Here is a 67,871-nt window from a genome sequence, read left to right as displayed (position 1 = left end):
TCCTTTTTAATAATCCTTATTCCTCTTATTTTAAGGTTTATCTTAAAGTTAGGCTCTTCTTTAAAAGGTTAAGCTTCCTTTTAAAACGCTACTTTTATTTTAGCCGCCTTTTAGCAACTTTTAATCCTAAAAAATATATAAGTAATCTTAATTTATTAGCCCTTAGCCCAAAAAGATACCTCCTATTAAAGTAAATAAAAGGCTTAGATTTTAAGAAATAAGATTATTCATCTTAAAATAAATATTAATATAATTAGCATTAACCTTTTTAATTTTAAAAAAGCAATATTTTATCTTAAAGTAATATAATTAAATATATTTAATAAGTTTCCTTACTAAATTTAATAACGCGTAAAGTTAAATATAAGCAGTTTGTAATTTAGGTTCCTTAGCTCTTTATTTAGAATATAATATTAATGGTTTGCAACATTAACTTAAATACTTAAGGGAAAACTATATAATCCTAATATTATAATCCTTTATAATTAATATGCTTTTTTATAATTTAATCCCAATCTTATTATTATAAAATAAATTAAGTAATTACTTAAATAAAGGATTATTTCTTTTAAAGTAATCTTTAATCATTAAGAGCATAGTTATATTTTCTAAGTTTAAGCTAACTACTTATCTTAAAGAAGGAGTTTATCTACCTAGTGGAAGCACGGACCATCCTACAACTACTTATTAATGCCCATAAGGGGTCTGTGCGGTGCTCCTTCCTTACACTCTGGGCGCTCTAGGCGCTCTGGGGCCCTCTAGGCGCTCTAGGGCCCTTTAGGCTTTTTAGGCTTATATTTTTAAAGTATTGCTTAAATTAAAAAATAGCTACCCTAGCTTTTTATATATAGGGTAAACTTAAAAAAATACCTAGTCTTATTAATATAATACTAAGAAAAGGAAGTACTAGGTGGGCCAACGCTGGAAGCTGGGTGGGCATCCTGTGGAAGCTGGGTGGGCGTACGCTGACTCGGTTAAGGGCAGCGCTTCTAGTGAGGGCAGCGCTTCTGGTAGTGCGCACGGTTATTAAGACTTACTTGCAGGGGTGTATCCGCGCTAAGCCAGCTGACTAATCCACGTACGAGAAACTTTTCTGCAGAATTGTCCAACTAAGGGAAAGCACAGCTGTGAGCACCCCTCATAAACTCGGGTCACTCCCAGCTACGCTTAGTAAGACTACCAGTAGTCCCTCAGCGCCTGGGGGATCTCAACCTTAAGGGTAGGAATGGTGAGAGTAGGACTGGTGAGGGCTATGAGTGGAAGATGTTCTGGAAAAGGGGTTAAAGGGTGTATAGAGAATGGTATTTCTGAGAATAACACTCTGCACGCACAAGGCCTACATATTATATGCTTAGAATGTAGAGAGACATTTATATAATTACTCAGTAAGAGTTTTGTCTACAATTAACTGCGTATTAACCACAGGATTTATGTGCGTCTATAATCGAACTGACCGGTTTTCACTACTCAAGCTCCTTTCTAATAACCCCTTCTAGGAAAGCCTTCCTCGAGGACAAAATTCTATGGAATTAAAACCTGTAGAAGAACCTGTTGGTTGGACTTCATGTGCATACATAGTCGTTTGGGGTGGTTGTGTTGTATTGTGTAGGAAGGGCGGCCGGGGTGCCCGTACGCCGGCTTTCGATAATATTGTTGAGAGTATTACAAGATCGATTCGTTTCACAGGACGTAGCAGGTGCTTGCAGTTGTGTTGGAAAGACTCTTGAATTTGCTTGTTCTGACTTTGAGTGGGCTGTTCGTTGATAGTCTGTTCGCCAATCGCAGGGCCGCGTTGGCAGGCGAGTGGCTCAAATTCGCATTAATGCTGCCAAGTTCGCTGCGGTTGACTAAGCTAACACTTTGCGCGAGAAATCCCAGAAACAGACAAGCCTTTTAAATCTTGCCACATTTTCTTGTACGGCTCTCTCATGTCCTCAAAGGTACTGCAAACCGTGGTGAACCTTGATAATACTCCAATAACCTAGAAAGGCATCGTCAGAGGGTTGCAAATCAAGATATGGGGTATATTCCCAGCGGTTATCCCAGGCTTAGGCGTGCTTGATACGGTGGCGGGAACTGTGTGGCACGTCGACGAGAACTCACAACTTATCCGTCTGCAGGAATATGAGACGGCAGCATACAAGCTTTGTAGCTGCGAGATTGAGGCTGATGGCGGTCACAAGCTTCCAGGATCCAAGATTTTCTGCTGGGCCGGGGATCCTGATAGCCCAGAGCTTGAAGAGGGAGTGTTCATTTCAGAAATATTTCATGCCGTTAGTAACCTCCACGAGCCTATAATGACTATTTCTCGAGGACCTTTCAGGAACTAACTGAAGAAGAGGAAACATGGTTATTTCGGTTAGTCGCTGAGATCTTCTGTAAGGGTGGTTGAATACAAGCAGAGTGACTAGGGCGTGGGAAGCGTGAGCGGCGTGGAAGCAGCGCAGACGTAGTAAATTGGTAGATACAACTGAACTTGAGTCCTTCCTCCTTATTCCTTTTCTGTCCTCCTTCTCCCTTATATAGAAGAAGCGTCGCCCGCGACGCTCCTGAGCGTCGGAAAAGCTGCGCAGGTTTCCGTGGCGGATAAGTGCTGGTACCTTTTCCCTGTAGATCCCGAGGCCTGTCCTTAATCCCTGACATTTTCTCGCCAGGTTGCCGGAAATCTAGGAGTTGGAGGTATACGGCCACAAGGTATCTTAAACGCTTAGCCAGTATGACCTTGCGAAGTCAAGCTTGGGATGAACAAATAAAATTGACAAGTCAAAACAGCTGCACCAGGAAACGGTAAGCGATTATTAGATATAGCTTTGCGTATAAGAGTGACACAACTTAATTACAATTTTAAGAGTTGTGAGCAAGTTTTAGGTGCATTTTCCCATGGGCAAGCCACTGAAGAAAAAGGTACCCAGAAATGGCCGCATTAACAGGCCTAAAGTACCTTCACACCACTCATTTTATACCCTATTTATGATTTAGGCACAGTAAAATAAGGTAACTTATAGCAGTCAAGCTACTAGATAGTAGAGGGTGTAAAGAGGTATTTTTAAGTATCAGTCCCTATATTATAGAAGTAACAGCTTGTTAACCTACTAAATAAGTTACCTATTCTTAGCACTCAGATAAAATATATAGGAGCCCTCAAGCCGTCCCAGGGATCAGCGGAGCGGGTCGTAACCAGCAGCGTCCTGAGCACCTGCCCCGGCCCCAGCAGCTACGATACCTCCTACCCTAGCCATAATACCTCCTTCTTCAACGCTTAACAACCCCTAAACCTCACCTTTATCATCTCGTCTAAATACTTTAAGGTACATTATCTTCAGACAATCCACGCTCGAGGATTCTGAACCGACCAATCCACGTAAAGATAACTTCGGCTTTATTCAACTGGTTTAAGAACGCTCCGCGGGCCGCGTCCCTCGCAAGCTCGGGCCACTTCCCGCTCCGCTGAATTAAACAAAGACAAGGTCAGTCTAGAAGCGATAAGTCCTGCTTATCATTTATATTATCTAGCCTTCATTTTCTATAAAACCGTGCTTCTCGCCACTATAAATGCGATTCCAGCTACAAGTCAACAGCATCATCTTCCACCAGCAGCTCGAGACTCGCGAGTCTGTTGCTAAGCTCACTCAAAGCTAGGGTCATTTTGTCCCGGAAGTTGCCCAGCCGCAGCGGTATTGTATATTGACTGGATGCAAGTCTCCAAGAAATCAAGGTCTCTCTGGTGTCGAAGCGCACCTTGAGCCGTCCAAGTCATACAGTCCAGCGACACGGCTTGGTTGGTGTGTATGACACGATTGTTGTCGACGTAGAGCGGTGGTTACTGCTGCCTGCCATGCCTACAGACAGCCAAGGCCCACACGTCAGTCCGCCCCCATCATGTACCCAATCTGCCATTCACTTATTATATACTGTGCCAATCACCCGACATCAGCTGAACTTGTCCCAATGTTTTACTCAACTACGATTTTTCTCCCGAAATACTCTAGAGTCTAAACACTGACACCGTCATGGCCGGCCCAAATTTGGTCACCGCCCTCCGCGGCTTCAAGATCCGCACTTCGACGCTCGACAAGTTCCTGATCGCCCATGGCAAGCCCCACGGAACAAACTCCGGTACCATCCCACCAATCTACAAGTACGATGACAACGGAAACGCTACCGATGAGATCTCGGAGGTTCTGCGTGCACAGATAGAAGCGGTCGCCGGGAAGAGCAGCAGTCCCGCCACTGTCCTGCTCGTGATGCCGTCTGTTGAGGGCCACGACCCCTCCTCCTGGGCTTATGTAGCCTACAGCTACGCACAAGTTTACGCCCAGCGCCACATAACCCCTCAAGACCCTTCAGAGCAGATGCCCCAAGGGTTTGAAGAGCTGAGGCAGGATGTGCTCAAGTACAGCTCGAGTTCAGAGGAGAATGACGAAGGCTTGGTGGGTCTTTTTGTCGTCATCACGGAGGCCCGGGCAGGTCCAACTCCACCAGAGCTCCTAGAACGTGATCAGGTATTGTGTCAACCATTCTTTACATATCATCTGGTGGACCTACTTAAAACAGCGCTGGCTAACTTATCAGAATTAGGCCCCGATTCAATGTGGTCTATGTGAACAGACTTTCAACATATGGTCAGCTCGACAGCTGCATCAAAACAACGTTCACGGAACGAAGGAAGAACTTGACGCTTTGCCGGTAAATGCTTAATATCGGGCTCGCCAGGTGCAAGGCAGGACGGACGGCGCGAAGGATACTGATGACATCGCATAACAGGGTTGGGCTAAGCAACGCCAGGAAGTGTTTCGCTAGCTACTAGCTGTCCAAGTCAGCCCGAGGTTTACTGACCAATGTTATTGCATCAAAGCCAACCAGTCCTTAATCACTTACAGTGGTACTGAATTCGCTGCGAGGATAAAGTACTTCCGTGACACCAGGGCAGGATGTGTTCCAGTGTGGGAAGCTTGTGATCAACATTATGACTTGGTGTAGCTGCCGTGGGACCCTAGCAGGCCCTAGTATGGGGATGGAATTCCGAAATGGTAAGCTCCAGTGTGAGAAAGAGAGGCAATGTGCGTACCTAACGACGATAGGTTTAAAAGGCGCAAAAAGTAATATATTTTAGCAGAAATATATTCTTTTATTTTGTTAACATTGCTAAATAAGATATAGCATCATGGCAATTAATAGTTTATATAAGCTGCTTATCTTATATTATAAAGCTATATGCTAAAGCTAGGTAAGCAAGCATTAAATATAAGCATATTAGGCAATATATATTTATAAGTTATATAGCTATAAGTATATTAACCTTAGAGAAGGATAGGAGGTAAGGAATTAATTATACCCTTGCAAAGGCCCGCTTAGCCCCTATTAAAATTAATTACGCTTATTGCAAAGGCCGCCTCTTAATAAATTATTACTCTCCTTGCTAAAACTAATTATATATAAATATTAATTAATATTTACCATTATTTAATTAATCTTAACCTTTAACTACTTATAATAACCTTTTTTAATATTAATTATTATATAAATCTAGCTACTTATATAAACATTATATATTAATATTACATTACTTACTTTTAAATATTATAGCTATTTTAAATATTAAGTTAATGGTAAGAAGTAATTATATATATTATCCTCTTTTTATTATATTAAGAACCTTAAGAAATTATATAAACCTTAAGTATAATCCTAGTATAATAATATAAACTAAACTAAGAAAGGGGCGTTATAAGGCAAGATAATTTTAGCACTTATTAAAACGCCCAGCTTACTATTGCAGCGCTGCCTCCTTAGTCAAAGGCTATAATATATATAACTACCTAATTACTATTTAGTAGTTAGGAAAAGTACTACATGGCTTGCCTACTAGGTACCTCTTCAAACCTACAAGGCTGCCAATACAGCACGGCCAACATAGCCAATCACGAAAGCGGCAGCGCACACCGCATCACAGGTATTAAAATCATTGTGAGTAACACATATAGGCTGACTCAATCCTCAACTTGGTTGTCTAGCCTGTAGTCTGGTTGAATGGTTGCAGGATCCGGGCTGCTGGCATGCTAGCCTGTAGCCTGGTCAAATAGTCTCAGGATCCAGGCTGCTGGCATGTCCCGATACAGGGTGTCTTTATGATCCTCACTCAGGAGAGCTCATCTTAGGTTCACGCCCTCTCACCGTGATCACAGTCAAACTTTGACCTCACAACTATTCCAGACTCAGAGGCAGGTCAACTCGAGGGACGAATATTCTCCCAGACGGTCAACATACCTAGGTAGAGGCTGAGGGATTGAGAACAGGAGCACACTGAAATGGTGTTGCGGCAGTACCCTTATTTTCAATCCAACAGAAATATGTAAGATATCTCTTAGATCTACAGTGGGAGGATATGGTCAACTAAGTGGTCTCGTTTTTAATCTGTGCACATATGCTTCTTAAGCAGTATGCATCCAGTCCCTTCATTCAGTGATAAACATATGGTCAACTAAACTACCTACTTCTTTAATTGGGCTTCTTTGATTGGGTCAGGCTTCTACATTTTTCTGCAACAAGCAGTTAATGACAGGTATTGTGGGAACATACTGGGTGATGACACGGCCTGTGGTTTGGTGCCCCCCCCCCCTCTTTTCTCCTTTTTTTCTCTGTGCCGTTGTCTTTCTCCGACTTGTCCACCCTGCTGAGACTGGCAACGAGATCCTTGAAGATGTGCTCAAGAACATGTAGACGAGATAATTGGACTTGTATTAGCACAGGCGAAGGACGAGGAAGCTTTTTCAAATATTTGCTTTGGTTCGTATTTATAGAAATGCAATGCAATTAATCGAGATATGCACGTACATGGTTTGTTGCTGGGGAGGTGAGGTGATAAAGCTTTGGGCTTTTCATTTGCCAGGTGCATCCGATTGGGGGTGGACGGGGGGCGAGGGGCAGGTGCTGAGGCCAGGCTGCTGCCCAAGCTTGAGCACCATGACCTTCTTCTGGAATCCCTTGGGCAGCCTGGCAGCGTGGCAGGCCCCACACTTGGGATCCGATTCTCAGAACCCTGTTTGGCCCGCTCCCCTCCGAGCCCCCAAAAAGTCCCCTTCTGTGTTGTTTTGCTGGCGTTGATTGGGCGACCGCCGGCTGGTTTTCAGATTGCGTTTTCTTGCCGTATCCAGATCCACGGCGGCGTCGCCGGTCTTGTTCTCGTTTCCCCAGGTCCAGCTTCAGCCTCTGCTTCTGCTTCTGCTTCTGCCTCGACCAAGAACCACCCTCACACACACACGCACCCCCGTCTGTTGCAGCCTATCTAGACTTTTGATTTGTTGTGTGCCTGGTCCAAACAGCCTGCTCTCTTTTGTTTCTGCTCCCCCTCCTCCCCCCGCCGTTCTTCGAGATACCCACACGTCATTCCGATCGTCACGCCGCGTCGCTACTCGCGACAGCCTCGAGACGACCACGCCACCGACCGACTCCCGCTTCTAGACCTTCAAGTGCACCACAAACAAAATGGGTGAATCACGGTTAGCACAAATGGCTTCTCCTCCTCCCCCTCGGCACGCGACCGCCAGTGCGGTGGCGTGTTGCCTCCTTTGCGCCGTGGACGTGGACATGGACGCTGACGATCTTCGCAATTTCGCAGCCAAGAACTCATCGCATGGCTCAACAGCCTCCTCCAACTCAACATGACCAAGGTTGAGCAATGTGGTACTGGGTGCGTACACCATGGGACACGGGCAGCAACCCCACCCTTTCCCAGGCCTTCATGCGTGCTGGTCGCCGGCGCATCTCTGCGCCGCATGTCGACACGTACGGGACACCGCCCATAGCTAACCGGTGGTTTCTTGCCCCAGTGCTGCTCTTTGCCAGGTCTTCGACAGCATCTTCGGCGATCTCCCCATGGCTCGCGTCAAGTTCAACGTCAACACCGAGTACGCCTACATTCAGAACTTCAAGATTTTGCAGAGTTAGTACAAGTCCCCAGTGGTGCCACTCCTGCCTCGGCCCTGGAACAGCTTAGTGCCCTCCTGCTGACATCACTCCGCTCTGTCCAGACTCGTTCGCCAAGCATCAGGTCGACAAGTCGGTCCCCGTCGAGGCCCTCGTGAAGTGCAAGATGCAGGACAACCTCGAGTTCCTGCAATGGACGAAGCGGTTCTGGGACCAATACTACCCGGGCGGTGACTACGATGCCGTCGCCCGACGCAAGGGCCAGGGCATGTCAGCCGGCGCAGCAGGCGGGGCACCTCGGGCCGCGGCGGCCGGGGGTGCGCGACGAGCGGCCGGAGGCACCACCCCGTCGGGGCGGACCTCGTCTCGGAGCCAAGGCGGCCCCGGCGTCGGCGGCGCTGCAGAACACGCAGCTCAAGGAGACGGTGGTGGGCCTCGAGCGCGAGCGCGACTTCTACTTCTCGAAGCTGAGGGACATAGAGCTTCTCGTCCAGCAGGCGTGTGAGGAAGACCCGGAGCTGGACAAGGAGGAGGGCGGCCTGATCAAGAACATCCAGACGATCCTGTACTCGACAGAAGAGGGCTTCGAGATCCCCGAGGGCGAGGGCGAGGACCAGGAGACGTTTTGAAGGGCCCAACGTGGTTGACAGCGACTATAACACATGGGACTGTTGAGACGCCTTGGGTTTAGAGGGTGGAAGATGTAATGTGCTCAGGGGGCGCGGCAAGCATGGCGGCTTGTGAGGGCTGCCTCTTCAACCTCACCATGGGTGGCAGCTGCCAGTGACGGACCGGCATGTAGACCTGGGCCCTCTTGACTGGGAGCATACTGAGAAGCTTCACCGTGATAGACGAGAGAACAGAGCTCCTTGGTTCCTATTTGCTTTCTTCCTGATGTGTGTGCCTTGCTGTCCTGCTTCAGATCTTCTCCTTGTGCGTGCGACGGGGTGATGCTGTGGCTATCACGACCAGCGCACAATGTGGCGCAAATCATTACAGTCTGCACTCTGCACTCTGCCCCTTTCCCTTGACGTCTTTTTGGGTGGCGACGTGACCTGGTCCCAGATGCTACGGAGTTACTGCACAGGAATTTTCAAAGACAAGCCAGCAGGTCTGCTGTAATCGGGCCGTCGTTGCCCTGGTATCTCGGCCTGCAGCACTTCGTTGGGGTCTTGTTGGTGTTGTGTTGTTGCTTACACGGATTATCCGGAAAAGAAATCTGGGGACATCAACTGAGTGGACTGACTGGACCGACTGGTCAGCTCCATTTGTTGCGTTGGCAGGTGATTGTGCTCCCCCAAAATGCGGGCCTCACGGTCATTGTGGAGAAGGCGGCTGCAATCGACAGCGCATGACAAGCTCCAGCTCTCTGCGACTCTTCTCTCCAACCCTGCAGCGCCCTTGCAGCCCGACGAAGAGGGCCGGCCATTGCTGGCCAGCAGCAGCACGCGCCAGCGTTTCTCCATTCAACGCCTCGCCCAGCAAACGACCCGTTGCTGCTGCTACTATTGCTGCTGCTGCTGCCACCTTGGCATCTATTGACCTTCATTCCTCTCGAACTCTTTAAAAGGGGTCTGCGCATGCAGATTGCTGGCTGATCACTGCCGCGTGCTCGCTGACCGGGATAGGCAGTCTAGTCGTTGCCACTGCCGTCTGGGCACCCAAAGCTTCCAAAGCGTCACGGCAAGACTGCACCGACAGACAACCTGTGAACCGACATACAGAAGAGAGGCATAGGCGCCATCACGTTTCCCCTCGAAGAACAACCTCGAGCACCTTTACTTCCGTCGAACCACCGTCTGCCTCGATACACGATTATGGCACCACCCGTCGAGATCTCCATCCCAACCACCTCGGTCAACTCTCCCCCCGACTCAAAGCCCTTCACACAATACAACATCACCCTGCGCCTGCCCCTGCGCTCGTTTGTCGTGCAAAAGCGTTACTCGGAGTTCGCAACACTACACGACGAGCTCGTCAGGACGGCCGGCGCCGCCCCGCCCCAACCGCTGCCCGGAAAGCACTGGTTCAAGTCGACCCTCTCCTCGCCCGAGCTCACCGAGGACCGCCGCCGCGGGTTGGAAACATACCTCCGCGCCATCGCAGAATCACCAGACCGCCGATGGCGTGACACACAGGCCTGGAGGCAGTTCCTGAACCTGCCGTCCACGGGCGGCGGCAGCGCTGCCAGCTCCAGCGGCATCGGCGTCGAGGGGCGGGTGCCGGCCATTAACCTGCACGGGGCCAATGCCGCCGCCGCCAACGACCCCACGACGTGGACCGACCTACACCGCGAGATGAAGGGCCACCTGCACGAGGCGAGGCTACAACTCGCCCGCAGGGACGCCGCCAACGACTCGGGAGCCGGATCCGGCGCCGGGTCGAAGCAAGGCTCGACGGCAGCGGTGGAGGCCGGCGCGTCGGCCAAGAGGGCCCTGGTGAGGGCAGGCAGCCTGTTGACCGCGCTCGAGGGCGGGCTGAAGGCCATGGGCGAGGCCAAGAAGCTGGGCGAGGGCGAGATGAGGCGCAGGAGGGACCTGCTGGCCGCCGCGCGCGCCGAGAGGGACGGCCTCGAGAAGCTGAGCTCCAGCCTCGCCTCGGCTAGGGGCGCCAGGGAAGGCGCGCCCAGCTCTGGCGACAAGGCTACGCTGCTCTCGGGCGCGGGCGAGTCGTCGTCGAGGGCGAGGATGGGCGGCAGGGTGCTGGGGGCGCCGCTGCCGGAGACGGAGAGAACTAGGGAGCTGGAAAACGTCGGGGTGGTGCAGCTCCAGCGGCAGCAGATGCAGGAGCAGGACCAGGATGTGGAGGAGCTGGCCAAGATTATCCGGCGGCAGAAGGAGATGGGGCTCGCGATCAAGGGCGAGGTCGAGGTGCAGAACGAGATGCTGGACCAGATGGATAAAGACGCGGACCGCCTCGAGGCCAAGATGAAGGTGGCGAACAGCAAGGCGCGGAAGCTGGGCAAGTGAGCCGCCGCGGCGATTGGAGGTCGTGTCCGTGTGCATGCAGATTGGGGGGGGGGGTTGTCTCCCGGTCCGATGACCGTGGCTGTAGCAAAGCAAATCATGACAATAATGGCAATGACGGTGGACGGGCCAGGAGTACGGAGTCTGGGCGAGCTGCTTTAGGTTTTAGGCTCGTCAAGGAGCAGTTGAGCGGATTCTCTCAGTGATAATAGTATACTGCATAGTCTACCAAGCAATTGGCATCTGGATTGAAGATTGTTTTCCATAGGGGATAGTCCGTGATGTCTCCTGTGGGAAGCCAAATGGTTGCACTGATCTGCTGCCTCTACTGCACTACTGCTCCCTCCTTCATGTCCCCATTTACATAATTTACAATCCTGTGATGTTGATGTACCGCTCCGTCCCTCTCTGCTTTCTCCAAGGGTGAGGACGGGACAGATAAGAATATGTCTGTGCGGAGAGTTCGTCGGCGCGATGCGATGCGATGCTATGCCATGCAGATGATGAGACACAACGCAGGCGGGCCAGGTTGATCAGTCAAAGCCTGCATGCAGCCTTGTTCGCTTGCCGCCTCCCGCCAAAGGCATGGCATCCCCCCAACGGCTGCTACCACCGTCACAGTACGTTCACATGTAATATGCACGCGCCTGGGTGGACTACCGTCCAGACACCACAGGGCGGGATGTAACAGGAGCAACGGTCTGTCGCCAAGACGAAGACCGCCATTCCACTCTCCTCTGCCGTCCTAGTTGGGTCGTCAGGACGCGCAGTGAAGAACAAAGGATTAGGACCAGATTTCAGAAAATAGATATCATTTCAAGCCAGGCAGTTCAGAAGTCGAGCTGGCCGGTGTGATGCTGCCTTCACAGGCGGCGGCTGCATGACAGGTACGTACCGTACCTGCAAATACGTCCGTACGTCATAGCAGCTAAGCGATTGGTCAGGGGATGATCCTGGATGGGACAAACCGTCGGAAGGTACCAGCCGTGGTTTGTGCGACGGTGTTGCTCCGTCAACGGTTCGCGCTACTGTGGCAAGAGACGGCGGGAACGCAGCAGATATCTGCAGGTGACGGGCACTTTGCTTGCCTGAGATGATGGTGTGCTGCGCCGTGCTTGGTGGGTTCCCCCCCCCCCTCATCTGTTATACAAATAATGTAGAAATCGTAGTGGTGTTGCAGTGTTGTTACTGTCTTGCCCACCTGATTGGACTGGACTGGCGTAGACCTGCATGACCACCCAAGGTCAATTGACGCCCAATGGCCGTATTAGGCCGTCTGGCTGCTGCAGTCAGGAGTACGATGCGCCCTCTGCCTTTGACGAGCCTTGGGTCTTTGACAGATAACGCTCGTAGGTAGGTGACAGGTAGGCCTGCAGGCCGTGGCTGATATGACAAGTCGGCCTGCGGTTGCGGTTGCAACCCCACGCGAGATTGGATTTTGGAAAGACTGTGCCTCGGTACACGTATACTTCTTACCAGGTAGGTAGGTAATACTGTAGATTAGACTACAGGCTGCAGCATGCAGCCTGTCACAGTGGAGACAGGAGACGGTCCTGTGGGCAGCATGGCTTAGAAGCAGGAGACTGGAGCAGATGTGGTTCAGCAAATGGATTTATCCGTCCCATCGACTGCGCAGTGATTGGCGGCAACCAGCAAAAGAGAAGGCTGGGGACAAGCTCGGGCTAGTCTACTTGTGGTCTTTGTGTCGTGTCTGTTCTCAAGTGCTGAAGAAAAAAGCAGCTCCCGCCTGATGATCATTACGGTGCGATAAATACCATCACAACGGCTTCTATGACTTTAGAAGACGCTTCAGAGAGACAGAAAAGAAGAAGAGAAGATAATACTGACACCAGGAAGCAGCACAAACAAACACGCATAATAATAAGATAGGCAAGAGATTGACATATACCGTAAAAAAAGGCCCTAGCAAAAGTGCAGGTGGCCAGGACGGCCCAGGCGATCCGGGAACCCCCCTGTTGATTTTCTCCCCCACCCTCCACGAAAGCTTTTGGTCCCCCCAAGTAAACACACACGCCCGGCCCGTCAATGTAATTGGACATGACACCACACCACAAACGACAAACGGGCCTGGGATAATCAATAAATAAGATCACAGCAAGCATCAATCTCGTGCTGGGGCGGACTAGACTACTATTGCAGTCGTACGGTCCATACAACGCCTGCAGCCTGGTCTGTCTCCCGAGGGACTGCTCGCTCGATCCCCGCCCCTGCCAGCTCCCAGCTCCCCACAGGGTCCTCCCCGTTCCTGTCCACCCGCCATCTACGGATTACCTGCCATCCAAACTCGACCGCCCACTTGAGCTTCGCCTGACCTTGTCATCCTCGACCTTGTTGTCCTCGAACTCGACCCAAGGGCACCACCACCACCTGGCGCCTTACATGGTCCATCCCAACCTCACTTCTTGAGCAGCAGCCTCTAGCTTCTGCTTGCCTGCCTGACTGCCCTGCCCGACCTGTCTGTACCGAGCAGGGACTGCCCCCTCCTGGTCGGTTCCTCGAAAAACCATTCCAAGGGTCTTCTTCCTCAGACTTCTGCATAGGCCGGCGTTTGTTTGTGCTTGCTTCACATCTCTTCTTTCTGGTGAGTCAGAACCACTGCATTTGCGCCCACCACCTGCCCAGCCGCATTCTTTTTCTTCCTTCCGTGAACCTCGAGCTGGTGGCCTTTTTTCCATTGCATGCGAAACCATTTGCTGCGAACAGGTGTTTGGATGGATGCTGACCGCTATCTTCCGCAACCAGTGCACGTCTGAGCGACTCGAGCGTCTGCTTTCCAATGGCTTCTTCGAGATACCACTAGACTTTGATTCCGACCACAAACATAGCGCTCTTGCTTTCCCAGGCTTCGTGCCCGGGCCCACGTTGTTCGTCTTGCCTCACCGTTCCGCGATACCCTTCAGTCCATCCACGACCTGTTCCACAAGATGAGCGGCCCGCCGCCGCCTCCGCCGCCGCCGCCTCACGGTGAGTCGCCAAAGACGACTTCTGGTTCTGGATCGGGCCTGCCGCCCGGCAAGTACGATGTCTTCATCATACCCGAGCACTCGGCCGGCTCCGGCTTCCTCTACCTGCCCTCGCTGCGCACAAACACAAATAGCTTCATCGCCGGCTTCGCCTCGGCCCTCATCATGGTCGTCCTCGGCCAGAGCATGGCACCTGCCTTCCAGGCATGGTGGGCCAACTTCCAGGGGATGGGCAACGCCGGCATGCTCCTGCTTGTCATAGCAGTCGGCCTCGGAGCATGGTCTCTCGGCCGGCAGTCCACGGACGGCACCGGACGCGACGGAGCGGGAGGGGGAGGGGGTTTCTATTCCGGTGGATCTTCGATGCCCGGTGGTGGTGGCTTCAGTAGTGCTGGATCCAGCCCCCACAGCACTCATCACGGGTCTCCCCCCGGCACCGGCCCACATCCGGATGCCCACTCCCCCCCGCCTCCACCAGGTGGGTCGAAACCCAGTGCGAAACAGTCCAATGGCTCGTATCAGCGACCGCCCCAACCACCCCCTCAACCCGACTCAACTAAACCACAGGCAGAGACACCCAAGAATTCATGGCAGAAGGCGAGGGACGAGGTCCGCCGCAAGGAGGAGGAGCGCAAGGCCAAGGAGGCCGAGGAGAAGCGCCGCGCCGAAGCCGCTCAGAGGCTGAAGGAGCTTAGGGAGAAGGAAGCACGAGAGCGAGCGCAACGAGAGGCAGAGAGGCAGCGTCGAGAACAGGATGCCAAAGACAAGCTAGCCCAGGAGCAGGCGGCAAGAGACAAGGAGGCCAAGGAGAAGGAAGACAAGGACCGCAGGGAGAAGGAGCAGAGGGAGGCTCGTGAGAAGGAGCTCAGAGAGCGCCTCGCAAGGGAGCGGGAAGAGCGGCGAAAGAAGCTCGAAGAGGACAGGAGGCGGAGGGAGGAGGCGGGCAGCCAGGCTCGCAGCACATCGTCCTATGCCTACTCGGGCGTTGGCGAGAAGACGAGCCCCTGGCCCAACGGCAAACCACCCACGCCATCATCCCCTACTAAAAAACCCCCTCCCCCAACAGCAAAAACCTTTGTCGGCGACGACTCCGACGCCTACTCCTACCGGCCTTACGACCAGCCGAATCGCCCGGCCCGCCGCGCGTCCAAGTCCGACATGTCCGAGTCTTCGTGGGCTCCGTCCCAGTCGACGGCGCGTACGTCGCCGCCGCCGTCTGTCCGCGGTCCCTACTCAACCAAGGACCCTGACAAGATCGTCATCAAGGCGGTCTACTGCTTCATGAATCAGTTCGCCAAGACTCCGGCCTCGCAGCTCGTCTCTGGGGTCGGCACCGTGACGGATGGCCTCATCCTCCGGATAACTACAGAGGGCCTGTTCATCGACGACGACATCCGCGGCGTTGCCCAGCGTGAGTGGGACGTCAAGGCGTGGACCCTCAAGATGGTAGAGGTATGGTGTCCCGTGCACTTTTTGACTGGTGCGATTGCTGCGAATTCTCCATCCCCGACCGGTTCGAAATCCTCGTCCAATCCTGCTTTGAGTGCGAATCACATCAGTACTGCTTTCTTTGCCAAGGTGGTGGGAGGAGGGGCCAGGCTCCGTGCTGCGGAGAGGGGCTCGCCAAAGTCGCTGTCGGGCGACGAGGCGGATGCCTACCTCGCCGACGTGCTGCGCTCGTGCAAGGACTCCTGCCGCCTAGGCGACTGCGCGTCCAAGTTTGCTGCTTCGAATCTGCCCGGCTCTTCGGGTTACAACGACGACGCCTCCAGCGTTACGTCCGGCTCGACCCGCGTGACTAACAGCACGGCACAGACTGGGGACTGGAAGGCCAAGGGGCTCCATCTCCTCCGAGCGACGATCCGAGACCAGGAGGGCAAGAGATATATGTTTGTCATCGGCGAGGAGGACGGCTGGAAGGTCGCCGTGGGACTGCAGCGCCTGAGGCGCGGCACTCAGGTCCGGGCCTTGGGGGTTGCGGGACTGAGCGGCCTCGAGACAAAGAGCACGCTCGAGATGCTTGGCTGGGGCTGAGGTACCTCTGGTCGCATGGCCTAGGGTTCTCTTTCCTTGAGCCCAGTCACCATTTCCCTCTGACGCCCGCGAGAAGGGCTGTCACGGACGGCATGGGGTCCCATCGGAGCATCAAACAAAGGCGGGCGCGCTCCGACTCGGAGGCGCTGTGCGCAAAGATGCGGAGGACTGCCAGACGACGATCTGATGGAAACGACGGAAACGATAACGAAGAAGACGACTTGATGCTGTAAATGAGGAAGGCAGAAGCAAGCCGTGTTGGAGCCTGGCTGGAGTGCGAGGGGCGCTGTGATGAGTTGAAATACCACAACATAGAGTTGTGGGCAGAGGGTGAGGAATGTGTAAGCGCGCTATTGGGGCACTGGATGGTTGGCATAGGGGCGAAATTCCAGGTTTCCGTTGTTCATGATCCCTACGCTCGATCGGGTTGGGCGTGCATTCCACACGGATTTCGGCCAAGTGTAAGGCCAATGGCCAATGAGAATGTCTCTTTGTTTTCTCATCAAGGCTGTAATTTGCATATTTTTCAGACCCGGTTTCCCTGGGAAACACGGTCTCGGTTCTAAGTTGCAGGTGGGCTCAGCACTTCACCGCAACGGCACGCCCCAGCCAGAGAAACTAATTAGACTCTGCGCGGCCCTCATATCCTCCTCCGGGGCTGCCGCCACAACACAAGTCTCTTGGTTTCATGACAACTTTGACGCCACAAAGTCTGCAGCTGCAGGTACATATTGCGTTGAATACGAGTAATGAAACGCCGTGATTATGACACCGTTCTGGCAGATGTTGTCTAGGGGATGGCAGTAGATCTTGCCGTTTCCAGCGGGGATGTTGGCAAAGGACTGGCCGTTATCTTGAGGGATCTCGTGGTCAGCAAGCCTTCTAATTGATTGACGACAGGAATATGAAGCGCAAGAGCAAGAGCGAGGGGAACTTATGTACCTGGATCCCCGAATGTGACAGCAGCCGCGATTTTCTCTGCGATATTGGCCGGCAGCAGCTTGGCCGCGTTGTGGACGAGTTGTCCGCCCTGGCTGTAGCCTGACAGGACAACCTTGGTGTCGGGGCACTTGGACAGCGCCTGCTGAGCGAGTTCAGCCCTGATATTTCACCTTTCGGTTAGCTGTTGTCCCTATGGAGGTGATGCAGTGCCGTGGTCAAGTGACGACCCTCGGCACAAGGGGGGAATCCCCGCGTGGAAGAGGGTGCTGCCCGACAGAGCTGGAGAGCGACCGGCAGTATGGCGGACGTAGTTGTTCTTGAAGGTGATTTGGTCGTCCGTCCCCGCCAGCTCGATGGTCCAGTAGTGGTACGTGTCACACCCGGCGGAATAGTTGGTGTTTCCGTTGATGTCGTTGTTGGACAGGGTAATCCGGTGACTGGGGGTCTGGCCAAAAACATAGTGCTGGCGACCCAGGTCTTGCGTTGTGACGTGGTCGACCCAGACCAGGTCGGCGCCCGAGAATGTGAGAGCATCACCACCCCAGACATATTGAGGGTTCCTGTCGCGTGGTGGGTCAGTCGCTAACCTACAATGGGTTTGTTATTGGAGGAGTCGATGATTAATGGGGTATTTACAAGTTCTCGATCTTGATGTTCTGGATGACTGTGGTTGGCTCAAGTCAGTAACCAATGCACGGGGAATGCCTTCGGAACGGGACAGCAAGACCAAGACTTAACAATCCGATCTTGGCTTGGGAGGGTAGTGCCACAATGGAGAGAGTAACTCACTGATGTTGGATGCACCGTTAGTCATTCGGAACCCTTTGCCAATAATGACACCCTTGTCCTCCACACCAATGATGGTCTTGTTTGAGCCCAGCTCTATTCCCTCCGTAGCAGCAACATCGTATGTGACCTCAACCGAAGGGACATCAGAACTGCACCAAGTTCCCATAGCATCGATGGCTTGCTGGCACCCAGCCTCGGTGGTGTAGGGCGCACATCCCGTCTCGGTCTTGGTGCCTTCGCTGTTCAGGAAGTCAAAGGTCTTATCGAGCACCACGACTTGCGGCTCGTCAGATGTGAGGTACGTCTTGAGCTCCTCGATGTCGGCAGGGTAGACAGGTGTTGCGTCGCCTCCTCCTGTCACGCCTGACGCGAACCCTTCAGCTTTACCCGAGACGCTTACCGTTGCAGCGTTTGCAGCGCCCGCTACCAGGGCGGCAAGCACCGCAGTCGCGATGCTGGCGGATCTCATCTTGCTTCTGTTGGTTGAGTTGGATTCAAATGGTGAACGAATGACTAATGCAAAATAGCAAGTTAAAGACTGAAAGAATGGAAAGAACGCAACGTTAATCCAGGACGATTAATTTACAACCGGCCGAATAGACGACGTTCTATGAATCGCCGCATTGATATAGAAACAGCGCCTCATCAATATGGAATAAAGGAGCGAAACGGGTCCTAGAATGCACGATACGAGCATGTAGACAACCCTCTAATGAAACGAGGGCCGAAGGTGATTGGGCAATTAGATTGAAGTCCCCACAATGCTGTCTCAGACAGCCTGTATAGGTGCTACTAGAATGGCAACATACCCGTCAGCCGTCCTGTATTTAAAGCATATGTTTCCGCGTCTCATGCACGCACGATTCCTCATTGAGGCCGGACGAATTCCGCGGAAATAGAATATATCGACGCGATACCTGTTCCACGATTTATCTGATGCCGTGCGAAGTGGTTAGAAGCCAAATATCATGAGAGCCGATGCCGTCGGCGGTCCGGCCTACGGATAAGCAACCGGCTTGGTGGGGTCTCCTGGCACGATGCAGTGGCATTGCAGATCAGTAACAACGGACAGCTGCAACATTCCGATGCTCCTGGATGAATAGTGGCCTCAAGCCAGCTGAATTTGATCGTCTAGTACAGTTGAGCAATGCATACATGGACTGTGTTTGCAACTGATCCAGTCCTCCAAACCAGAGTAACGGGACTTGACGTGTGGAAATGTCGGGGTCCAGTAGACACATGGGCCAATGTCCTGAGATATTTCCAACGGGCGTTGGACGCAGCTGATCCTGGGCTCTGAATTGAGGAATTTCAGGAAATCCAGAAATTCAAGAGCGCATCCATGGGTCTCGGTTAAAAAAGGACGGAATTTCTGCGAGCTGTCTTCAGCGTTGGATTTTATGAGACAACCGGGCGACCTTTGAAGGGTCACACAAAAAGAAAAACCAAATTAAATATCCAGCAAAAGTGAGACGAGTACTGTTTCACTAGATAAGTGACTGTTTAAAGCATCAGGAATGTTTAGATTTGCCACCTCCACCTGCATGCGTGGAATGTGCTCTCTCAAGCGATGGATGTTTATAACGAGATGCTTAGCACTTGAGGGATGCAGATAGTTACATAGGAAGCGGTATGAGTAACTGGCTTCCCGGATAATCATAGCCTAGAATAGTAGACTATCCACAGACGTGTTTGTGTACTACAAATAAAACTCGCCAGTGTTAGCCCTGGCAAACCCACACATAATGTTCCCACCTCAAGGTAAGGAACAAATTTTCCGCAACATTGCAGGAATAGGGAGAAGGGAGCAGCACCTTCGCTTCAAGGTGGCATTTCTGCCAATCTGAACAGGGAAGGTAAAAGAGGATTTGGACTTAGGCCAACGCGATTAGCCCGCCATTTGTTCCAGTTGTACTCGGCCCTTCTCGGAGATCTTTTCTAGTGTAGAGTAAAAGTCGGACATTAGCCTTGAGATTCACATAACGAGGTATCGATATGCAAAGGCTCACCAGTCCCGGACGCCTCCTCATGAAGAAGCTAATTTACTTTATACGCTTCGCAATAAGTATGTCGGACAGACGGAAAATAATACCCCTGACGAGAAAATTCGTCCGCCAGGCGTCAGTTGTGACAGCAGACATTCAGGTGTCTAGGTGATTCACGTGTATGAAAGAATCTTTATTCAGCATGGAGAGAAGCCGGCCAAGATAGATACCGGATAGCACCAGCACTGATTTTATGCCGTTCCCAAATATCCCATTCCTCAGGGCGGCCCTAGTGGATTGATCGCACGGCGGTCTCTGGTTCCCCGCCCTGAGCTTGGAGTCAACTCATGACGCCGCTTTACACTACAGAAAAGTCCTCTGCAGCCTCGTCTGCCGTGGCCTGACGTGAGATTCCTTCTTATCCCTTTTCACGATGTCACTTGAGCTGTCTGCCTTCCCTCCTAGGAAGTTTGACTGAGACAGGTTCTACAAGTACATGTCGTGCTCTCAGTGCGACCGTGCCATATTCACCTCACCAGCCCGAATCGGCAGGTCGACTCCTCAATGTCGACAATCCTATTGGCTCTGGAAAAGAGGCGCACAAGGCGATCATGATATCACTTGATGAATACACCACCCTGGCACCTGGAAGAATTTCCCGTGGAAGGTCCCAACCTTCTTATCACGAACAGCACCCTGCATTGCCTTCAAGCTTGGCGTTCATCCTTTCGGCAGGTCCCCAGCTGGGGGTCACATCGCGTGCCGAGCCTTCTGCCGGTTGAGGCACTCGGTTTCTCTTGGCAAGCGCTACCGTGAGCCAAGCTCTGTCTCCAATCTCACATGAGCAGACGAGCATGAACCAAGCATCCACCCACAGACAAATAGAGGGGCAGGAGTGCAACGGAGTCAAGAAGATGTCTTGGTGAAAGACACCTGTTGTAGCGCCTGTACTCCACTGTCTTCTGAAGTTCTTTTCAAGAGCTCCGTCTGGAACTGTCGCAGTTGACCAAGGCCATGGACTGCACCCCGGACCTGCTCAGATCCCTGCTGACGATTAGCCGGGGCGGCCCAAATGACGACGGGATACTAGTAGGCGGTTGCAATGCCCCGAAACCAAACGACCGAGGCCCAAAGAGGAAGGTCTCAATGGGAAACTTAACCATAAACTTAGAGTTCAGTATGGCAGTGCGCCAGGGGCAAGAGAGGCAGCTGGGCATGCTTGACAAGGGCAATCAGCAACCAAATCCAATACCTCCTCCCCTCAGTGGCACACACACCTGCGCGATGGGCCCAATATCTGCAATACACTAGATCTATAAACAGCAAGGCCTGCCCTCCCTCCTTTTTTATAAAGAAGCTTGTCTGGACGACACACCTTCGACTGGCCTTGGCTCACTCTCTCTGCCTCATCCTCAACCGGCTGTGTCCTCATTGTTCAGGGCCGTCCAGCATCTCTTAACTGACAGCAACTGGGAGAGGTCTGAATCGAGTCGTCAACTGAAGACATCTGGGCCCAAGATGAAGTCCCTCACGCTCCTTCTTTCTGCCCTCTCACTGGCCACCGCCAGCCCTTACATTCAACCTCGGCAGGTTTCCTACGATGGGTACCAAGTTTTCCGTGTGCCCGTCGGCCTTGACGCGTCCAAGGTCACCGAGATCGTTGACAAGCTGGGGCTAGACACCTGGAAGGCCCCCAATAAGGCTGGAGCTTTTGCCGACATTGTCGTTTCCCCTGAGAAGTTGCAAGCGTTCAATGACGAGGTTGCCGGAATTGAGGGCATCGAGGTGATGCACGAGGATCTTGGTGCTTCCATCGCGGCCGAGCAAGAGCCCGCAACCGACGTGCTGCTGGACCGAGCTGCCGCCGCCATCAACTCGACCTGGTTCACAGCATACCACAACTATGCAGACCACCTGTCGTTTCTCCGAGGTCTCCAGGCGCAATACCCTGCCAACTCGGAAATTGTCACCTCAGGCAACTCGCTCCAGGGGAACGCCATCACCGGCATCCACATCTACGGAAGTGCAGGCAAGAATGTGAAGCCCGCTGTCATTTTCCACGGCACTGTCCACGCCCGGGAGTGGATCACCACCTTGGTACGTCAGCTTGCCTGTCAATCTCTTGTCTTGAGGAACGTTGTACTAACCGCTCAAAGACCGTTGAATACTTTGCCAACATCCTCCTGAGTGACTATGCCACCAACACCGAGACCAAGTCGTGGGTCGACAAATACGACTTCTACCTCTTCCCGGTCGTGAACCCTGATGGTACGCTTTTCACCCAGGGCTCGCTGTTCACTGCCAGTGAATTCGTTGCTGACCCGCTACAGGCTTCATCTACACGCAGACCGATCGCTTGTGGCGCAAGAACAGGCAGACGACCTCGGGGAGCAGCTGCCTTGGCCACGATATCAACCGCAACTGGCCCTACCAGTGGAACGTGGCTGGTGGTGCCTCGACTAACCCATGTGCTGAAGACTTCAAGGGCCTTGCGGCCGGTGATGCCCCCGAGAACAAGTCCCTGAGGGACAAGATCAACGCGATCAAGACCCAACAGGGAGTGAAGCTCTACATCGACTGGCACTCGTACTCGCAGCTGTTCATGACGCCGTATGGATACAGCTGCTCCGCCACTGCCACCAACAACAACGAGCTGCAGTCTCTGGCTGGCGGTGCCTCCAAGGCCATTGCCTCGCTCTACGGCACGCAGTACACCTATGGCCCCATCTGCACGACCATCTACCCGGCCACCGGCTCGAGCGTGGACTATGTCAACGACGTGACTGGTGCCGACTACGTCTTTACTGTGGAACTGCGTGACACCGGCCGCAACGGGTTCGTCCTGCCGGCGAGCCAGATTCTGCCCACCGGGCAAGAGTCGTACGAGGGCGTCAAGTACCTGCTCCGGAACATGAAGTAAAGGCTGGGGCCGGCAAGTTGAAATGGCCGCAGGCGCACCCGCGCCGTCTCGGAAAGAGACGTGATCAACCTAAGATCAACCAACGTACATAGTTTCATGCGTATACATGCATTTGTAGTCAGTACAATACAGCAGAAGACTCACAAACGCTGAAAACTGCGCCACTCTCTGCCTAGGCAGTAATCAATGTTTCCCAAAGTGTCCTCAGTGTGACTTGTTCCCAGTGGCGCTCTTTGCATATAGGTAATATATATATACGAAGCGCACTTCGGAGTGCCAACCAATTGGTCAGCTTGAATGTAAGCGGTTGTGGATTTGGCTTAGTATTCACGCGATGTCCCATGGAATCCCACTCGGATTGGTGAGAAAACTGCAGAAACAGCGAGTTCCCTGCACAGAGGCCACTATTGTTATGCGGAATTGCTCTTTGATGAATACGCGAACCTTGTGAACAAGATGAACTGGAAATTCTAATTCTAATCGCGGGGCCGGTTTCTGCAGCCGGCTTGCCGCCACAGGCGCGAAACGTAACCGGGCACCCAAGGTCGCCTCGAATGTTGCACTACACTCCGATCTTGACAAGCATGATGGCAAACTGGCAGGCCATCGCATACCACCCCAGTCCTGTCCGAGTTGCACCGAGGGAAACAAACATCATGCAATGCACAGACGGTGAGAGGGCGGCCCCTGAAAGGACGGACAAGAGGTGCAGCATCTGTGCGTTGTTCACGCCGGGTCGAAGTAGCATTCGCCAATAACCATCGGACGACGGGGGACAATGGCTTGCACTTGCCACCGTGTAACAGTGACGGACCGTACCAGTGACTGGATCGCCCATCTGCTCCCCTGCGATCGGACTCTTCATGTTCACCTAGCTTTTGTGATGTGCAGTACGCGATGGGCTCCGGATGGGCCAGGCTCTATCTACACTAGGTGGACCAGGCCCCCAGGTGGACCAGAGCAAGGGCGGGCATGGGAGCTTGAAAAGGGCAGCTCCGCGAGTCTTCATGCATGTATGGCTTCATCCACGTGTGCATGATAACGGATGACGGTCCTGATGGAGGACAAAGGACCGCCAGCAGGATCCGCCCCCCCAGGGACGTCGCACGGAAAATCAAGCTGCGCGTGTGGGCCCGGCATTGTGGGCTGTCGATGTCCAAGCTTCAGATGAGGGGCGACCTCGAGGCGACAACGACACGGGGGCGGCGGATGCCAACGTGTTTCCAGGGCCCCCAGGCCGTCCAGGGCAGATTGGCTTGTGTGTGTGTGTGTGTGTGTGCACACTGACTCGCCCAGCGTCGGAAAGGCCTGCCTACCAAGAGGGTTGTTGGACACCTGGCTCCCAGCACTCCCACATGGCATACCCGAAGTTGTGGTTCCTGGAGAAGGTTCATAATAAACGGGGGTGAAAATCCGAGCTTATGGCATTGCCGACCAAGAGACGGAATGCTAGCGGCCAACCGAGCAAGAAGCCGGACCGCGCGCACAGAGACTCCCGGCCCCTTGGGCCAAACATTTCAAATAGCAATCGTTCGTCTTATTATGGTCTTATGGGCGGCCCTGTGACCGCTAGTGAGGCGTCCGTGGTCCGGGCTAGATAGTCTAGGGCGGGCACCATGGGACGGGTAGATCGATCTGGAGGGGCGTCGAGAGGTAGAGCTTCGAGCTTCGAGCTTCGAGCTTCGAGCTTCGAGCAGGAACCGGACGGACGGACGGAGAAACAGGCACAGACAGGCAGACAGACAGACAGACAGAGAACCTCAGGGCTGCTGCTCTTGCCTTGCGCTTATTTCCGTCGCCTCCCCATCTTTGCGCAAGTGGAAACAAAAGAAAAGGGCCTTGCTCAGCCCGGGACCTTGGCGAGGATTGCCTGGGCATCGAGGGTCTGGCATTGGCTCGACTGCCCGTGTTATGGCCGGGGTCGAGGCAGATATGCCTCTGTCTAATGCTCAATTTACGCAGTACGAAGGATCACGAGTCGGCGCATTCCCAAGAGGACCCAAGCGAGGGGCCCAGTGATGAGGCTGAGGTGGTTTTGGGTCGCCGATGGAGAACGTGGGAAATGCGGGACTTGTTGCTCAACGTCGCGGTCCAGAAGATCCACATACGAGCCCACGCTGGCATCGGAGGCGGGGAGACCCCGTCGGTCTGACGCAGGCAGCAGATGACGACTGTACAAGTAGTCGAGCTTGTGCTGGGAGCAGCCTTGATTGGGGCTCGTGTGAGGACGACTTGCAGCGTGGCAGTCTCCATTTGTATAAGCGCCCCGAGCGCGGCCTGCGAGTGTTGGTTGGCAGCGGCAGCACCGCGCAGGACGACGCAGGATGAGCGGCGAAGATGCAGGTCGGAAGCCCGGGATGTCTCTGCATATGCTCAAGTCTTCCCAGAGCGGGCGGGCAAGCGAGATGGCCCCTACTTGTACATACTCCGTGCTCCGTAATGTGGACTGCTGGCACACTACGGCAGTCCTAAGCCGCCTCAGGGCCGAACCTAGGCTGTTATAGGCAATAGAACAGCCCCTTTTTGCGAAGATCCGAAGATCCCCCAGACTCTTCCGTGGGCTTCCCGCACATCGGTCCAAAAGTGCCCAACTTCAGCACTCGTGCGCATGCTTGCGCTCTCTTCACTGCGGCCAACCGTTGCTGCCTTGCGCGACCACAGCTGTGCCTTGGTCGGTAGCACGACACCCTCATGGGATCTCGACGGATTCGCGAGCTGCACGATGGCGCCAGTGATACTCGTCGCGGTTGGCTGCTCCCGCCCAGGCCCGAGGACTGAGCTGAGCTGAGCATCCACCCATCTGTCATAACCCTGCGGTCGGTATGTACCGTCGTTGCGATCCAGGATTTTGATGCGTGATCTCATGCGGCCTCGGGAGAGGGACATGGCTAGTCCAGATGGCCCCGGATGCTTGTACGTACAGTACACAGTACATTGACTTTGTCCACCGTAGTAGCTGGCCGGTTAGGTTAGACTTTCGATGTCCTGTCTGCACAGACGCTCGCTGGCTCGCGCACATGAACGGCCGGCCCGCCCACGAACCACGCATCTCCCCTTCGCGCCGTTTCCTGGGCTCCTGCTGCCGCCTCCTCCTGCTGGCCTGCTGGCCTTGCTGGACTCGCGGATGCAAGAAGGTGGCCCGCCATGCAAGGACGGAGGGGCCACCAGGGCCCGCACAGGGGTCAAGGCTCGAGTCGGGTTGCGTTGGGTGATTGCGGTGCGATGAGGTTTGTCGTCGCTTGCGAGTCGCGACTCACGCACATACACACACCCACACCCACCACCCACACAGGCTCCGGGAGAGAGGGCACCCACGCTCCACACGGGGCAGATTTATACATGCTGCCCCCCCTCCTTCCGCCGTGCGACCCTGCCCTACAGCAGCTGTACATATTCTCGTACATATTCTCTTGCGTACATATGAGACAGACAGGATCTCTCTGGTTTCACCACTGCCCTCTGCTCGTCCGACTGTCTGTTGCTGCTCCTTGGCACTTGATACCCTTTTTTGCAACAGTATCCAGCCTAGTGCATCTTTCTGTGCATCTGTCTGCCTGTTCGGGCAAAGGACAGTCAAGATGAAGATCCTCTTCATCTGCACAGCACACAACTCCCTCTCCCAGAGGCTATACCTCGCCCTCTCACAGCTCCATGCCGTCACCATCGAGTATGCCCTCTCCGACGAGAGCATGCGGGAAGCCGCCCGCCTGGCCAAGCCGGACCTCATCATATGCCCGTTCCTGACCTCCCGCGTGCCCACTGACTTATACGAGGAATACCTGACCCTCATCGTCCACCCAGGCCCACCAGGCGACGCTGGCCCGTCTTCCCTCGACTGGGTGCTCATGGGCGACGACGGCTCTGAGTCTGATCCTGCACAACTGCTCAAGAAAGACACCCTGAGTGAGAAGGGCAGGCCCTACTGGGGCGTCACCGTCCTCCAGGCCGAGGCCGAACTCGACGCCGGCCCCGTCTGGGCATATGAGCAGTTCCCCGTCAACATCGACGAGCCGGGCCTGACAAAGTCGGGACTGTACCGTGGGCCTGTCACACGCGCGGCCGTCTCTGCATGTCTCGCTGCTGTGGACAGGATCAACGCAACCGCCTACACCTCGGCCCCCATCACGCCTCCGCTCACGCCCGGATCAAGCGCCTGCCCCAGCCCTGTGTACCGTGCCATCCACCCCGGCCTGAAGGCAAAGCCCCAGTACAAGGAGCTGTCCGTCGGGCTTCAGAAGCCCTTCCTGGGAGGCGTCACGCACCACCGCCCGCTCCTCAAGGCCGGCCAGCGAGACTTCAACATCAAAACGCACGGTGCCAGGGAGATCTCCAGGAGGGTGCGGTGCGCCGACTCGCAGCCCGGCTGCCAGAGCTCCGTCTTTGGCCAGGGCATGTACATCTACGGCGGAGTCATCGACGAGGGGTCGTGGATCTCGGCTGTCAATGCTCTCCCCGGTGCCATCATTGCCGTCCGGGACGAGGCTGTCTGCATCAAGACGGCGGACCAGCACGGCATCTGGATCACCCACATCCGGCGTATCAAGAAGAAGACGGACGCCAAGCTCTGGCCCAAGGTCCCCGCGGTCTTTGGCCTGCGCGAGCTTGGGCTGCTGACAGACGACGCCGTGGCCAAGCTCTCCCGCCCGAATGCCACGCAGGCCTGGTCCAAATGCCCACACGGCACCTTCCAGGAGGTCTGGGTAGACTTCGTGACCGTCGACGAGATCGGCTCGTCGCGCGTGGCGTATGTGTACTCGGACTTCTACAACGGTGCCATGTCGACCGCCCAGTGCACCAAGCTCGCCGAGGCCTTGGGCTTCGTGCTCAGCACCCACGCCTCCCAGCACCCGCTGTCTGCGGTCGTCATGATGGGCGGCAACGGCTATTTCAGCAACGGTATCCATCTGAACGTCATCGAGTCAGCAGCTGACCCAGCCATGGAGTCCTGGGACAACATCAACCGCATCAACGACGTGGTATACTACCTTCTGCACGAGTTCCCCTCTCGCAATATCCTCACCATTGCCGGCATCCGTGGAAATGCCGCTGCCGGCGGTGTCGCCTTGGCTGCCGCGTGTGACTCAGTAGTGGCTGGGGCAGATGTCGTCCTGAACCCTGCCTATCGCGCCCTGGGACTGCATGGCTCCGAGTACCACAGCATCAGCTACCTCGGGCGCTGCGGGCCCACGGGCGGCAGGCGGATCCTGCGGGACATGACCCCCATCTCGGCGTATGACGCGCGGTCCATCGGCCTCGTGGACCACGTCCTCCCGGGCTACGGCGCCCTGCTCGACACGAGGATCAGGAACCACGTCAAGGCCGTGGTGCGCTCGTCGGCGCCGTCCACGCCCAACGGCAGCCCCAACACCAGCCCGAGCTCCAGGACCGCCAGCAGGAACCCCCTCAGGAGCAGGAGCAGCACGCCGAGCCTCAAGAAGAAGACCAGCGTCGCCAGCCTCAACGGCTCCGCCTCCTCCAGCGGGCCGCGGTACGCCCCGGGGGCGTGGAAGGCCAACGCGGACATCACCCCGCAGGGCCTGAACCTCGCGCGGGCGACGGAGCTCGGCGAGATGTCGCGGGACTTCTGGAGCCCCCGCGCCGAGAGGTACCACTCGCGGCGGGAGGCGTTCGTGCGCAAGATGAAGGCCTCCTCGACGCCGCTGCGGTTCGCCAAGCACCGGCGGAGCGAGGCGGACGCGGGCAAGCTCGACGAGGAGGAGACGGACGAGTACGACTCGGTCGAGTACTTCGCGGCGAAGCAGGCGAGGCAGCTCGAGGCGAGGGTGGCCAGGCTGGCCGTGCAGAACGCCGCCAAGGAGGGCGAGATCGGCGTTGCTGTCAGCGGGGACGCACCCGCCCAGCCCAAGGACCAGGGCCCGCTGTTTGCTTGTTATTACAACCCACAAGCGCACGTGGCATAATCAACAAATGTGTCAGATGTGGTAGTCAGTTACGGTTTCGAGCTATCACTTTCTTTCCGGGTGGCTGTCGGCTGCATGAGCTGGGTTGTTTTTTCTGAGACAATGTCGTCCGGAGTCAGCGTACGCCCACCCAGCTTCTACAGTACGCCCACCCAGCTTCCAGCGTTGGCCCACCCAGTACAAAGAAAATTAGCTGCATCCGCACTAAAATGCAAGTACTGCGGGGTTCTTAACAAGCCAGGGTAGCTATTTTCCAATTTAAGCAATACTTTAAAAATACAAGCCTAAAAAAGCCTAAAGCGCCCCAGAGCGCCTAGAGCCCCCAGAGCGCCCAGAGCGCCCCTGAGCCCCCAGAGCGCCCCGAGGGCCCCAGAGCCCCCAGAGCCCCCAGAGAGCCCCCAGAGCCCCCAGAGCCCCCAGAGCCCCCAGAGGGCCCCAGAGCGCCCAGAGGGCCCCAGAGCCCCCAAAGCGCCCAGAGCGCCCAGAGCGCCCCCGAGCCCCCAGAGCGCCCAGAGCCCCCAGAGCCCCCAGAGGGCCCCAGAGCGCCCAGAGGGCGTAGAGGGCGCAGAGGGCGCAGAGGGCGCAGAGGGCATAGAGGGCGCAGAGGGCGCAGAGGGCGCAGAGGGCGCAGAGGGCATAGAGGGCAAAAGTAACTTTTAAGTTGCAAATAAAGGGGTAGCTATGGGACCCCTCTGGGGTAGCTATAAAACCCCTCTAGAATAGCTATAGCTATGCTTTATTAATAACCCCGCAGTACCAATATTTTATAGCGTATGCAGCTAATTTCCTTGTACTGGGTGGGCCAACGCTGGAAGCTGGGTGGGCGTACTGTAGAAGCTGGGTGGGCGTACGCTGACTCTGTCGTCCGGGTCTGGGCATATGAATGAACTGCTTTAAATTAGCGTATCGTCTACGCTCGATAACCCTCACTGGCATATAGCATAAAAATATAAGCAAAGCTCTTTTTACTACACTTGTGGCTCTGGCTTGCAGAAGACACGCAGTCTATCAGAAGCTGAGAGAACATGGAATCTCGCAAAGAGGGTGCCGCTGATGGATAGCGAAAGATTGCCTACCACCTTAATTAAGTAGGGACTTTTACAATGTTTACAGGTAATGTCAACCGCCGTAATATGCCTTCCAAGTCTGGTTCGGCTGCAACAAAAGCTATCACTTACAATCTCAACAGCACTTTGCACACAAAGGACCGAGCCATCTCCGCCACAGGCTGCATCTGAGGGTGAGAGCCGCCAGGCAAAACGACAGCGCTATATACAAGAGCATTGAAGAGTGTAGCCATTTGTCAGAGCCAAGGCCAATCCGTATCCCCGTCTGCTCGCTCTCCTCGACATCCACCATGACCATGGCATTGCACCAGAGATCATCGCAATCGTCGTGAAGCTCAGAGGGGACAAACGTCTCCATCGACTCACTCACGCCAATCACATGCCCCTGCGTATCGAGAGCTTCGGCATAGACCGATTGCAGGAACCGTGGCAGCGGCCCTAGCAGAGTTTCAAAGCCGGATCTCGGCACGACCAGAACTTCTTCCCAGGTGAGATCAGGGGCCCTACCGGCTTCACTTCCAAAGAGCCTCCAGCTGTGTATTTCCGTGGCACCATTCCAGCTCATATACACAGCTGTCATCTCTCTTGACTTTGAGTACGCAAAGATCGATGGCTTTCCAGAAGGGCGACCAACCCATCTGTCCGACTTGTGGACGCGGTAAAGAGCAGGACGCCCTTCGTCAAGCAGGCATGCTTCAAAAACCGGCCCGATATGCCTATCGTACTCGGTGAGACAACCCGTCTTACCCCATCCAACAAGGGTGTTGCCATTGGACAGACCCCTCGTGCTTCCTGCAAGCGTTGAATTTTGTGGTCGGCCCTCGGTAAAGTACTCAGCCTCGATCGTGGCAAGTCGACTGTTTGTATCGAGTCTCATGACCACACCGCGACTGAATGGAGAATCGAGTACTTGTTGCGGGGTGCGTCCATTATCGAAAAGTGAAACGACTTCGGTTTCCCCTTCAGAATACAGAGTCATGGCGTCATGCTGGAAGTGGAACCACCTCCCGAGGCCTTCTTTTCCGCCCTCGAGAGAAGCCTCAGGTGCGATGGCGAAATCCGAGTGCGAGCCCCCTAGACGCCATTTGACGGATCCGTCTCTGCCGGAAATCTTATAAATCGCGGACGTGTGTCTTGCCGAGACAAGATAGTCGCCGGAGCCATCATCAGCCTTATCGATGGAATTGATGTGAAAATAGTCCCAAGGGGATTGGCCTGTCCCTCCAAAGAATGTCACGTTGGACTCTTCCAGGCCAATATGGTCCGATGACCTCCACTCAAATAGAATGGCCCCATCGGAGAGTCTTTGCTCTTGAAACACAGAGTCGTAGATGTATCCAATACCCGGGATACCATACGCAGATAGATCAGCTGGAACAGGACGGTATTGTGTAATAATCGCAGCAGTACCATTATCAAGCAGTGTGAATTCGTGAATGTCAACCGACGGTGATGTTCCATTGAAGTGAACCCCTCGCACAACCTGATAGTCTGAGCCGAGTATGAGACCCTCGCCGCGGCTGGTTCCAACATCCTGGATGCCGCGGTTCATGCATAGATGAATATTTGCACTTGTTGCTTTTGTGTCTAAGTAGTCGCAGGGGTAGAAGTTGTAGACGTGTGGCCCACGATTATCCTCGGCGGCATAAGCGTCGCCACCGGCCCAGATCAGGCCACCATGACTGTCGTATATAAGTGGCCCAGAGAGACTACTACCAAATGGCGCGAGGAATAGAAGCCCAGGCGCGACACGGTCTTGTTGATTAACAGTTACATTCAAGTACGGTACGCTGATATCTGGTCGCTACTCGCTCGGGTGGGTCATGTCAGCAAACTCGAAATTCTCCTGGGGATTACTCTCGGGATGTGGTGTTGGTTTGGAAAAGGGCCGGGGGGAGGGGGGTTGTCATGGAAAATTTCCATACAGATTTGAAAGGGCGTCTGAACCTTGGAAGCCAATACCAATCCCATGGTCGGCTGTCATCGACATCGGGAAGCATGTTTCCGGGAAAGAGGACGAAGAACAAAAGGTCTGATTGGGATTGATCACGATTCACGTTGACGGGCCAAGGATGACGATCTACTTGAGTGCCTCGCTCAGAGTCGCAAATGAATCGACTATTGTGTTCGTGCACGCGACCCCCCCCGGAACTGCCTGGAGCTCAAATCTAAATTGGTTGTTCCTGGCATCTCGGCGCAGATCGTCTTTGCTCGTGTAATGCCACATGCGTCAGGAACGGGGTTCGTCCCATTTTCCAAGAGGGAACCGTGCTGCCTTATTTCGGCATCACGCGACCTTTCAAAAGTCCGAGACACAATGCGTCGAGTCGTGTCATTTTCTGCCACCCATGCCGCCAAGCTTACCATTTGCCCTCACTTTTGAGGTGTTCACTCCCCTGGTGAGAATGGCTGGGATCTTGCTTACTGAACTCCAAATGATTGTTGTGTGGTTATGCAAAAGGTACATCCTCTCTCAAAGGTGAAATGGACGGAGAGATGCGATTCGCAATCAAAGGCAAAGAGACCGGGGCACATGTGATGTGCACGTCAAGATCAGCACTCGCAGAGTTCACCACATCAATAATTTACGCTGTATTTTTGAACCATTTTCATACAACAAACTGAGCATCGAGCACCGTTCCACCCAACATTGTGACTCCCTTTCACCCCCGATTGCCCCAATGGCTTTATGCTCTTCTACTGGGTGTAGATGTAATCAACATCTGCTCTCTTTTTTTCCTTCTGCGTGTATATGTAGTCGATCTCAGCACGCTTGCCTGACTCAGCCACAAGATCTTAGGTGATATCGTCAATGATTTGTCCACATAGTAACGAAGCAATCACGAGCGACGAACCTCCAGAAACGGGAACGGCGAGGGCCGAAGTGGAGTATGCAGCCATTGCGAGGGCGATAACAATCTGTATGACCTTCATGATGTTGTGCTTAAGCGGCGGTGTAATAGCTGATGTGAGATTCTTGGTGATCACGTTGACGTAACTGTCCTTGTCAAAGAGGGCAAAAGTGCAGGGCGAGTCGATGGTGCCGCGCATTGTGTATATATAGTGCATTTGCCCGTAAAAAGGTGGGTCTTGGGAGCCTCCACAGCGAAGGAGCCTTCTCCTGAGGAGCCAAACGGTAATTAGAAGTCCATGACTTGCAAAGCGGTGCTCGCCTAGCGTTATGCTTTAGAAAACTGTGGGCTTATTTGAAGGAACCAAGTTCACTTGAAACAAGGTCCTCAGTGTGGGCGTATGCCTCCATTTCAGGCCAGGGTTGTCACGGTGAGAAGGGAGATGTGGATCCTAAAACGTGAAGGCCGTAAGCATGGCATGTGAGTCAGAGATGCTAGGATGACGGCGCACGTTCCAATATGGCTGGAGTCAAGTGGAACTTATATATTCGGAGAACGAGCAAGTACGTTCTGACTCCGACCGGCTGATCTGAGTATGGTCCAGGATGAGAAATCAAGTGGACTGATGTCCTCGTCTCCGACGAAGAGCGTACAGACACTGATAAGGCCCCATCAACTAACATCTACAAGTCCTGAGTCTGGTTGACCAGGACTTTGCGGATGTCTGAATTCTGTCATAAGTCAGAGTAGCCAGTCACGCACACACCCCCTCCCGCACAACCGTTTCCCACCAAGAAGCCCGAATTTAGCTATATAATAACTAAATCTATAAAAATACCAAAACTATATAATATATATATTTAAAAAATTTATATATACTATAAAACTATTTTTAAAGTATTTATTATAAATGTTTAATAGTATTAAATAAATAAAAGTATTAAAAAAGTTAATAAATTCAAAGTCTCCCGCTGTTATTTCGCTGCAAAAGTCCTTAAGTCAGGGGTCTTGGCATAAAAATGGTGATTTCCTTTTAACAAAACCTTTATTTTTATTTATCTCTTTATATTAACTTTAAATAATAAATATTGTTAAAATTTCTTTTAAATATTTTAAAATTCTCTTCAATCCTTATATGCTTAATATGTATTCTTTATTTTTATATATTTAATTATTAATAGGCTGAAATCAGGCTTTTTGGTGGGAAACGGCTGTGCGGGAGGGGGTGTGTGCGTTACTGGGTACTCTGACTTACACCCAATTCACATGGTCTAACATTTCAGGTTGCATGGATGGCTAGATTGGTTGTCTGTGAATAGCATTCATACTCTTCATTCGACATGTTAACACTGGATTGTCGAGGCGTAGTCTTGCCTGGCACATGTCGCACAAGGCGTTGCTGGAGAGTGCCTGTGGGTTGAACAGCAAGGAGCATCTCTATTAATCTAAACTAGCACCTAAGAAGCATCACATTCTATTTTGAGCCCTCGCCACCGTTTCTTTGTTGTGGCATCCACTGAAGAAATGACCCTACAACAAATCCACCGTATGCCCAGAAGAACTTGGCGGAGGCTTTCCTCGTCTTGAGCAACAACTCCTGATCGAGACTTGTAGGCTTGAAGTCATTTGAGTTACTGCACGACGAGTGGGCCCATATTAATTTCAATAGATACCCGGATGAGGATTGGACGACTTGAGAGTAGCGTTGGCTCATTGTCGTGACCCAGGGTAAAGCGAGTGGCTCATGGGGCTGTGGTGCCACGGCTGGAGTGGTGTTGAATTTCTGTTCAGTACACACTCTAGAATGAAACTCTTCTGGCGTCTTTGTATTTTATCTTTGACGGGACTTAAGCATGTCTAGTAATTACCAGCTGTAATCACTTCTCTAAGCGAACCGTAACTATGCAATAGCCACAGCCACGCATGCGCACCTGACAAGTCAAGATGAGAGTACGTAGAGACGCCAGCTGCTGAAGTCAACGGAGACAAGGTCATAATGGCTGACCGCAACTTCGCTGCATCTGGCATTGGGACAGCTTCATGGAAGCTCCTCGCGTGCCACAGCATTGTTTTCTTGTGTGACACCTAGACAGCCCGGGATCGGGCCAGGGAGCATGCTGGATGTGAAGGCCAGATGAAGGATGAGGAGACATTAGTGACACTTTCTAATTAGACGTGAGCGTGTTAGCCATGTGGTATGAAGGAGCTAGTCTTGTTGTGTACATAGCAGAGCCCCTGTGTCGTGTACGAGGTTGCGCGTGAGGTCAAGGTCAAGGAAGGTGCTGTGGCATCCCGACGATAAGCGAGAGCTCAAACCTTGGAGAAGCGGCACATGATTGCTTGCCGGGGAGGCAGGAGAAGAGAGGGAGGGGCAGATTCCCCGATTCCCCGCACACGTCTCGACTGCGAGAGAGTGGGGACAAAAGTGGAAAGGACAGCACGCAGACGGGCAGGTGAGTTGTAAGGCAATTATCGCAGCTATGTTGCTAGGTGCGTAGGGAGTTATTGAACGGGAGATAACAACGGAGATGGAAGACCAGATATATAAGACTGTCCATTAAACAGATGCCGAGCAGATTTACCTAGACAGCAGCCGGCCTACCCAGTTGGGTAATACTTATGAGATCTCCAAGACTGCCAGACCGCTGTCTGAACCAGGGGTGCATCCAGGTACCTTTGTACCCATTGACCAAAAACGGATGCGGGGAAGCTGGGGACTTGCTGCATGTACCCTCAGCATCCGTGGACGCAGTCTGGCAGTCTACCGTGCAGACCAGAGTAAAAGTTTTTTTTTTTAAAAAAAAAACGAGCAGACCTTATAGATCAATTGTTATGAATGTTCGGTGGAGGTTATTCCGGATAGACGAACAGCTAGCAAGGTCTACATGTAGTCTAGATCATGTTTGGGAGGATAGAAGCATACCTACAACACATGGGCCTCGAGTGCTTGTGCAGCATGCAGGTCTATTAGTCGGACAGTAAGAAGCCATGTCACAAACAGATTGTACCGTAGTAGGCGGCACAAGATAACATCGTGGTCGTCCACGTGTAAGTAGTCTCCAGTATCTATTATGATTCCGTTATGTAACTATCAAGGCCTTCTCCACGCGGGCTGGTCCTGGCCCATGCTTAAACCTGGGGAAGCCGAGCCTCAAGAGTCCCTCCCTTTGCTGTTGCTATTCCTGTTAATCCCTAGACTCCTTCCTCCGTTCACGGATTGGACTTCCATGGATTTGACTGACTGAGTGACTGACTGACTTGACTGACCACCCACACCACACGCGCACACGCAGACACGCACACACACACAGCTTCATCTTGGGCTTGACAAGACGACCCCTCACAACAACCACAACATCTGGGAGAGCCATTGAGTTGCACGGCATAGGTGGTGCAGCACAGCACAGCAGAAATACCTTTCCTTCTCATTCCATCTTCCCCATACTCCACTTGCATTCCTTCTAGCCCATCAGTTCCCCGTCCTCACCCCTACATACTCTGGTTCTCCCAATATACTCGTCCCCACACCCCGGGACAGCCCGTCGAACAGCAACTCACTGTGACCCTCCCACCCCGAGTCAAGGTTGTTGGCGAGCTCGTGCATTGGCCAGTAGAGGACCCCCCCTTCCCGCCCCTCCGACCCCCGGAAGATGCTCCTGCGCAGGACCCCGCTCCCCAGCCGCCCGTGCAGGGGGAACTCTGTGCCACTGGCCGCCGTCTCGTCGCTCTCGGTCACTCGCACTCTGGGCCAGGCCCGCCTGCGAGCAGCATCCAGTGGCCCCCGCCAAGTCCACCACGATGCCGGAATCCCATCCCGAGCACGTCCTCGCGCCCTGCAGCTCCGGCCGAACCCCGAGGCGGCCCCTTCTGGCTCTTCTGGCCACAGGAACCCCCCGCGGAACGGCATCACCACCGGCTGTCAACTTACACCACTTACACCACACTCACAACGCCTGAGGCTCTCATCGTCGCTTGCTATATCCAGGCCCTCGCCCACAAGGACCACAGTGAAAAACAGCCAGCAGGACCGATCACATGCACTTGACTCACCTAGTGTGACAGCAATACCAAAAACGAGCACAACGACACTGACAGGCTCACTCGTATCCCCATCAGCACACTCACCACCAGCAGCCAGAGCACTTCACTCGTCAGCCTCTCCGCCCGGCATGTACACGACCTCCTTCGCCTTCTTCGAGTCCCTCGGGGAGGCCGGCATCAGCCATGTCTTTGTCAACCTGGGGTCCGACCACCCCAGCATCATCGAGGCCATGGTCAAGGGCCAGCGTGAGAAGAGTGCAAACTTCCCCCGGATCATCACATGTCCAAATGAGGTATGTCAAAAGAAACAACCGTCACTTAGCCTCCCCTTTCTCACATCTTGCTCGTGCTCACGCCTGTCTCCAGATGGTGGCCATGTCCATGGCAGACGGCTACGCCCGCCTGACCAACAAGCCACAGGCCGTCATCGTACATGTTGATGTCGGCACGCAGGGCCTCGGCGCCGCCGTGCACAACGCCAGCACCGGCCGTGCCCCAATCCTGCTGTTCGCGGGCCTGTCGCCCTTCACCATTGAGGGCGAGATGCGCGGCTCGCGCACCGAGTACATCCACTGGGTTCAGGACGTGCCCGACCAGAAGGCCATCGTCTCCCAGTACTGCCGCTACTCGGCCGAGCTCAAGACGGGCAAGAACGTCAAGCAGATGGTCAACCGCGCCCTGCAGTTCGCCCGCTCCGCGCCCCAGGGCCCCGTCTACCTGTGCGGCGCCCGCGAGGTCATGGAGGAGGACATCGAGCCCTACAGCGTCGACCCCAAGTTCTGGGAGCCCGTCGAGCTGGGCGGGCTGCCGCCCCGCGGCCTCAAGGACATCGCCGAGGCCCTCGCCGGCGCCAAGCAGCCCCTCATCATCACGGGCTACGCCGGGCGCAACCACGCGTTCCCGGAGAAGCTGGTGGAGCTGGCCGACACGGTGCCGGGCCTGCGCGTGCTGGACACGGGCGGCAGCGACATGTGCTTCCCGGCGTCGCACCCGGCGTGGCTGGGCCTGCGGTTCGGGCGCGAGGACTACATCAAGTCGGCCGACGTGATCCTGGTGCTGGACTGCGACGTGCCGTGGATCCCGACCGGGTGCAAGCCCAGCGCCGACGCCAGGATCTTCCACGTCGACTGCGACCCGCTCAAGCAGCTGATGCCCGTCTTCTACATCGACGCCCTGCAGCGATACCGCGCCGACAGCCTCCTGTCGGTGGACCAGATCACGCAGTACCTCCGGACCAACGAGGGCACCAAGGCCCAGCTCTCGGGCGGCGAGGCCGGCGCGCGCGCCGAGGCGCTGAAGAAGAGCCACGCTCAGCGCCTGCAGGAGATCGAGGCCAAGGCGAAGCCGGCCGACGACGGGCAGTTCGGCACGGGCTACCTGTGCCGCAGGCTGCGGGAGCTGTGCCCCAAGGACACGATCTGGTCGATCGAGGCGGTGACCAACACGGCGTTCGTGCACGATAACTTGCAGCCCGAGGAGCCCGGGTCGTGGATCAACTGCGGCGGCGGCGGGCTGGGCTGGTCGGGGGGCGGCACGCTGGGCATCAAGCTGGCGACGGACGTGGAGAGCGGCGGCGCCGGCAAGGGCAAGTTCGTGGTCCAGATCGTGGGCGACGGCACGTTCCTGTTCAGCGTCCCCGGGTCGGTGTACTGGATCGCCCAGAGGTACGGCATCCCGGTGCTGACCATTGTGCTCAACAACAAGGGTAAGTGACGTCCACACAACTTCTTGTTCCTCCTCCTCACATCATGTTTAATGTGACATTCAATGGGCATATGTTACGTACGATATGAGCGGGCATGCTGACGATGAGTGTTTTCCCCTCTTACCAGGTTGGAACGCGCCTCGCAACTCACTCCTGCTGGTGCACCCCAACGGGTTGGGTTCCACGGCGACAAACGAGGAGATTAACATCTCGTTCGACCCGGTGCCGGACTACTCGGGCATCGCAAAGGCTGCGGCGGGCGGCAAGCTGCACGCGGCGAGGGTGGACAGCGCCAACAACCTGGACGCGGTGCTGAAGGAGGCCATCGAGAGTGTCAAGAACGGCCAGGCCGCGGTGGTGGATGCCAAGGTGCTCAAGGGCTGCTAGACGGTGATGATGGAAAAAAAAAAAATAAAAAAAAATAAATGTTTATTTTGCCATTCCGCATTGTCTACCTAGATGACCTGGCTCTCTCCTTCTCTGTGCACCCGGGGAAAATGTGCAGTTGCATGTAAGATTTGTACCACATATGCAGTGAGATTTGTGGCCGGGTGTTTGGGTGGTTACACCGTAGAGCTTACCTCTGCGTGTCACAGCATGTACCGTACCTAGGCAGTCCGCTCGTGTAAACTACTGCTACGCGACTGGCAGTGGACAATGGGGCCCAGATGATATTGAATCTTCAGCTCGCACAACTGATGTCCGTGGACGACTATTATCTGTATGTGCGGCGTATGAGCTGCGACGTGGCTTACGCTGTGCCACGAGGAAGAGGAATCTTTCTCGTATCAGATATCATCTGATGCGTCGGGGGGAGTCTGATGAAGTGCTGTCTTCCTATTTGGGACAGGCCCCAAAAGACCAGAGACACAGGTCTAGACCCCTTCTCAGCCTCCCCATGTGATGCGGCCCTGCATATTGCGACGTGAGAAGTCAGCGCTCACAGCTCGGTTCCACTAGACACGTTTGTGTGCTCGACCTGCCCAATATCCGTGTGGCGCTGCATCTAGGCATTTGTCAATGCTTGAAGAAAAGCACAGCACCTCGAGAGCACCTACATAGCCAGTTGAAAATGGCAGAGATACAAGGTTGACACATGTCCCAGCAGCTTGTCCTGTAGCCGCGCAGATCCCCTCTCAACAAATCTGCACAGTAACAGTCTCTATAGATACCCGGGCAGTCAAAACATGATGTGCATCAATCTACATGTAGCACGACGACGTGGGATGGCGGGAATTCCGGAGCAGCCCCAAATGTCTGGAATGTTTGAAATGTCTGGAGGGCTGTTATCGCAGACAGGCTGAGGCGACAGTTGGTTCGCCACCATAGACCGACCCTGCAGCTCCGTCAGGACTAACAAGAGTAGGCCTGGTGATCTCTGCAAGTGTGCGTCGCAAGTGTGCGTTGTGTCTCCGTGTCGGGTGTCTTGCCCTGTCCTGCCTGTGTGCATTTCTGCATGTCCCATGTAGGGGCGGCGGGGGGTCGCCTGCAGGGAGCTTGGGCCATCTGCGGAGGAGCAGAAGAGGAGAAGAGCATCCATCCATCCCCCAAGGTGAGGGGCAGGTGTCAGATTTGAACCGCGTCTGGCCATATCTGTGTCTTTTCAATGTCTCGTCAGGATGTGTGTGTGCATATGCGCGTGTGAGATGCTGTAAAGCAGCAGTGGACCAGGTGTAGTCTAGGGCTGTCTAGATAGATAGTTGGTGGTCTATCTAGTAGTCTCTGGGCCCAGCATGCCAGGTCAGTCAGTCCTCGATCTCCATTTTGTCGATGCCCGGTCCTTGATCCTCGATCCTCGCGATCATCGACCTGCAGCCCCGGCTCCGACCGCTGTCGTGTTGTTTTTATTATTACTGTAGTGTTAGGCCATAGATTGAAATGATCAAACCACTTGATAATAAAGTGCAGAACAAATCACGCCAGGGCAAAGCAAATTGCCAATTTGCCCCGCCGCGAGGACCAGCAGCAACCGTAGCAACAGCAGCAAAACCCCCGATCCCGTTCCCGTCGAACGGCGCATGTGGCCGTCTTTTGCCGTGGCCGGGCATGGGCCTAGAGCGGACAAAGGGAAAGAAAGCAAGGAAGGCATGGATGGGGAGAGAAGAGAGCGAGCAGTCAGTCCCTCGGCTCTCTGTCTGTCTTGTTCATCGACCATTGATTATTGTCTTCTCCTCCTCGTCCATGTTTTTGTTTCCTCCACTCCAGGGAGCAGAACTGAACCAGCAATACGATAACGTATTGTTGCTGATCATCGAGCCATCCGGGTCGACAGCAGACAGCACCCATTGCGATCCTCATTGATTCATCCGATACTTTTCGTCGTGTCATTTCGCCGACTCGGCAGGAACCCCCCAGCTTGGCCACATGCCCACCTGCCCACAGCCCACCCCCACCCCACACATCCACCACACTAGTTGTACCACCAGGCGCACCAGCAACCTGCAACTGCAACTGCACATGCACCTGCTTCTCCTCCAACCTCCACCCGCCCCGGCCCTGCAACTGCTGCACATGCACCTGCACCTTGCCCTGGTCCCGGCCCCTGCCCGCCTCGGCTTCGTTTTTCCAGCCCATCCCAAACAATCAGGGTCTCGACTCTACTAGACCTTGTCCCTCTCGTGTCTCCCTCGCGCGACCCTCGACCATTTTCAATTATTCTCAGTCTTCTCGGCCCATCCCATTCCACCTCGACCGCAAAGCACCGTGCTCACCCGCCCAGCCATAGGCCAGCCTCCAGGAAGCAGCCGCCGGTACATCACAAGGACGGGAGGACGACGGCACCACGAGACCATGAGCAGTCCTGCTTCGAAATACCTATCAAGAAGCAGGAAAAGAGACCAACCGCCCTGGCCCTCCTAATCCACTCCGCGACACGACAGAGCACAGCCTTGTTTTGTCTAACCGACGCCGTCGACGACTACGACGCACAAGTCTGCACTGTACAATCATAGGGATACGAGGTGGTAGACTGGTAGAAAAGGGAAAACGGAGGAAAAGGAAGGGAAAGGAAAAGGTGGGAACAGGATAGCCGAAGACACTACGGCTGGCCATCAGCACGATCTAGACCCGGCCGCACATTGTATACCAATTCGCGCAGACAAAAAGAAAAGTCTGCCGAGTCGCCGCAGCCCGTGGACTACAACAAAAGCTCCTCAGCTGTCGCCGCCCTTCGCAGACACTATACGAGACCACGGCGCAGAGGAACAAGAACAACGCCCCAGCCATGTCGCCAAACCCACAGGACAGCGGAAACCCGGACCACGAGTCCAGCGACAGCTCCGTGCCGCAGTCCCCTCCGCCGCCGCCCAAGCCCTCGACCGACCCCGTCCTGACCATGCAGCCGCCCCAGCCCGACCTCCAGCCCATAACCTCCCCGCAGCTCAACGCCCAGCCCGATGACATCTTCAAGGTCCCTGCCCTCGCCGCCCTCAAGCTGCTCAGCGCCGGCGTCGAGGCCCTCGTGCGCATCACCGGCGACATCCCGCCCACACCGCCTCCTATGACGCCGCACATCCCCAACATGAGGAGCATGCAGGCCGAGAAGGAGAGCATCGTGCGCAACTACTCCGAGAAGAGCCTGACGCGCCTGCGCGAGCAGGAGTTGGCCCACCAGATCCAGGACGCCGGCCACACCCCCGGCCCAGCGGCCCCCCTGCCCGACGACCAGGGCACCATATCACCGCCCTCGTCCCAGCAGAGCCCCGCAGGGCCCGTGCTGGTCGTCCCGAAGCCGACGCGGACCGCGAGCCTCTCGGTGCCCGGCCTGTACCCGCCGGCGCCCCAGCCCATCGACGGCGTGCACCTCAGGCCGACGCCCAGCCCCGAGCCCAGCAGCTTCGTGCCGCCCCCGCCGCCTTCCTCGACGCCCGAGCCGTACGTGGTCATCGGCGCCAACAGCCAGCCCCTCAACATGCAGCACAATGCCATCACGCGCAAGTTCTACAGCAAGAAGCCGCCACCCATAGGGATCAGCGACTACCTGCTGCGCATCCACCGCTTCTGCCCGATGAGCACGGCCGTCTACCTCGCGACGAGCCTCTACATCCACAGGCTGGCGGTGGACGAGCGGGCGGTGGCGGTGACCAAGAGGAACGCGCACAGGCTGCTCCTGGCTGGGCTGAGGGTGGCCATGAAGGCGCTCGAGGACCTGAGCTACCCGCACGCCAAGGTGGCCAAGGTGGGCGGCGTCAGCGAGCTGGAGCTGGCCAGGCTCGAGATCAGCTTCTGCTTCCTGTGCGGCTTCGAGCTCGTCGTCGGCGCGGGGCTGCTGCAGGACCACTGGACAAACATGAAGAACGGGGCCGACCTGAGCAGCATTGGTGCGGGTGGAGGCGGGGCGCACGGGAGAATGCCATTGCCCGGTCTAAGTCTTGCGAACCTGCCCAAGCCGAGGAACCCGCCACCTCAGGCGGTAGTCGAAGGTTGAGGAGGCGAATAGCCCCGCCTGGGAGCTCAAGCTGACGAGGGCTGTGTCCCAGGTGGGTCGGCACGGCAGGTTGGAGGAGAGCACATATGGATGGAACTGTCATCATCTGCTTACATATATCATTGCATTGGGAATCACTTCTTGGAGCAAAGCGTCACGCACATGTTTCGTGCCTTATGGAGTTTGTTGGTCCAGGTCATATCCACTCGGGCGGCAAGAAATTTTTTGCATTGGCACGAGGGGGCACATGAGAGCATATTCTTTACACATACGTGCATATACATATATATACATATTTGAACACACGTATACACACATGATTTATACGGACCCAGACCTTGTTCTTATGCGGTGGCCTTGCTCTTCAAATGCTCCCCTCCTAGCTGCAGCTGACGATATGAGATCTGAGTTCTGAGTTCTGAGATGATCAGTCTACCTACCTATCTAGGTACCTTAGGTAGTCTGCGGTATAGTATCTAGATCTATATAGCCGATGTATCTATCTACGTGCCAGCATGCTCGAGTCTGGGTGCAGATCACTGTGCCGCGGACGAGGGGCGAGGGCGACAACTGGGCGAGACCCTGGATCTCGGCTGGCTCCGAGCCCCAGCTGTGCGCCCTTGTGCCCTGTGCCGATCAACCGCAGAGATTGGCTGCTTCCAAGGCTGTTGCTGAGGGGCCAGGCCACCTGGGCAGAAGGCGGGGAGCTCGCTCAGTGCGGGGCACGAGAGCTTGAAGGCCTGTTTCTTCCCGACGATAACCACGTACGGCGCTGCATTATCTACCATTGCTTGTTGATTGGGCTGTTGACAGAATACAGTGCTTCCTTGCCTTCATGCGAGCCCTTCTTCCCCTGCGGCTACCATCATACATTCAAGTACTCAAGCAGGCAGCGACAGCGCCCACGATCCGTCCGGCCCTCGCCCTCGTCCTCAACGGTACTGGCCGACATCCACTGAGAGCCTGCCGTCCAGTCTCGTCAACCTCAGCCCTCACTTCTTCCTGGACTGCTCAGAACCAGCCACTGCCGCCCCTCCAGGCCCGTGGCCTCACAAGCTCGGCACGGCTCTTTCGACCACTGGTGACAAGACCTGAGTCTCAGCCTGTCAAGATGGCGCCCTACGAAGAGACCTTGAAGGGCAAGTACCCTGGAAAGCTCCATGCCAAACGCGTCGCCGAGTACATCCGGTCCAAGCTGCCAAACGCCACGAGTGGTGTCATTTATCTCGAAGGCGGCAAGACGAGGATGATCGAGGACTGCGACCAGGAGGAACACTTCCGGTAATATACAGCCTCCTCTCTTCTGTTCAAACATGCCCTAACTTGACGCCCAGGCAGCGCCGATACTTCTACTATCTGACCGGCTGTGACCTGCCCGACTGCCACTATACCTACGACATCGCCTCGGGCGAGTCAACCCTTTTCGTCCCTCCCGTCGATGCCGAGTCCGTCGTCTGGTCCGGCCTGCCACTGAGCACCGCCGAGGCCCTCGACCAGTATGATGTCCACCACGCCGCCCTCACCACGGACGTCAACTCCACCCTTGCCCACCTCGCCAAGAACATCTCCAAGACGGTCTTCGCGATACCCGGCCAGATATCAGACCATGTCACCTTCCTCGAGTTCGAGGACAAGAACCTGAGCATCCTCAAGGAGGCCATCGAGTACTCCCGCGTCGTCAAGTCCGACTACGAGGTGGCCTTGATCCAAAAGGCCAGCGACATCTCATCCGCCGCCCACAGGGCCGTCATGGAGAAAGTCCGGCACGCAAAGAACGAGACGGAGCTGGAGGCGGTGCTCTTGTCGCAATTCGTGTCCAAGGGCTCCAAGAACCAGGCATACAGCACCATCGTCGCCAGTGGCCGCTCGGCCGCCACCCTGCATTACGTCCGCAACGACCAGCCTCTCGAGGGAAAGCTGAACCTCCTGCTGGACGCCGGGTGCGAGATCAACTGCTACGCCTCAGACATCACCCGCACCTTCCCCATCAACGGCAAGTTCACCCCGGAGAGCCGCGCCATCTACGACATCGTCCTCAAGATGCAGCTCGAGAGCATCGCAATGCTCAAGGAGGGCGTCAGCTGGGACGACGTGCACGCCAACGCGCACCGGATCGCCATCGACGGCCTGCTCCAGCTGGGGGTACTGAAGGGCGACAGGGAGGACATCTTCAAGAGCAAGGCGAGCGTCGCCTTCTTCCCCCACGGGCTCGGGCACTACATGGGCATGGACACCCACGACGTTGGGGGCGACCCCAACTACGCCGACTCCGATCCCATGTTCAGGTACCTGCGGAAGCGCGGGACCCTGCCCGCCGGCAGCGTCATCACGGTCGAGCCCGGCATCTACTTCTGCAAGTTCATCATCGACCCGGCCCTCAAGGACCCGGCCACGGCGAAACACATCGATGTCGGTGTGCTGGAACGGTACTGGGACGTCGGCGGGGTGAGGATCGAGGACAATGTGCTCATCACCAAGGGCGGCTGCGAGAACTTTACCAGTGTTGTCAAGGACCCGGAGGAGCTGGAGAGGATCATCTCCTCGAGTTAGAGCAGCATTAACTCCAGTTTGAGTTTGAATTCAACAATGCCATCATCTTCTGCTGGACTGCTACCCGGCGTGAATCTGGCACAGAGTTGCTAGGCTCAATTTGTGTATCAGATGAATTCCTGAGATTGGATCCAACACGCTTCTCATAGCGTCGGTGAATAGCTCTGTGTTTGTGGCAAGCCAGTGTAGCAATTCGAGTCAGCATTCACGTTGTCCCACGTCTCCCTCATTACCGGTTTGCAACCATCTGGTATTCGCCTTGTTGACAGTGAGTCAACTATGCCGAGCAACTCAGTCTTGACAAGATTGGTGAGGGGGGGCCTCGTAGGAATCGGCTGCGACTCTCGACTACAGCATCACATGCCGCTGATTATTTTGGGGAAAGGGGTGGGGGTTGCAATCACAACAAGAGAAGTGTATGACCTGCGACTCCTTCTTGCTAGAGACACTGAAAAGCCCAGGCACAGGAGAATGCATCATGACCTTAGATCTGGGATTACTGGGTGTAAATCGTAACAGCAGTTCAAGAGTCCTGCTACATTGCCACTCGATTTTCAGAATTACGTTGATACCATGAAACTGGACAGAGCTTGCCACTCTAGTCAAGCGCACTATGCAAATCAGACAACTCTGTCTTTGAAGCCTTGATTTATCGGTTACGGCACACCGTACACGAAGCTCACAGACGCCAGCAAGACTCACCCACCGTGAAGCTTATTGTTTTTCTTGGCCTCTGGGCGCTATGTTAACCGCCAGTGTGTTGTAATGATGGGCGGGGATATGAGTGAGCTCCAATTCGCAAATGGAAACTGTTGGAGACTCGAGGACGGAATTTACCACTGGTGCTATCAGTATAACTTGTTTTGCCATCTGTGAAGAGTAGGTGACGATCGTCAGACGGGCTGGTCGAAGAAGACTACGTGATCGGATGGCGAACATGTTTCCTTGGTAACATCATCCCTGGGGGATGTTCCATCGATCCCGGAAAATTGTGCGTAATTCGATGGGAGCACCCATGTCTCTCTCTCTTCTCTCTCTCTCTCTCTCTCTCTCTCTGTGTGTGTGTGTGTGTGTGTGTGGTTTTTCTTTTATGTGTGAGGTCCCTATAGGTCAACCTGGTGGGAAACTTCCAACAGTTGATCCTTACGGCATAACCTCCTATTCAACTCCCCGTAGAATAATCTCTTAAGGGAAGCTATTTATAACTTGAGCTCTATTCCTTCATGCTTCTTATGTATTTATTCTGAGGAATGCCACATGCCAAAAATCTGGTAGACATGCTTGGATAGGTCCAAGTTCCATCAGCGCACTCGCCGGTCCCTCCGCGGTAAGTAATGCCTGCTATATGTACGCTGGAGGCAAATGGATTACGACTGCGTCCATGTACTGTGCCCCTACGTACCATTCGGCGTAACCGAACTCGTACCATTTCGTTCTTTGCAAAGCGACCCTGGGCCGATGACTCCTTAGGATGGGGCCGGGTCCTATAAAGGGTGCACGAGTGGGATAGGGGATCGAAGGATTTTGAAAGCAAGGATGGGAATTCGAATGACAGATGAAAGGACGATTATTCGGAAAGACCCGCGATAAGACACTGGCAGTGCCTTATCATCACCGAGGTCTTGCATACAAGAATGCGACATAGATGTGGTTGTGTTAGCTAACCGATTTCACCATTTCTGCGCCATCTGCCGTGACAGCTCGAATCCCGCGCAACCCACCCGAGTAAGTGATAAGTCCTTTTTATAGCTACATCGGGACCATGTAATTCGGTAGTCACTCACTGGGGACGATCCAACGCATACACAATCTCCTCAGGTGCAAACCCCTGCTGCGTTTGTTCCGTCTCAATGCAGCAACAGAAGGGAGATCGCGTGCTCCCGCGTGCAGCGCCGTACCGGGGCAGTTGTATCATCCTCCCACCGGATGCCGACATTGATATCGTGCTTTTTGGCTGCATACTACCGAGCCTACCTAGCTCGACAGCAGCCATTTCCGAGGCATTGGTCCGGACATGGTGGAGATGGCCTAGCTGCGTATCCTGCTTCGGGCTTTCTACGGCAAAACGTAGATGGCATGGGCCCGAAAGTCAGTCCGAGGGGATCTCCATAAAGAACAAACTGCCTGGGCTCATAATGAAGCATGGGCGACAAATCCCTCAGCTTTCTGTCACCTGTCCTGGCAGAGCCATCGAGTCTCTACAGAGTCCTTCTCCTATCCGCCTTGGTCTGTGCCTGTGTGTTGTCTTTGTGTCCGCACAGCTGCATCTTAAGCCATGGTGTCCTGGAGAAAGCCGTTCAGCGGCCGCAGCGGCGCAGACGTTGCCACGGCGGATAACGCGAGCCAGATTTCCGATGGCAGTATCACCTACATCGGGGAGAATGGAGGCAACAATGCGGCTGCGACGTACCAGGAGGCGTCTGGGGCTCCAGTCGAGAGCGACTCTCCCCTAGGCTACGCTGTTGGGCCGGTCACCATCCTGCTTATGAACATCAGCATGATGATCGGCACTGGCATTTACTCGACGCGTAAGATTTCCCTTCCCCTCCAAGCTGCTGCAGCAGGTCGCTAACATACTTGAAGCCTCTGCCATATTGGGAGGTACTGGGTCTGTCGGCCTAAGCTTTATCTATTGGACCATTGGCTTCTTGGTATGTTTTCAAGTCTCCTTCTCACTGTCGGCCAAGGCTAATGCTCCTCTCTGCGCAGGTTTGCGTCGCCTCGGGGTCAGTTTATCTCGAATTCACAGCGTATTTCCCCAGCCGCTCTGGATCCGAAGTGGTCTTCCTCGAACAGGCCTATCCACGTCCGACGTGGTTCTTCCCCACAACTTTCGCTGTTCAGAATGTCCTACTCTCGTTTGCCAGCAGCAATGCCATTGGTAAGTCTCTCAGCAAGAATAGGGCATAATCATCCGCAGCTAATCATCAATACTTGCAGTGCTGTCTAATTATTTGTTTGCCATTGCCGGCACTGAAGGCACCGATTGGCAAGTGAAGGGTGTAGCGTTGGCTGGCTATACAGTTGCTATACTATGTAAGAACTCCCCAGTCGCTACGCTCCGTCGTTAATCCAGTGTAAGCTGACAAGTCCGCGTATATAAGCCCTGACCTTCCACACGAAGTTCTCGTACCACTTGTCCAACGCGATTGGGCTTGTCAAGATCGCGACCTTGCTCTTCGTCATCGTGACTGGGTTTGTCGTCTTGGGTGGCAATACCAAGATCGAGAACCCGACTGTTAACTTTCAGAACTCCTTTCACGGCACCGAAGCGGCGTCAGCGTACGGCTTGACCAACGCACTCTACAGGATCATCTTCTCATATGGCGGATATAACAACGCCTTTAATGTCGTAAATGAAGTCAAGGTATGGTGCCCAGCTGCCGAGAATTTTACCAGCACCGAAGCTAATTTCTTCCCGACTCCTAGAATCCCGTCAAGTCCCTCCGGAAGTATGCCTTCCTGGCCCTCTTCGCCGTCTACGTGCTTTACATCCTTGCCAACGTGGCATTCTTTGCCGCAGGTGTGTGCACATCAAATTATAACCCATGATCTTTTCTGCTTTATAGAAAAGCTTCCTGACCATGGAAACACCCCAGTGTCCAAATACGACCTGGTCAACTCGGGCACCACAGTTGCGACCCTGTTTTTCAGAAGCGTGTTTGGAGACAGCGGGGCCGTCCGCGGACTCAACTTCTTGATAGCCCTGAGTGCCTTCGGGAACATTATCGCAAGCGCCTTGGGCTCGTCGCGGATGATACGCGAGTGCGGCAGGTAAGGACGGCGTCACTCTCATGATTCTGTTCCCCGGCGACCTGACATGTGCCTGTAGGCAAGGAGTTCTCCCGTGGACGAACTTTTGGGTCACGACCAGGCCGTTTGGGACCCCGATCGGGCCTTACTTTGTGAAGTGGGCCCTCACTGCTCTGATGATCCTCGCCTTGCCCTCGGGTGACGCGTTTAACTTCGGTGAGTTTCAACTGCTCAAGATGACACCGAAGCCTCACCGGAAAAGGTGCTAAATGGTGCTTAGTGAGTGATCTCTCGATCCTTCCGTCAGCCGCCTTCAACCTGGCGATGGCTGTTGGTCTGTACGTGGTGCGGTGGCGACGCAGGCGAGCAAACCTGCCGCCTCCCGAGTTCAAGGCCTGGCAACCCGTTGTTGTGTTCAACATTCTGGTGCAGCTCTACCTGCTCGTCATGCCGTGGTACCCTCCGGAGGGAGGCCAATATGCCGGCGACGTGAGCTTCTGGTACGGCACTTATGTTGTCACTGGAGTTGGAATGTGAGCATGACCCAGAATACTGTCGAGGCTCACCGTATCACGTCCGTTGACTAACTGCCCCGACCAGTCTCATTGCTTGCGGAACTTACTACTGGGTCTGGGCCAAGTTGATTCCCAAGTTGAAGGGATACCAGCTCCGTCAAGAAGTCATCAAGCTGGACGACGGCGCGCAGACCCACAAGATCAAGAAGATACCAAACGAGGAGCTGGCTGAGTTCGACGCCACGCACGATGCTACCGGTCGTTTGCGGGTTTCTTCCAGTGTTCTGCATGATCAGGAGAAGGCTGGCAGTGCTTCTGATGATAGCGAGGTTGGGAAGATCACCACGACGCAGACTTCTGTCCTCATTTGAGTGATATGCTTTTGGTGTGGCTTCTGTCGGAGGGAAGGGGGCAATTGGGGGAGGCAACAGGATTAGTAGGCAAACGAGTAGAAGTAGGTCGAGCATGGGAATGAGAGAAGTGCTTTGGCCGCCTTATTTATCTTCAGAGTCCGTCTAAGGATGATCTCGGTTGATTGCACGTCATTCTGTCAAGTCTTTAGCAACTTCCTTTTATTCTATTAGCGGCAGTCGATAATGATCTGAACTTCCTCGGAGCGTTAGACTGTAATTATGCCCTGTCATGACGAGGACTTACCTCGATGTCGGCCACTCACCAGGCAGAGGCGAACGTGGTCCTGAGACAGAGTGATCTACAGCGCTGTCAGCTGCAACAGCGGTGTTGTTGAAAGATATGAGGCTAAGCCCACAGCCTGAAAAAAACCGAACGCTTTTTTCAGATTTCAACAGGTGTGAGTGGTATGGTGAGAGACTTGTGGTTGACACGCGAAGTAGACTAAATCCGTTCAACGTTCTAACAGTCGGACCCTCATGCAGTTCCGTGACAGCTGTCTAGGCGCATGTCGGCGGACAAGACAGGTCGGTTGTCAGTCTTTTTGCCGAACTTGTGAGTACAAAGACTGCGCATCTTGTTCGGACATCTGGGCGAGACGAGCAGCTTTGACCGTCCAGGACAACTGCAATTCGAGTCTAGGTGGTTGCTGGCAAAGGCGTTCGCGGTTTGTGTGGGAGCGTTCGAGCGGCGTGTGGGTCCAGTCGTATCAACTCAACTCAAATGGATACTACCTCTTTCCAGGATCATGGACGGTTTGGGCATGGTATGCGAGAAGCCGACAGTCCTGTTGTCGGACCGGGGGCGGAGGAGATGGGCTTGCTGGGCACGTAGATAGACAGCCAACCACCAGGCCCTGTCCGATTGAGCCGAGGTTGCAAGTACCCCGCAAAGCACCGAGGAAGTCGACAGGTTGCCGCAAATGGTCGAGACCGTTGCGAGGTGTCAGGCTTGGCTCCTCGTCCAATGGCTTCATGTATCGTCCAGGAGTCAGAGGCCAGATGTGGGTGTCGGAGAGAAAAGGTCAGATGAGACCCTGACAGTGATCAATCTCTTATTAGTCGTCCGTAGTTTACGACGAAGATCTTTGGACGACTTCGTGATGAAACACCCTTTCAGGACGTCCGTCCGGGATCAGGACATGGTAGCTCGAAGCTAATGCTTGTTCTATAGTTCGTCGGTATAAGGACCCACCCAGCGATCTTGAAGCTTAAGTGTACGTTTACTGTACACTGATATCACCTTGCCCACCGAACGAGCAGTCTCCGAATGGTCAGACATTTGACCACACATTCATTCCCAGAAATAGATAGAGAACTCCAAATGTTGAACACAGCCAGACCATGATCAAGCACAGCAGCCAGGTTTTGTGATAAGGAGCTGATCTGCAACTGACTACGGGCTTGAGGCGTTTCCTCCCTCGGGATCGGTTTCTTTTTCGCGAGATAGGTTGCATCGACCCAGACAAGCCAGCAGACGCCACCCGCGCTCGGCTCCAAGTGAAGTGCAGCCAAAACATTGCGGCCCTACCGCAGGCTCGGGGTCCCTGTCTAGCTCCTAGTGCTGCATGGCTCCAGCATCCTCTTCGATCCGTGTAACCAATCGCAACTACTCAACTTCATCTCGGACCCTCACCCACCCAAAAAAACCGCTTCGCTGCGGGCAGGTTCGACGACATATCACACAAATCGATGATGCTGCCAGCGTGCTCTCCCCAGGCGTTTACCGTCGAACAACCATGACAAAGGTCTTGCTCAGCCAAGCCATGTAATATGAGGTTCATCTACATAATGGCTGGCACACCCACGCAACGCAGCTCGGCATGGGATGACCAACTCCGTTTGGGATACATCTGCTTTTGTTCTAATAATCACCGTGGTATATAAGTGGTGTTGTGGACACTTCGTGGTTCTAAATCCCGCTCCATAAACCAAGGCGGTTGGATCTGTTCGAGACCCAAGATGAGGAAGACTACATTCCTCACCCTCCTCGTCGGCCGAGCTGTCGTCGTGACCGCGCAAGATGCACCGACTGTCAAGACCGTCAATGGCACGCTGCAAGGGGCCAAGTGTGCTTCCAACGACGTGAACTCATTCCTGGGTATCCCCTATGCCCAACCACCCGTGGGCGACCTGCGCTTTGCGCCACCGCAGCCATACAATCAGACCTTCGACACTCGTCAGGCAACGCAGCCACCGCCTGCCTGTACGCAGTTCAATGTGGCTTTCTCTGAGCGTGGCCCACAGTCAGAAGACTGGTAGGCTCCATCCCCCGGACGGACGTATGCTTGGTGGGTGTGGACTAACTCGCATTTGTACAGCCTCTTCATAGATGTCTGGGCCCCCGCCAGCGCCAAGTCAGACTCGAAATTGCCGGTGAAGGTGTGGCTTTACGGGGGAGGCAACCAGGCGGGCGGAATCTCAAACCCAACATATGACGGCTGCACAGCAAGTGAGAAAGTGATCCAAGTGTCTATCAATTATCGTGTTGGGCCCCTGGGCTTCCTCGCACTGGACAGCCTCGGCCTCCAAGGCAACCAGGGCATCCAGGACCAGCTGCTTGGACTGCAGTGGGTCCAGGAGAACATCGAAGCCTTTGGTGGCGACTCGAAGAAGGTGCTTTTGTTTGGACAGTCAGCAGGTGCCTCCGATACGTACATCATCAGCAGCCTCCCACAAGCATCTTCGCTCATCAGCGCGGCTATCCTGCAGTCCGGAGCAGGGAGCCAGTTGGACACAACAGCGGATGCGCAGAATGCGACCCAGGCCTTCGTCAAGGCCTTGGGTTGTGGCCTGGATGATGTTGCCTGTGTTCGCGCTGCTTCAGTCTCGACCCTCAACTCGTCGATCACCGCTCCCGGATCATCCTCTTCAAACCCCATAGTCGACGGTACTATCATCCCCGCGCAGCCTCTCGAAGCGGGTCTCAAAGTCCCTGCCGTGGCCGGGTCAACCACGGACGAAGGCACCTTGTTCATTCTGAGCCAATACCAGGCCAACGTGCTGACTCTGAACTCCACGGACTACGATGGCTTCCTGACCAGGACATTCGGACCGCTGGCACAGAAGGTCAATGAGACGTACCCGTTGTCAAACTACACTGGCTCATCCGGCGGTCCTGTGCTGGCGGCCATGTCGGCTGTCATCACGCACGGCCAGTTCAGATGCCCGACCAGACGGTTCATCCGCCAGGCAAACCAGGACGGTGTGCCAGTCTGGACATACTCATTCAACCACACTCTCAGTTGTCCGTGGTACAACAGCATCCCGAGCTATGCCCTGGACCTGCTTGCATCGACCCACACCGCCGAGATCCCGTTCGTCTTCAACGGCACCACGGGCATGCCGAAATCAAACGGAACCTGCAGCCTCTCCGCCGGGGAGGCGGCCCTCGCCGCGAAGATGCTTGGCGCGTGGGACAGCATGGCGGCGAACGCGAACCCGGGCAGTGACTGGCCTCAGTACAACACGTCCAGCTCGGCCGGGGTCAATGTCGTCGGGGATGACTTCACGATAGGGACTGTTGATTACAGCATGTGTGACTTCTGGGATGGGATTCAGGCTGCCACTGCGAATGGAACATCGAGCGGAGGCGCAAACGGAACGACTCCCGGCGCAGGGTCTGGTACACAAACATCGGTCGCCGCCTGGCCTTGGTTCGAAGGCATCGTTGGTTCACTAGCAGTTGTTGCTGGGCTGTACCTCGTTCCTTTATGTGCACTGTAGTACCTGGTCAGTATCAGCGACTACATGTTGATAGTTGGCATGCCCAGTATGGCTCCGGCCTGTCCAGGGCTGGCCACATTACTTGGACGGCAAATATAACACGAGCATAATAGTACATAGTGATGCAAGGACCACAATTAAATTTTCAACTCTAAACATACGTGCATTCGAACCCTGGTACTGCGGTGTGTGTGTGTGGAGTGTGCGACAGATCTTGGAGACGGTCCCTTACACCGTTGAGACAAGAGCCCACACCAGAACAGTACTCCCGGGGGAAGCCAGCGGCAGCGAGGTTTCGCTTGCTTTGCCATAGCGAGTGATTAAAAGCGAAGGTTTTTTTTTTTTTTTTTTTTTTTTCTTATAGGGTCCGTCTGAGTCCACGCGAGTCTACCGAGTCCAACTCGGGTCGACCTTCAAGGCGCAAGTGGCTGCTCAACAACGGGAAAGAACCAATGGTTTGTTTGTAAGCTACTTCGCTAAAGATTGACTGAATGAAAGTTCTTAAGACACGTTTACGTGCGAATTGTCGTGGTGCCCAATAACCTTCTTCCCCCTTTCATGGGTGCGGACAGGCGGGACCGTGCAGCCTCTGAAACACGTAGTCTTTGTTCTAAGGGCCATAGTATTGTCCTGTTCTTACATGAGCCGTTTGCAGCTTGGATTTGAGAACACCCTTGACTGCTCCGATTGTCGCTAATTGACGCAAAGAACGCACGCTCGTGAATAAGCCCTCGTTGCACTTAATAGTTGAAGGTTACGTTGACACTCCAGTCGTAGTCTTGCTTTACATGTGGTGAAAGTTCCAATGTGACTCTTTCGGAGAGCTGCTCCAATCAGGATTGCTCTGGTAACATGATGATTGTTCAACTGCTGAATTGTTTGAAACAATTCTTTGGTTTTGGGGGCATGGTAACAAGTATGATTGCACGGTTCTAAAATGGAGCAACAGGAAATCTCTGATAATCTCATTCCTATTGTCTATCACTATACTTTCTGCTCGAGTGTTGTGTTGATCGGCTGCCCGAAGGATCCGGAGGATTGGATACTGTAATCCACCCTCGCAATTACACGCATGCAGGTGTGCCGCTACCAGTGTTCACACCGTTGCGGTCGCAGCAATGCTCAGCGACCTGCCGTGGGAAATGGTTAGCGTCTGGAGGGCAATCCCTGACCTTGTACTTTTCGAGCAGCCAGCAAAAGAAGGAAGGAATACGCCTAGAACTTACGTTGCCGCCACTAGGGCCCTCGTAATCACAGCAGAGGGAGTAGCCTCCCCAGTTGGTGTCGTGGGTCAGTGTGTCCGCCGACTGATAACCAGCACAGGCAGAGCTTTGTCGGGCCTCTACTGCCGCAGACAGAGCGCCAGTAGAGAGTGCCAGAAGGGCAGCAGCGGAGATTGTGAACTTCATGATGAGAAGTATTGAAAAGAGTGTCTTGCAGTGTGGTGATTGCTTGTTATTGGAGTGAGGGATGGTACACACTACACTCGAGTAGGAAGACGGAAGTGGTTCATTGTATTTATATTCGTCGCAATGTTTTGTCTTAAACACGGCGTCCTTATTCCTCCTCGCATGATCGCACGCTCCGTGCGGAGATGATGGCCGGACGAACCCCTGGCTGTGCTGGAAACAGGCATTCTAGCGTTGGCCGAAACTACTTTAGATTACACTCGTAAATTGTGTATGGAGAAGGACCGCTCGTACCAACCCAAGACCACTGGGTCCGCTCAAGGAACTGCCCGTCGAAGTTCCGGGGTCCTCTTTTCACAAATGACCCGCGTCGCTTATGCAACCATTCACAGCACACCGAAGAATCCACAGCATATTGCTAAAGTCCGTCATAAACAGCCCATGCAGGAGCGGATTGCTGGGAGATCTACGACAAGGCTGCAAAGACCGGTCCCCTACGTAAGCCAAGTAGCACTATGTCACTTCATCAACCGACATGTCACCTCTTGTCTTGCCACAAACCTGTAGCTGTCCACGGCCCAGTCCTGGCAATTAATTACCCGGCACCATTGTGAACGTCTCCATCATGGATGCACCACCCACAAGACTCTCGGGTACGACTCAGAGGGATTCTGAACATCTCGTGGCACTTTACCGAGCAGACTCACCTGCCCACTTCGGATAGTCCCCACAAGAAATTAAGCTTGATTTGCGGAGGACGATTCAGATGCTCAGAAGGTAGTATGCGATACACTCGACCAGCATTAATTTTGTTAGCTCGCTTTTTCTATGGGGCTTTATCTTAAGAATTTTCTCTTTACCTTATCTCTATACTTATCACAAGGTACCTAATGCTTTCTTCTTTCTTAAATAATTATTTCTTAATATTCTTAGTTAATAATTCTTTCTTTAATATTAGCAATAGCAAAGTTTTAAGTTTAAAAAAGAGGTATTGACTTTTATTTAAGAAGAAACGTATTTTTAGTGTAAATAGGTACCTTTTAGGCAAAGTTTTGGTGTAAAGAAACCTATGGGTTGCTAACCCATAGATATGCCAAGCTAACAATATTAATGCTGGTTGAGTGTAGTTACCGACGAACATGAGTCTTGGCTAGAACCTTCCCAAATATACTACCACCCCTCCCGTTACTGTATGAGAAAGTGTACTTCTCATGAGGGCTGGGGATTTTGGGAAGAAGAGCAAGCAGTGTGGTGTCATCCAGGAGAATTACTTTACCTTTGAGTATCTATTGGCACCTCTGTGATTTAGAATTATTATCGTTATTTCCGTGTTACATTGTTGGATCTTCGGACTATGGGTTTGGATACAAGGCAGGACTTCTGAGATTAAATGAAGTGGATCGTTTAGGCTCTTCAGATCTCAAGCATCTATTTGGTTTCACAGGTTTTGGGCTGCGACGTCAATTTGGCTGCCGGGCTGGTTCGGCTGTCGGGGGGGTTACCCTATTAGCAGTACATGCCCGTCCAGATGCCCTGCTGTGGGCACACGCAGTCAGTCATGCCTGGACAAAGTCAAAGATGCTGAGGTGTAAAAGTTTATTAGATACTAGCTCAGGGCAGCTGCACAAACAGCTGAACCCGCTGCTTACTGTTGTGTCCATGAGTCAGAGCAATGGCCGCAAGATCAGTTGCCACTGGGCGGTCAGAAGACACGGGGTGGCTGCCTTTAGCTCAGGAACCGGGGTATTTCTCCGAGATTCCTCCACTGGGAATAACTGTCAAATAGTCTACAGGCTCCTTGAGAAGATCGAAAAGGAGACGAACCGACCGGGTGCGATCATCGTGTTGTCAAATCAGACGAGGCACGCTTTTAGCCCTGTCGTAGATTCATGAAGACAATCGCATGCGACGAACGCACATTTACCCGGCCGTGGATCGTAACTCTGTGAATTTACTGCATCTGCACCAATCAGGAGGAGTATGCCGAAGAGAGTGGACTGCAGTTGGCGCTCATGGCCGGTGAGGATAGCATGTCTCTCTCTCATCACCTGTGGTGGACTACAAGACAGCAAAGGCTATAACTATTCAAGCCCGTGGTCGACCTAACTACTTTGCATAAAGAAGTCCATAAATAAGACTTCCCCTGGTCGCCCGGTAGCTTCCCGTTCCAAGACCCAAGCAACCCCCTGCTTTGGGCTTTATCTCAACACAAGAGCTTTTCATCGTCGGGACAAAATTCAATTATTCCAAACTCTGATGGTCTTCGATGACTGAGGTAGTCTATGGGTCCGTCTGTCGATGCTCCAGTACGTATGTGCATCCATGGGCAATTTGGTCATCTACCTTCTTAAGGGGTTCTGTAATCAGCTTGAGTTCATGTATATTCATATCTTAGTATAACTTTTTATAGCGCAAGATAAGGTTGAGTTGTGCGCTTGTAGGGTGGTCATACGTGTTATTGAACCTCTATCATTTTAATATGCCTATCTTATCAGCAATATGGATGATATTGTCGACAAGCCATATTCACAATAATCAAAGCCATAAATACATTTTCAAAACGGTTCGCATAAGCAGTATAGATGATTACAATGTAGTATATTTATCGTGGCTATCCATATCATTCATCACTACATCCGCCGAGTCTATCTCGCAGAGATGTCGACCACGATCGTGTCTTAAAGGGGTGGCTTGTCCGTGTTCGGATCTACCCACCCGCCTGACGAATACTCAGGCGGCGTCGATATCCTGTTAGGATCGCTTGTGCTCTCTGGTAATGACATTATTGGATTCGAGTCCGCCTCCACGGGACTCCGGGCCTCCATCCCCGGCAGCTCGTACAGCTCCTCCTGGTGCGGCCTGTTGTGTGTCCAGCTGGACCGTGAAGTGTTCGTCGCTTGCCTCGCTATTGGCGACGATATTGCTGAGCCTGGGCCGGACCCCGATGTGCCAGACGGGCCGTGGTTGTACATCCCAAACGCGTTTGATGAGGCGAAGGCGGATGCTGGCGACGGGGCCCATGACGATTCGCTGCGGAGTGTCGTGGCCCTCGAAAGGCCCTGGGAGAAGCCCCTGCCGGGAAGTGTGAGTGGCGATGGCCATGCCGACGAGTTTCGTTGTGGGTGGCCGTCGTACAGCTGAAATACGGCACTGTCGCCGGTGAGCTCGCTCGGCGAGTCTGCCATTCCGTGCCCGCCCCCTCTCCACGCCTGAGCCTCTGCTGGGCCCGGGTATGCAGGCGTGGGCGGCACCACACTTGCTCCAAACACCTGCGCCTCATACCCCGTCACTCTACCCTGTCCTGCTGGGCTGGGCAGCCCTGGCGTCACGGCGCCTGGGCTGAGAAGGCTCCGGTTCTGGTCCTTGTCCTTGTCCTGGGCTCGCGCTGCGGCTGCTCGTGCTTCGGCGAGGAGTTGCTTGTCCTTCTTTCGCTTGGTGAAGAAAATGATCATACATGCGATACATGCAAGTGTCATGGCGCCTGCGATGCTGGACGTAATCACTCCTATCTTGGCGCTCAACGACAACTCCTCATCTTCGTCATCTGTGCTCCCTTGGTCGTCGTCGTCCTCGTCGCTCTGTGCGCGCGCTGTTGATGTTGTATATGTTGATGTTGTTGTGGGTGTGGGAGTTATCGTCGTCGAGAATGTCAATACCATCGTCCCTATTGTTGTTGTGACAGTGGAGGTGACTGTGTCGTCTTTCTTTCCTTCTGCGAGCCATTGGGCTTCTGATACGCTCAGTGGCGTCTTGGTCTCCGAACAAGATTGCTGCATAGTATTATACACCTTGCTCATTGTTTCGGCATCCCCCATACTCCCTAAGCACCTCGCCGAATCGAGAACGAAGTCCCCGTTATTGCCACAGAGGCAGTCGTTCATCTCGGACACGGTGCTCTCGGAGGAGCAGCCCGAGGTGTCGACCGCCTGTGTAAGACATGACTGTGCCGAGGCGGGATATGCCGAGAAGTCGACGTCGACGGAGGCCCCGGTCGGGGAGGTGAGCAGAAGGACGTAGAGGATAATCGTCGACGGCAGCGTGTCGAGCCTCATCTTCCCTGCTTGCTACCGTCGAGCGGCTCCACCTCTCTCGTATGTACTGATTATGCCCCAATGTGTGGTGACGTCTGGAATGGGCGGCGGCGGCGGGTTGCGGTGCGGTGGCTGGAAGCGGTCGACTTGTGAGAAGCCTGGTGAGCCTATCTCCACCCGTGAATGTCTCTGTTCCAGCTTCTCCCTCCTCCGCATAACCATCCGGCGCGCCAACGGTGGACTGGAAACGAACGTGCGGTACCGCTAATACGGTTTAAGAGCAAATAAAAACGGGCTTGGAGTTGAAAATGGCAAGAGGACCAGATGGGACGAGGACTCGGGAGTCATCTGGAGCCTGGAGACACTGACAGCTAGAGGAACGTGGGCAATCGTCCGAAATACAGCCCATCAAGCAACCCCGGTCGTTGCATCGGCAAACACATACTGAGAAGAGGCCCCCGTCCCACGGAGATATTGACGTCAAGGCTTTTTTCCTTTTTCCCATGGGCTTCCCAGGGCCCTTTTCCCAGTCCCGCGGCCGTGGTAAGCTCGCTTGTGCAGGCTGGCGAGCTCTCGTCAGGGCACCTTCTGGCATTCCAGCACCTTGGCGGCTGGCGTTTGAAACAGGCCCTTTTTTCGTGTTGCGCGCGGCCACGAGTCATCATGCCGGGAGGAGGTGCCTGGTGGCCCCTGAGCCGCAGGGTACCATTGAATTGCTCTTGATTGTTTCAGGGATGACAGCTCTGGGCTGCCGCGTGAATGGCGTCCCACTGCTGTGGGGAGGCTTATTATGTTCATGCACACGCACTGCCCGGAGCCTGCGGCACTGCGCCGCAGAGATCAACGTCAATAGAACCGCAGCACAGGAGCCCCGGAGCCCACGAAACCGACTTTGTTCATGACGGTGCATCCTGGAGGCGGGCATGTGCGACTCAGGGGACCACGGGACCGCGGGCTTGTCCCCAGTAACTGGACGAGATCTCCGACGCAAACAGCAGTCCTGACAGCCATTTTGGAGAAAACCCCCGTGTGCTTGATCCCGAACGCGAGCGATCGGCGGTCGGCGAGTCTTTGCCTTCTGGGAGAGACTCTGGCTGAGGATATTGCTCCCACACCGTTGGCGACGAAGGGGGCGGCACTGTCGGCACCACCGGCCAGCGGCCGTGATCACCACTGATTGACCGGTCCGCGGCTATCTTGGCCGAGACGAGCCGAAGGACACCAGAGCCCCATTGGCGGCTATGAGGCAGGACGAGATTTGACATTGAAGGACGGAGATCGCTCGCGGTCAAGTTTAACCTCGTCCAAGGTTGCGCCGGCATGTGGGCATGCCAACCCCTTGGTACCCACAGGTTTATTCACGTCGCCGTGGCCATGACTCGCCCCCAGCCCCGACTTGGCAGCAGCTTGTCTGCCAGCTGAAATGAAACAATTATGCCGCTCGTTAGGACCTGCCCAAGAAAAGAACACACAGCCTGACATGCAGACCGATCCCTGATAATTGCAAGGCAAAGGCTTGAGAATTGGCTTGAGAATGCGGGTGAAGGTTGAAAAATCCACGTGGGTGAGTGACGATCTCTCTATGTCGAGTCAAATAGACTAGTCTGCCAACATCGCCGTTCAGCGAGCACGGACCCGGCGCAGTCGTCGCGATCCGCCCTCAATCAAATATGTGGAGGCGAGGGGCCCGCCGATGGGGAATCTCGGACCGGAGCTGTGGAGTGAGTGCTTCAGTCTGGGACCATCAAGAACAAGGCCTTCATTATCCCTCGCGGACCCTCCATCATCCTTTTGCTTCGGGAGATTTGGCGGGATTTTCTGTGCTTGTAAATACTTGAATATCCCGTCGCCTTTAGTGTGATACCCCATGAGCTACCATCAGGTCGCCAAAGTTGAAACATGTTCAGCTGAGATCGGGTCTCTGCGGGGGTCCGTCTGGCTCCCGAGATCACGTTGGGACGTTGCTCGAGTCCACTCGATGTGCCGAGGCCAAGGAAAGGCCGGGCCTCGGAAGGGGATATATCGACGTTAACTTACGCACGGCCAATGACCTGTGTTGGTCTAACAGCAGCGTGTTCGCGGACGCCGGGTGCCGGGTTTGTATATACCCAGCGTGGTGGGTGGAACGATTGATCTACCTAGGTAGCCGAACCTCTGCTGGCTTGGTGAAAGCCAGGAGAAGCATCTCGGTGAGGGATTGCAGACTGTAAAGCATCAAACATGACGACCACGGGCGATAAGACACTTCAGGGAAAAGATCAGAATAACATGGTTGGTCTTCAGAGAACCAAAAACACGATGGTACTAACAAGAGGCAAAATACGTAACTAGGTACTTGGGTAGCTATCGGATGTGTAGCGGTTCTACGGAGTAAACGAACAGAAGAGGCCAACGCTGAAGCCGAGGCGTGGTCGACCCTCAGAACGAGCCTTCTTGCTCACCATTTTTGGCATCGTGGCCTGGATGTTTCGCTAAGTGGTTAGGAGTAGTGTTAGCACAGAAGATCTACAGCTTAGTGTCGACAGCTGCCTATAAATTTGCTTGGGCTAAGCGTACAATGCGATTGCCCCTGCCTTAGAGTCCGCGCACACCACGCGCCGTCGACGGGCGGACCGACAGGCTCCCGCAGCGGCGCAACACTCGGACGAAGACAAGCCTTAGCCTGACCTTCTCCTGAGTTCAGAAGAGAGAGACCAGATCGGAAGGCGTACGCTAGATTTGAAATGCCACGCGTCATAACCCAGAGCACGTTCGGACGGCAACTTGGGACTCCGGACTTCGCCCAATATGGCTTGCGAAGATAAACGCGATGCCTCCGTATAAGAGAGGCAAGCTCCCGGTGAGAGGTGGTCAATTCAGCAACTGGCTTCATTTCCAGTGACATTCTCCCCTTCATTCTTTGACTTCTTTCTATAAGACTTTCGTTTTAATCAACATTTACTTCATTCTTACATTCTCTCGACGAGACCATGTTGACCAAGGCATCTCTCTTTCTATTGCCTTTGGCCCCGACCATCGTCTCAGCCGGGCTTTTGCCACGCTGGCTGGCCCTGGACCGTCGTACCGATACCTGTGGCGTGAACGGATTTGACCGGAATGCGGGCAATTACTTCTGGAGTGCGAGCAAGCAATTAGCATCATATTCTGGTTGCTCAGCCAGATGTGCTAAGAGTGACCGCTGTGAGAGCTTTGGCTTCAACGATGAAGTCTGCATGCTTTTCGACCTCTCTCTGGCTGAGAACTTCGACGAGGATCAAGATAGTGATGTCAAGTACTTTGACGTCGGCTGCATTCAAGAGGAGGCCTCAACATCACCCACGGGAAACGCATCGTCTCCTCTTACTCGTACTACCACGGTATCAACGGCGACGCGAACCATCACTCGCAGCATCGCGCTGGCCACTGGGACTGGGGCCCCATCGCAACCGATCAACGGCACAGGCTTCTTCCCCGTGCACAGGACCGCCACGGCTAATAGGTTCCCACATGCTCCGACACGCGTGAGCAGTATCGAGGCTGCTACCCCTACGGCTACCACAGATGCCTCAGTCACCGAGTCACCCGCAGCCGAGACCAGTGACACCAGCACGAGCACACCCAGCAATGGCTTCCCACAAATAAACGATGGGATCCTGCCACCGAGCAGGAATATCACACTTGCGAACAATGGCACCAGCATTTCTCCCAACACCACCATTGCTTTTAATGGCACAAGCGCAGGTATGTACTAGTATGCCTCCCGACTGCAGCTTTTGTCTAGTCAGATTGCGCATCTTGGACCGTCTTGTAACTAACGAACCCTTTTATAGAGTAGAGATCCTACGGCCCAGATAATGAAAATCAATGCCACCATGTCAAGCTACCTTACTCCAGGTCGATCTTCTGGTACCTAAAACTTTGCATGCTTGTCACCATACACTCTTTATTTTCGGCCACATTCACATAAACGAACACTAGGCCCTGCGAGCACCAAATAGTAATGAATACGGTTGAAATTGGCTGGAGACACACTGAATAACATACAGAGTTGGGTAGTATTCTTGTTAAACTCCGCCATTGTAAATTATGTGCACCACTTGCCCAACGGTCTAATTAAGTCTTCATCCATAATGCCACCGCAAAGCTTTTTCAATTCTGACTCATCACGCGGCTTTTGTTGCTGGGGCACTAACGGGCTAGTTTCTGCTGTCAAAATAGTCGTTCTTTCGACCGATGCAGCGGGAATGCATCATAGCGCCATTCAGCGTGGCCTTGAGCTTGTAGCGTGATCACTAGGCACATCACAGTCATCAACAAACGAGAGTGATCAAATATAGTAGCCACGTCACTGTCTCATTGGCCACCGTCGCACAGTTTTCGAAATGTGCGAGGGATGTTCCACCTAAATAGTTCTATTACAAAATTTGGGTAGTCCGGCGGCTCCCTTGATGGATTGGGATCACTTTTGTGCGCTACACTACTTCACCTTATTTAAATAATAGGTCGGGGCTTACAGGACATGCGATTTGGACAAAAAACAACGGTATTCCAAAACTTCCTACTACTAGACACTCACAAGCCATCACACGCTCCAGACTCCACAATCGGACCCGGTAACGAATCGACTGAACCATTTCGCACATTGGATTTTATCGGCGGGCTTAGTACGCGACCTCCACAATCAAGAACTTCAAAATGCGTGGGCCCGAGCTATGGGGTCTGGTGCTATTCGCCCTTGACAAGATCAATATCAGGGAGCAGAGTGCACAGCACGAGTGGGGACAATCATCTGATCAGGGCCACTTCATAAAACTCACCGGGGAGCTGACATTTGGTGCGACCGAGCCCCCGAACAGGCTCCCAACGAACATGTGGGATCGCCAAAGAGATGCCGGCCACCTTTCAGACGGACAGACACGGGTCTGGTGGATGATACATGACAGCGACGTCCCAGGCCGTCACCGTGTGCGTTGGTTCGACGTTGTCTTCGTCAAGCAGATTCACGCCGAAACCATGGCCGAGAGGATACGGTCCCACAACGAATGGCGCGAGTTCGTCAGGCGAGAGTGGTTGGCATACATGCGTGCTGGGTTGCTTGGATTCCTCAGGCTGGCGCGGTCGGACTCCCCGCGATCTAGACGGCTTTCACGCTGGGTGGCCGGCTTACGGTTGGTCAGACACGATCATTTCTGGATCGAGCATGAGGTTGACGAGTTTAACAGAAGCAATCCACACTATCATCCGAGGAATCACACGCCCGCCCCTTCCAGGCAAGCCCCCCCTCGATTCGAAATTCGGGTGCAAGAACACACAGGGTCGCAAAGAGTCCACCAGCCATGATGAACGCCAGTTGAGTGCGCCGCCGGCAAGATCCTTCTACGGCTCAGGATGCGCCACGGCAGCCGAGATCTGGGGCATGGCAACTTAATTCTTCCCATCTTTGCGTGCAGTGCAAGGTTGCTGATGGGTAATCTGTGTTTGGGAATTCTGTTCTGAGAGAAGAGCGCGATTACTTCGATTAGACTAGCCAGGTGGCCCTGAGAGCGCTCGGCACTTCAATCATGGGGCAGGCTTGAGACACGGACGAGGCACAATTATGGAAGTTGTGAAGAGGAGCTGATCTTGGTCAGGATGTCATTTCACAATTCTAGGAAATGACGATGTCTATTCAAAACAAAACAACACATCAGAGATGATAATTGATCACTTCGTCCCCAAGCTGGCCGTAGACACCGTCGAGGACCTCCACCACCTCCTGCGGCAGCGGGCCCTGGTCAATGATGTCCAGATTCGTAGCCAGCTGGGCTGTGCTGGACGCGCCGATGATTACCGCGTCACCCTTTGCACGGTCCAGCACGCCATGGTACGTGGTCCACCTGAGAGCAGCCGCGTGGCCATTGATGCCGTGCTTGGCTGCCACTTGCGTCGCGTTGTCCGCAGCAATTGCGATCTTGGGCTTGGAGTAGTTGGCTACATAGAGCTTGCCCACTTGGTGCTGGCCGCGCACATTTTGGTTAGTTCCCATCTGTGCATGAAAAGAAGGAGGCGCGCCCACTCACCGAAGAGTCGAACCGACTTCCGGACTGGGCAGTCTTCTGGTTCCCCACGAAGACACCTGCCGCGGCGGGGCTATATGCGTAGAACGCGATGCCGTGCTTCCTCAGCACTGGGAACAGAGTGTCCTCCCCACTCCTCACGAGGGGGTTGTATTGCCCCTGGTAGACGGCCGGGGCGACGTAGCCTTTCTCCTTGCAAATGGCCACGATTTGTTCGACCTCGTCGGCGGTGTAGTTTGAGATCCCGAACCGCTTGAACTTGCCTTCCTGATAGGCCTGATTCATGGCCTCAATCGTTTCCTCAAAAGAGGTGTCACGATCAGGCATATGGAGATACATGATGTCGATCTTGACGCCGTCCGGGAGCTTCAAGTCCGCGACAGACGCGTCAATGCTTGACTTGACTTGCTGGGCGGTGTGAAAGGGCCCGTCACCAGGGACGCCAAGGATTTTGGTGTCGATATTAAACCTCGACCCGGCGCCTGCGGCTCCGAGACGGGGTTCCGACGAGCCCTGCGCACTGGGCGAGTAGTTGCGGGACGTGTCAAGGTGGCGGCCGCCATGCTCATAGAAGGTGTCGAGAAAGGCCTTCACCTCGTCAGGCGTATCATATTTAACCAGTTTGTCGACCTTGGAGTCGCCGACCTGATCATGCTGTTGGTAAGCTGTAGACGACAGAGTATTTCTTAAAATAACGCACATTTGCGGAGCCTAGGACGATGACAGGACGTTGACTTTGCGACATTCTGGCAAACTAGGCTTCAAAGGCAATCTTTTGATGTCGGGCTTTCGTGTTTGGATATTAGAGATGGTTATCTCATGGAATGTTGGCGGTTGACAATTGGTGTTATTGTCTGGCTTAGTGGTCTTCGAACACATTGCTCTCCAAATTTATAGATCGTGACGAAGGATCAAACTGTGATTTCAAATGCTGTTGATGTTGATTGAGCTTAACTCCGTGTCCGAGACCGCTGGTCAAGGATGACAAATCCCCTGTTTCGATCCACTTTCAAGCACTAATGAAGTCAGTAAGCTTACCGTTGACTAAAGCGAGCGTTTACTGATCAAGGCCTAGTTTAGGCCATTACGTGATGAAATCTAGTGCGCGGGTGGACAGCATCAAGCGAACATTGGCACTCTACAGCAGCTTGTTGGCGGAATAAGCCATTACCAGGCACACCACGTTCTGCAGAAATCTAGCTCGCAAGGTTTTCGATGCGTTCGCTATCGCTACGTATTAGCCACGGCTTTCTTACTGAGGTAGAAGAAGCAACACTGTAATGGCCATCAGTTGGGAAACTTGTAAATCAAACAGGAACCCGGCGAGACCTCGTTGTTCCAGGCGATATACTTCTAATAGCACTGACAGTGCTTGTTGAGAAGGAGGTCAAAGAAGGAACTACAATGCGCATGCTGTGTGGATGAGGAGAGGATAAATTGGAAACTCTTCGCCGTAGACCGTCCGAGGATATTGCATGTTAGTCATCTCCATGCTTGGAGACAAATCACGGTGTAGATTAGTGGAAAGGCAATCATGTCCAGTGGTAGTTCTTCAAGTCGCCAACAAGTCACAAAATTTCAAAGGTCAAGAATAATGCTTCAAGAATCATCATTTGTATTGGTAAACCCAGCTACTTTCTTTATTCAATGACTGGAAATGGTCCCTAATCCAACAATACCAATGAAGAACCATATCCCGGACTCTCGAATTTTCCTTGCATGTCTTTTTATTGTCTCCATCACAGTCCGTAACTTCGCAGGCCGCCCCGTCGAGCTCCTGGAGATATCCTGTGGCAGAAAATGATGTTCCATAGGCGTATGAAATCGAAAGACTTCCTGTGACCAGATTGATCTCCCCTTTCATTGTGTCAGCTTGGACATCGCTGCCTACACAACTTGAATGCAAGGAATCATCCTGGTGATGGAGGCTACTGTCCTTCAATACGCGGCCATTACTTCCTTGTCTCTAGAGAGACGAGTATCCAACAGGAGCTAACCCGGAGGGCTAGGGGGAGGAGGAGGACCTGGTGGAGGAGGGGCGGGGGCAGGAGGAGGACCATTAGGCTCTGGTGGAGGGGTTGGAGGAAATGGGTTAGACATTGCTCTGATGTGTTCAGGAGCGAGGCTTGTTGACTTTCTGGTTGATGTGTGATCAAAATTTGGTCTTATTTCGAATGGAGGTATCCACTGAGGCTGAACGATATGCAGAGTTTTGGAGTGCCAGGAGTCGGCTTTGGAAATTCAAGCGTAGTCCATCGTTCAATTTATAGGCTGAGACGAATGGAAAACTACGAGACGCAATGCTGGATTGGTCAATTACTGTTTGTGCAGAGTGACAGAAGTAGTGCCCTTCATCCCAAGGGCTTGAGAATGACAAGCACGATGACCAATTACCGATACGTCCCACAGCCCGACGAGTGACTGGTTAAGCGCTGTACTTTCGAGGCGTCACCAAAGGAGTGTGTTCCTGGCCTGGGCGACACACTCGATAATCTTTAGACTAGTAAAGACCCGGCATCACCAAAAAGTCAGAGTGGTGAGGCAGATGAGCTTGAACCGGTCCATAATCACTACTAATTGCGTGTTTGGTTTACGCCAAAAATATATCAATCGTCTACATAGACATAGAAATGATTGAGACGCTCCAGTATTCTCTTTAAGTCTATGAATGAGGTGTGTCTACTAGGCGTCCATCAGTCACCTCCGTCTGTCTCCCACCTCCCCCTATATTTATATCTCTGTGTGTGTGTGTGTGCGCTTGTTAGTGCTCGCGGATATTGACAGCCTCGGAGGGCGAAGATCTACTGTTCAAGCATGCGTGGCTGTGATCCATTATACTGATTGGAAGGTGTTGCAAGCCGTGCCTCCGGCAGGGACTTGCTGG

General features: G+C 54.0%; 19 protein-coding genes across 19 annotated transcripts; 13 read left to right on the top strand and 6 right to left on the bottom strand.

Annotated features, from left to right (window-relative positions):
- Window positions 1-4,010: 4,010 nt before the first annotated feature.
- Window positions 4,011-4,578, top strand: INS49_005902 (uncharacterized protein; the record flags this gene model as incomplete). The annotated part of the gene is made up of 2 exons (XM_043166678.1): window positions 4,011-4,502; window positions 4,573-4,578. 2 exons carry the CDS (start codon window positions 4,011-4,013, stop codon window positions 4,576-4,578), a joined length of 498 nt encoding a protein of 165 aa, XP_043027822.1.
- A 3,083-nt stretch (window positions 4,579-7,661) lies between these two features.
- INS49_005901 (uncharacterized protein) lies at window positions 7,662-8,555 on the top strand (the record flags this gene model as incomplete). The annotated part of the gene is made up of 4 exons (XM_043166677.1): window positions 7,662-7,690; window positions 7,830-7,942; window positions 8,031-8,243; window positions 8,299-8,555. 4 exons carry the CDS (start codon window positions 7,662-7,664, stop codon window positions 8,553-8,555), a joined length of 612 nt encoding a protein of 203 aa, XP_043027821.1.
- Window positions 8,556-9,743: 1,188 nt separating this feature from the next.
- INS49_005900 (uncharacterized protein) lies at window positions 9,744-10,895 on the top strand (the record flags this gene model as incomplete). Its single annotated transcript, XM_043166676.1, has 1 exon — window positions 9,744-10,895. One exon carries the CDS (start codon window positions 9,744-9,746, stop codon window positions 10,893-10,895), a length of 1,152 nt encoding a protein of 383 aa, XP_043027820.1.
- Window positions 10,896-13,837: 2,942 nt separating this feature from the next.
- Window positions 13,838-15,910, top strand: INS49_005899 (uncharacterized protein; the record flags this gene model as incomplete). Its single annotated transcript, XM_043166675.1, has 1 exon — window positions 13,838-15,910. One exon carries the CDS (start codon window positions 13,838-13,840, stop codon window positions 15,908-15,910), a length of 2,073 nt encoding a protein of 690 aa, XP_043027819.1.
- Window positions 15,911-16,596: 686 nt separating this feature from the next.
- Window positions 16,597-18,110, bottom strand: INS49_005898 (uncharacterized protein; the record flags this gene model as incomplete). Its single annotated transcript, XM_043166674.1, has 5 exons — window positions 16,597-16,763; window positions 16,853-17,010; window positions 17,077-17,412; window positions 17,489-17,516; window positions 17,642-18,110. The coding sequence occupies 5 exons, from the start codon at window positions 18,108-18,110 to the stop codon at window positions 16,597-16,599; spliced, it is 1,158 nt and encodes a 385-aa protein (XP_043027818.1).
- A 3,034-nt stretch (window positions 18,111-21,144) lies between these two features.
- INS49_005897 (uncharacterized protein) lies at window positions 21,145-22,546 on the top strand (the record flags this gene model as incomplete). Its single annotated transcript, XM_043166673.1, has 3 exons — window positions 21,145-21,723; window positions 21,783-21,894; window positions 21,957-22,546. The coding sequence occupies 3 exons, from the start codon at window positions 21,145-21,147 to the stop codon at window positions 22,544-22,546; spliced, it is 1,281 nt and encodes a 426-aa protein (XP_043027817.1).
- Window positions 22,547-25,036: 2,490 nt separating this feature from the next.
- INS49_005896 (uncharacterized protein) lies at window positions 25,037-25,432 on the bottom strand (the record flags this gene model as incomplete). The annotated part of the gene is made up of 1 exon (XM_043166672.1): window positions 25,037-25,432. The coding sequence occupies one exon, from the start codon at window positions 25,430-25,432 to the stop codon at window positions 25,037-25,039; it is 396 nt and encodes a 131-aa protein (XP_043027816.1).
- A 692-nt stretch (window positions 25,433-26,124) lies between these two features.
- INS49_005895 (uncharacterized protein) lies at window positions 26,125-28,467 on the top strand (the record flags this gene model as incomplete). Its single annotated transcript, XM_043166671.1, has 1 exon — window positions 26,125-28,467. One exon carries the CDS (start codon window positions 26,125-26,127, stop codon window positions 28,465-28,467), a length of 2,343 nt encoding a protein of 780 aa, XP_043027815.1.
- Window positions 28,468-29,649: 1,182 nt separating this feature from the next.
- Window positions 29,650-32,585, bottom strand: INS49_005894 (uncharacterized protein; the record flags this gene model as incomplete). Its single annotated transcript, XM_043166670.1, has 3 exons — window positions 29,650-31,216; window positions 32,236-32,329; window positions 32,390-32,585. 3 exons carry the CDS (start codon window positions 32,583-32,585, stop codon window positions 29,650-29,652), a joined length of 1,857 nt encoding a protein of 618 aa, XP_043027814.1.
- A 3,451-nt stretch (window positions 32,586-36,036) lies between these two features.
- Window positions 36,037-38,519, top strand: INS49_005893 (uncharacterized protein; the record flags this gene model as incomplete). The annotated part of the gene is made up of 3 exons (XM_043166669.1): window positions 36,037-36,720; window positions 36,794-38,132; window positions 38,260-38,519. 3 exons carry the CDS (start codon window positions 36,037-36,039, stop codon window positions 38,517-38,519), a joined length of 2,283 nt encoding a protein of 760 aa, XP_043027813.1.
- Window positions 38,520-41,355: 2,836 nt separating this feature from the next.
- INS49_005892 (uncharacterized protein) lies at window positions 41,356-42,558 on the top strand (the record flags this gene model as incomplete). Its single annotated transcript, XM_043166668.1, has 1 exon — window positions 41,356-42,558. The coding sequence occupies one exon, from the start codon at window positions 41,356-41,358 to the stop codon at window positions 42,556-42,558; it is 1,203 nt and encodes a 400-aa protein (XP_043027812.1).
- A 1,111-nt stretch (window positions 42,559-43,669) lies between these two features.
- Window positions 43,670-45,108, top strand: INS49_005891 (uncharacterized protein; the record flags this gene model as incomplete). Its single annotated transcript, XM_043166667.1, has 2 exons — window positions 43,670-43,839; window positions 43,893-45,108. 2 exons carry the CDS (start codon window positions 43,670-43,672, stop codon window positions 45,106-45,108), a joined length of 1,386 nt encoding a protein of 461 aa, XP_043027811.1.
- A 2,275-nt stretch (window positions 45,109-47,383) lies between these two features.
- INS49_005890 (uncharacterized protein) lies at window positions 47,384-49,747 on the top strand (the record flags this gene model as incomplete). The annotated part of the gene is made up of 10 exons (XM_043166666.1): window positions 47,384-47,636; window positions 47,692-47,759; window positions 47,818-47,989; window positions 48,049-48,144; window positions 48,213-48,475; window positions 48,538-48,631; window positions 48,708-48,882; window positions 48,941-49,077; window positions 49,142-49,394; window positions 49,462-49,747. 10 exons carry the CDS (start codon window positions 47,384-47,386, stop codon window positions 49,745-49,747), a joined length of 1,797 nt encoding a protein of 598 aa, XP_043027810.1.
- Window positions 49,748-51,748: 2,001 nt separating this feature from the next.
- On the top strand, window positions 51,749-53,512 carry INS49_005889 (uncharacterized protein; the record flags this gene model as incomplete). The annotated part of the gene is made up of 2 exons (XM_043166665.1): window positions 51,749-52,044; window positions 52,108-53,512. 2 exons carry the CDS (start codon window positions 51,749-51,751, stop codon window positions 53,510-53,512), a joined length of 1,701 nt encoding a protein of 566 aa, XP_043027809.1.
- A 1,064-nt stretch (window positions 53,513-54,576) lies between these two features.
- INS49_005888 (uncharacterized protein) lies at window positions 54,577-54,921 on the bottom strand (the record flags this gene model as incomplete). Its single annotated transcript, XM_043166664.1, has 2 exons — window positions 54,577-54,642; window positions 54,739-54,921. The coding sequence occupies 2 exons, from the start codon at window positions 54,919-54,921 to the stop codon at window positions 54,577-54,579; spliced, it is 249 nt and encodes an 82-aa protein (XP_043027808.1).
- A 2,678-nt stretch (window positions 54,922-57,599) lies between these two features.
- Window positions 57,600-58,973, bottom strand: INS49_005887 (uncharacterized protein; the record flags this gene model as incomplete). The annotated part of the gene is made up of 2 exons (XM_043166663.1): window positions 57,600-58,510; window positions 58,739-58,973. 2 exons carry the CDS (start codon window positions 58,971-58,973, stop codon window positions 57,600-57,602), a joined length of 1,146 nt encoding a protein of 381 aa, XP_043027807.1.
- A 2,948-nt stretch (window positions 58,974-61,921) lies between these two features.
- Window positions 61,922-62,766, top strand: INS49_005886 (uncharacterized protein; the record flags this gene model as incomplete). Its single annotated transcript, XM_043166662.1, has 2 exons — window positions 61,922-62,672; window positions 62,762-62,766. 2 exons carry the CDS (start codon window positions 61,922-61,924, stop codon window positions 62,764-62,766), a joined length of 756 nt encoding a protein of 251 aa, XP_043027806.1.
- An 860-nt stretch (window positions 62,767-63,626) lies between these two features.
- Window positions 63,627-64,069, top strand: INS49_005885 (uncharacterized protein; the record flags this gene model as incomplete). The annotated part of the gene is made up of 2 exons (XM_043166661.1): window positions 63,627-63,986; window positions 64,040-64,069. 2 exons carry the CDS (start codon window positions 63,627-63,629, stop codon window positions 64,067-64,069), a joined length of 390 nt encoding a protein of 129 aa, XP_043027805.1.
- A 548-nt stretch (window positions 64,070-64,617) lies between these two features.
- On the bottom strand, window positions 64,618-65,732 carry INS49_005884 (uncharacterized protein; the record flags this gene model as incomplete). The annotated part of the gene is made up of 3 exons (XM_043166660.1): window positions 64,618-64,926; window positions 64,991-65,632; window positions 65,688-65,732. 3 exons carry the CDS (start codon window positions 65,730-65,732, stop codon window positions 64,618-64,620), a joined length of 996 nt encoding a protein of 331 aa, XP_043027804.1.
- Between the last annotated feature and the right edge of the window lie 2,139 nt (window positions 65,733-67,871).

The sequence above is a fragment of the Diaporthe citri genome, assembly GCF_014595645.1.
Source record: "Diaporthe citri strain NFHF-8-4 chromosome Unknown scaffold_2, whole genome shotgun sequence".
Taxonomy (NCBI): Eukaryota; Fungi; Ascomycota; class Sordariomycetes; order Diaporthales; family Diaporthaceae; genus Diaporthe; species Diaporthe citri.
The sequence above is the reverse complement of the archived record's forward strand: the minus strand, read 5'-3'. Positions and strand labels throughout refer to the sequence as shown.